Source organism: Rattus rattus, chromosome 3 (assembly GCF_011064425.1).
Source record: "Rattus rattus isolate New Zealand chromosome 3, Rrattus_CSIRO_v1, whole genome shotgun sequence".
Taxonomy (NCBI): Eukaryota; Metazoa; Chordata; class Mammalia; order Rodentia; family Muridae; genus Rattus; species Rattus rattus.
In genome coordinates, this window is record NC_046156.1 from 10,565,780 (window position 1) to 10,637,868 (window position 72,089).

Below are 72,089 nucleotides of genomic sequence, written 5' to 3' on the forward strand. Positions count from 1 at the left end.
ATTGCTAATGATGAACACTCACTTCCTGAGGTTAACCAGGCCCAGGACTTCTCATTTGGGCTTTATGGGAAAGAATAGGATGATTCTCACTCAGGACTTCATGTTTGCCCTGCTTTTCAGGGACGATGCATATCATTTTAAATCAGCCCATATCCCTCTGAGATTAAAATAAAAGTACATTCGAAATGTTGTTAGCCTGCTAGAAAAGGAAAGACAAAATGCTTCCAGGAAGTTAAGGAAAGGATGGGCAGAATCTGATGTTTTGAGGAGTTCCAGATCATGGATGTAAGTGAAGGTGGGCGATGGGTGCATGGATTTATGTGCACCCAAAAGCCTCTGTGCCTGTTCTACAGGTCAAGTAATAGCGACTGTGACACCCTCATATTCTTCATTTCTGTGACCTGTCTACTTGGAGCAGTCTACTAAAATTTGTCTTACAGCTCAGCCATTTAGTATCTTTTATTATTATTTTCTGTTTTATTTAACTTAAGTATTCTTCTTCTTTTCTTAAAGGAAACAGAGTAGACTTGAAAGATCCATATTGAAGTCTCCCCCCCCTTAACGCACATGGTCTGACCTCTACACTGACCCAGCAAGTTGCCAATTAGAAAGGACTCTGGATTGACTTCATGTCTGTGAAATGGAACACACCCTAATAGGCATTAGGCTGTAGAAAAATTAGCAATATATATTATCTTGTAGATTCCTTTGACTTTTAAAATGGTCAGCCATGCTCTTGTACCATTACTGCTCATTACAGAATTAAATGGAGTTCTGTGTTTGTAACTGATTGACAAGATCAATAATTTTAAGTTCAAATAGGAGCAGCAGTCTTTCTCCCCCCCTTTAATCAGGGCTTCTTTGTTTTATACATATGCCTGCAGCTAGATCCTGTTTTCTGTCTGTAGACAGTGATTCCTGCTGTGCATTGTTGAGAAAATGAGAAGAGAAAATGGAGAATCAATTTGAAGAAAAAAGCTTTAGTTGACAAAGCTTTATAGTAGATCAATGGAATCTTGCTAGTTAAAAATGTCTTCAGTAGCTGAAATAAAATTTTACAGTCACTAAATACTCCCACGTTTTGTCCTTTTCATTTCAGTAGATGGAGAAAAACCTTCACAGGTTAGCGAGATTTCTCTTATGACATCTGAGTACTTTTCGTCATATTATATATATGACAGGATGTGTAAAATAAAATAATTCATAAATAGAAGAAGTCTGAATGTACCCCCACAGACTTATTTGACATGCTTTTCCTTAAAATTATTTTCTTAATTATTTTCTTCCAAAACTTGAGGAAAAAAGGGTGGACTATAGCTTCAAGGTGAGCATAATTGTTCTGTTTCTTTAGTGGATAATGATTAAGAAATGTACTTACAATTGTTAATTTGTTATCACTTGTTTTTTAGAGAGGTTCTTACCAAGCACGGGATATGTTTTTCTAACTACAAAAGGATAAAATTGTTCATTAGGCAGTTCCATACATCTGATATTTACTGAATTATGTTTTACTAACTTCCACGCAAGAAGTCTTTAGCTGTTTAAAACTTGTAACAGCATTGACTGTTTTAATTCACTCTTGTTTATTAAAACATAAACAAGCGTAATGAATATCCTTCACGTAAAAACTGTTGCTTACCCATGGGCTAGGAAAGTAAATTATTCAGAAATTAATGTGAAGCCTATATCTAGTTTACCAAATGAGCATTAGGGTCCATACCACTCAGGATACTTTGCCCTAAAGTTTCTACAGGTTGCTACAGGTTGAGACCTTTGTTTGGGCAGTAGGATTTTTGCTGACACATCAACATCATTTTTGTATTAAATGATAGCCAGTGTGCTTGGAGGCCACTGGTTTCAGAACCTATCTATTAGCAATCTGGTAGAATGCAGCTGTGAAATATTCTGATTGTTAATCCCAGAGATACTGCAAATTACACATTCTGAACACATTCAAGTATGTATAAGCTCCAAACTGAAGCACATGCTATGCATGGATTTTTTTCACTTAGTAATTCATTATTAAAATGTAGTTTCTGAGCCTGAACAAGCAGAAATTACATGCATAGTCACCAAACCTTCCCACATATATTTCCTTTGAAAGAATAAAGGCCCCATACTACATGAACGACATTGACTGCCTAAGAACACCTGAACATTGTAACCATCGCAATATGTTTTTTTTCTTTACAATATACTATTTTTAATTTCTATTTATTGAAAGCATCCTGTCATGTAGCAGAATATGACTGATCACCAAGAAGAACTTACACAGTGTGTTTATCAGACATAATCGATCTTTGTGATTATTTTCTCCCTCAAAAATGTGTCAGAATGAGTCAGAATTTCTTTGATGGGCCGTTACAAATTTATTTGAAAACTCATCACAACTATTATGTAACACTTAAAAAAATCCAGAAAGAACAAGTGACTTTAACAAGTGAATGAGGAAAACAGAGGCCTCTAATTAGTTAGGAGAAAGACTATCAATGTAGAAGAAACAGGAAAAATGCAAAAACTAAGAGTAAAGATATCTGAGAAGTCATGAGAAATCATACTATTTTCAATTAACCTAAAATGGCATTTAAGCCAGTGTATGCATTTACATAGTGGTTTCAGTGAAATTCTCTCATCAGGGATGACAATATCCCCAGAAATGGTCATAACAAAGATCCCAGCAGTAGAGATGATAAAACTTCCTTCTGGGAGTTGTACAGGGTTGTTTAAGAGGTTCCTAAAATATTGATCGCCTCTCCTAGGTGAAGATTAAGTCCCTGATTTGGAGACACTGTTCACTTCAGACAAGACATGGAAGATTTGGTTTAGATAATATCTGAAAGCTACGTCCCCAAGGACTCACATTTTTTTGTGCCAGAAGTTGTCGTGCAAGAATCCAAGGAAAGGAAGCAAACAAGACTCCTACCCAGCTAGAATACTTATTAAACACAGTAATGACCATTGTGGCGTAGCACCCCTATGTGTGTAGTAGTGGCATGCATACCTTGGTGGTAACCAATAACTGTCTAATTGGACTTAAGTCTGAACAGCAAGTGGGAAATCTTGCCTGGTACTGGATACATAAGCATGAGGCTAAAAAAGTTATAGATTTTGGAGGAGAAACTATAACCATCACTCTACTAGCTAGCATAATCCCTCACTATATTTTAAATATTTATCTTTAAACCACCAGGTAAATGGAATTTTCATCCTCTCAAGAAATGTTCTCTTTGTGACAGACAGACAATTTCAGAAAGCTACAGATGATCAAAATTCGAAGAACAGGAGATGGTGTGCTCTCAAACAATTAACACAACCATGACACTATTTTTGCATGTAACATTCAGAGAATATCATGGAGGGGGGAATGGGAAGATCATGAGAGCAAGAATAATAAGAAGCAACCTGTGAGATTTAATTTCCTAGAAATATCAGAGAAAGTACAACATTAGCATGGCTTCCTAAACAAGACCTGAACAGCAAGGATATCTGTAGATATGCTAACATGAAAAGTTGATAGGTCAGAGGCTGCAATTCTACACTGCGAGCTATAAACAACGAAGCAGTACTAAGTATGGGATGAATAGTTTATCCCAAGAAGAACTCCCCAACACAATTTGATATCTAATTGTAAGTGGTAATACCTTAAATATACAAACAAATAGCATTATAGGAACCGAGCTGCTTTTATGTATATATTTAATTGTATTACATATTTGTCTATAATATACAATATATATACAATACACAATATATTACATATTTTGTATTTTAATACATAGTATATATAGTATAAACCTTTGTATTACATATTTAGGAATATATAATATCTATTATTTTAAAAATGCAATGTCTAATGTTGAAGGCTACATTTTTCATTGCCGTGGTATAAGCAAAACTACAAACAAATACAGTGTGATTAGCAAGTTTCTCATTAATAAAATTTTCAATTTAAAAAATATACATGAATGTATTAATGTTTTTGAAAAAATCTGAACTAAATAAATGTCTCTTGGCATGGCTTCAGAGATAACATGCTCTTTTGATAACATTTCTCATGGAAGAGTTGTGTGATCTTTGCGCCATTAAAACATCTCTACCGTCTATTAATACAATGAAAAGTTTGCTGACTCACTGTTAAAATGCTTGAACTGAAATAAATATATTAGTCTTCATATGTATCTAATTTTAGAATGTTATTTATCTTTATTTAATAATAAAAATAAATCCCTAACAGAGATGAGGCTTGCCTCCACAATAGTTTTCATGCTTCGTTGTGTTTCTCATATTTAAAAGATACATGAAACGAAGTTAATTTATTTCGTTCATCAGTTACCAATTTTTATTTTCTACTGTTTAGAGTAAAAACTAATGCTATAAATTTTAAAGATGTATCATATATGCAGAATTAATAAATCTGATGATGATAAATGGAGTTTAACATAATTGTCTTTCATGATTCCAGGATGCCGCCTATGAAAAGACAGACTTTATATTTCATTTTGAATATTTCAGAACAGAAGTTCTCAACCAGATTTATCTTCCAAGAAAAACAAATTTTAAATAAATAATTGACATTATTTTAAAACAGAAACATTTCGGCAATGGCCTTCAGTCTCTCAGGTTAAGTGTGAATTTCCTTTATCGATGACTACATTTCCAGTCTGCAGTATGGTGGACACACAGTCACATGGTGGTTGCTGGTGCTATTCTACATTAACAAGTTTGTGAGCTGAAAATGAAATATGCCATTTCCCCCGGAAGAACGCATTCTAAGACAAGAAAAAAGACCCCATGGTCTTTCGGGCAACACCAACCCAACTCTTAGTAGCAATAACCATATCTTTTGGACACAGAAAATGTTCACCAGAGCTCATGGGAACCTTCTGCCTCCTTCTCTTCGGCACATCCTCACTGGGTGACAAGAAATAAGAGATGCAGGTCAAAATGTACTAAGCTATATACCCATCATTAAAAATTGCTAAGCAATTTATTAAAACATAATATTTGATAAAACCATGTACTCTGAATATTGGGAATATGAACAATCATTGTTTAAATGTGCACAACTTCTTGGGTGTATAGTATACAACTCCGAAAATACTCCAGTGTGTACCATCTGAAGATGGGAAGGCTATCTCTTCACTAATCATGCTGACCAAGTTTTATCCTTCACTTGATTCTGGACTTCAGAACTGTAGGACCTAAAGATTTCTGGCCTTAAGGTTTTTCAATGTAAGAGAAATACTCCCTTGTATTTCTATGTTCTTGGTCTTTTAGATGTTGATGTAATCAAGCTGTCATTATCTGAGCTTCTCTAGCTTTTAGAGAACTAAAATCATTAACTGCCTGATCTGGTTCTCCTTATAAATCCTCATTCATAAGTCTCATTTCTTAGTCTATAGATTCTGTCTCTATGGAGAGCCTCATCTAATACAGAATGGTAGGGAAACCCACAACAGCAGCAACAACAACAACAACAACAGCAACAACAACAACAACAACCCTAGATGCTAAATCAGTGTAAAGAAGAGAGTAATCAATGGCATGTTGAAATCAAGAGTTTATTATTTTAGAATCCCCTAGGGTGAGGATACTGTGTGCTTTCATATCTCATGGGTCGTGTGTTAAAGACTTGCATGGTAGCCAATGGGCCTTGGGGAAGTTAAATCTTGAGAGCTCTGATCTGATCAACAAATTAAATGATTTATTCCCATTGATTCATAATATGACAGAATTATTGGGAGGGAGTGGGAAGCAATGAGGCCTAACTGGAGTAAGTAAGTCTTACATACACTAGAAAGGCATGGCTCCTCCCTGGCGTTTTCCTCATTCTCTCATTCTCATCCTTTATACCCTGAGGGGTAACACTCTACTGCAGTATTTCTTCAGCACAGAGCTTAACACAGTCCCATAACCTTAGGAGAAACCTCTGTACATGTGACTCAAACTCAACCTTCCCTTAGCTTTCCCATGTGTTTTCTTTCCCACACTGACAAAAATCTTGCAAATGCAGATAGTTATAACGGTCTCAATAGTAACTTAAAATGTTTGTCTGTGCCTCTTTTTTCTTAGTTTTAAGTTCTGCTTTCTTCAAAACTCAAGTGCTTGCTCCTCTGACATGTGCTAAAATGGTAATGGTTCGCTTTTCCCTGTCTCCATCCTCAAATACAACACCTGTTAAGGTATTTCTCTTGTTCAAATAGATCTATAACTTGACCCACTTCTGAAAGAAATTCAATTCAATTTAATACTGCCAGCCTTTAATTTTTCTGTAAATTGATACCCAAACAAAATTTCTGACCTTATGGGATTGTTGTTATTGATTGCAGCTTGACAGGTTATGGAATCATGTAGAAGAAAATACCTCTGGGTATTTTTCTGAAAAAGATATCTAGGTGAGATCAGTAAAGTGTTAAGTCCTGTCCTGAGTTTCGATTATACTTTTCATAGGCTACACTGCATTAATAAATACAATAGGGAAGCGATCCAAGCATTAACACTCCTCTCTCTCTGCTTTCTGACTGTTATGTAATGTGAGCTGTTGCCTTGGGATCCTGTTGCCATAACCACCTCCCCATTATGGGCTGTGCCCTCAAACCTTGAAACAAAATGAACTTCTGTTTTCTTTTGGTTTAGATGAAGTCTGTAATTGGACTTAAGACCTGATAAGCAAGAAAGAAACCATCGCCAATACTGGAAACCTAGCCAACTTCCCAGGGATAGTAAGGTTCTAGAACTTAAAAGAGAACTTTCAGCCATCACTTTCCTAAACCAGCATAACACTAACTCCACTCTAAACATTTGTCCTCATACCCACGGGTTAAGTGCACTCCCAACATCTCATCAAGAAAACTCTTCATAACAGGTGGAGACTTACAAAGAAACTATTCTTTTGGAAGCGAATTTTGTCACATGTTCTGTTGTCTCGAGGAGAGCAGAAACTAATGATCTTATTCCAACTCTAGGTTCTGTGCCTTGAGTCATAGTCCAACCAAACACTCGTCTGCTACCCATTTTCACAATTGCTATGGACACACACTAACTTAGCATTGAAGAACCTTTCAAGGCCAAAGGTGACCCATTTGTCCTGTGCTTGATTTAGTACCTCTTTTAGTACCTCTTCTCTTTACATGGTCACACTCCTAGAGCATCCAAATTTCCTTCACAAAGATGGCATTGTACTTCATCGCTATCATTTAACATGTAATATTGCAATAATATTCAGATATGGATCCCAGTGGAGTTTCATGTGTTTTCAGAAGAAATATCGTGTTTATTTTTATATAAAAATCTCTATTTGCCTCATATTCAATATCATCTACAGAATGCTTCAAATATATATTTTTACAGCATAAAGGCTTTTAAATAAATGTTGTCAGGGATTTTATAAAGGAAAAACTGAGCAAAACAATTGTGAGGGAATTCATCAGTGGGCTCACCTAGGAGCCAATTTCCATGCAATTAAAAGAAAGCAAAACAAGAAATATGATTCTAACCCACTTGCTTTGAAAACCAAGTCCCCCCTGCATTCCCTGTATGACAAGTCACAAAAAAACAAGACTAATTTATGGTGACAAACATCCCCCAAACCCTCTTGCTTGATGCATAATTGTTAATTTCTTGTTTATAACAAGTCCTCCATATGTTGAATGCTTCTGCACGGCCACTGTTACTCAGTAATTCTACCTGCTTCCAGGCTCGGCACCCAAGGAGACAGAATGCATGGGAAAGACACACAGAGTCTTTTCACACCATTCTGTTCACTTTAATTCACTAGAACTTACTGACCAAATAAATAAGTGGTTGGACTCAAAGAGTAACACATTGGCGTATACTCTTCCACAGCCAAGAAAGATGAGAACTAGATAATACTCTCTCAAGGAAGACAAGTTCCCAACAGTCTGGCTTTATCACAGAAATACAGTTTTAACTTATAAACACCTCTCAGAGAAGACTTTCTCTTTGTCTTCCTGGATATTAATTCAGTGAAGATAGAATATAAACTTAACTGGAAAACTTGTCTCTTAACCAATTACTTCAAATACATTGGCATCATAAGAAGACACCTTGTGACAACTTAGCATTTTTTGTGATCCTACAAAGTTCTGAAGATTAGGAGCTAAAACGGTCACATGGTGGAAATGGCCCATTACTCTCTGAGGATATTGGTGTCACAGTTTGGAAGATTCAACTGGTAAGGTGAAGGATCGTTCAGTGAAGTGTGTTAGTAGGGTTTGGACTGCTAAGCAATAAAACACCATTCCCAAAATTGTTCTTTATATTACATTGTCTAGGATGATTGGACATCTTTGTTTAGCTGCCAACATTAGTCACAGACTCTTCATGCGATGGCTTGACTGTGGGTACCCAAAGCTAGCATCTGTAGAGCAAAAATGCGAGACCAGTGCAGCACCTTCAAGGTTACATTTGATCAAAACTTAGAAATTGTATGGCATAAATTATTCCTCATTATCCTGTAACTGGGTTGAGCTAAAATCAGCTCGAAGTCTGAGAGAGCAATTAGGTTGTATGGTTTTTTTGTTGTTGTTTTTTTGGGGAGGGGAGTAACAATATCACATTACTGAGGAAATGTGAGTCGAACATTACAATTGAAGCCATTTTCATTAGTTTTTGTCTCAATTAATTACTATGAGATGGTGATACTATTAATCTCTTAATGTTGTGGTTCCTTCACACTTCTCAATACTGTAATTTTTCCATTCTTAAATATTTTATATCAGCCTTCACCAATAGAGTGGAAATGGAACTAAGCAGCCCTCTTCAAGACTCAAGAGATACTTGTTCTGGATTTTTTTACGACCCATTGTCTATGACTGTGAATCACAGATAAGGCTGTGTACATGAATTAGGTTCATAAAAAAGCATCTGTGCACTTCTCCAGAGATTTCCACTTAGTTCTGTTTTAGTATCCCAGCTTCTTGGGTTTACGTAGAATCTCTGACTGATCACCTTTCCTGACCTTCCACGAAAAATAAATTACAAAAAAAAAAATAAATTGGGTTTGTGCTTCCACTTTCTCCATTCCAAACATTAACCTCCATGGAATTTAATACCAAGTATATTTCTTATAATAAAATGCATGTTTCCTTGAGACCCATCCTGTGTGAGAGAGCAACCAGTAGCACTATTAATGATACTCCGGTTTGCTTACAGACAGGAACCTAGCATAACTGTCTCCTGAGAGGCTTCATCCAGCAGAAGATGGAGGCAGATGCAGAGACCCACAGCCAAATACCATTTGGAGTACAGGGACTCTTGTTGAAGTGTAGAGGATAAAAAGGAGCAAATCCAAGGGATCAAGGACACCAGAAGAGGACCACAGAGTCAGCTAACCAGAGAGACCATAGCAGCTCATAGATTGTGTCCACTAACTAGGGAGCATGCAGTAGCTGAACCTAGAACCCATACACATTTGTAGTAAATGTGCAGCTTGGTATTCATGTGGGGCCCCTAACAAGAGAATCGGGGGCTGTTTCAGTCTCTGTTCCCTGCCATTGGATCCGTTCCACACCACCTAGACTGCCAGATTGGAGCTCAGTAGAAGAAGATTTGCCTAGTCCTTCTGGGACTAGATGCCCCAAGGTGGGGTGGTACCCATAGGGATGTTCCCCTTGAGGAGAGGAAGGGTCAGTGTGGGAGGAATTTGTGAGGTTGGGACCTAGAAAAGAGGAGGGAAGGGGTTTGTAATTTGTTTGTAAATTGAATTAAAAGTTATTAATTAATAGATAAATTAATCGATTTTTAAAAATATATGTTCCCTTAATGCTAGAGGCTGTTTACCTTAAGGATAAAATGTCTTTTAAAGTTCTTTCAGACTGAAAAGTATTATTTGGATTAATAAATAAATGTGTCAAATTACTTATGACTTGTTCAAAGAAAGCCAGGATAATAAAACATTATTAGACAAGAATTATACATGAATTCTAGGACTTAAGGAACCAAAGTTAAGTAGCAATATAATTATGTATTACCAATTCTATTGTGTGGGACCCTCCTGAGCTACCTCAGTGTATTCCCCCTCCTGAGCCTTGCTGAGGCATGTGGAAACTTTTGTTTTTAAGAAAGAACATCTTAGCCTTTGATGTTTGGCTGATGGACAGCAGCACCTTTGGGTCAGTTCCTGATTTTATCCTGAGAACATAAACGTGTTTTTCCATTGTGCTTCCAGGGGTTTTTCCACCTGGTGAACTTGGTGTATATATACTGTGAACCTCAGTAAAGCTTTGGCATTCTCGTAGCATGAATGACCCGAGTCTGTGTCTTCTGTTAAATCCCCCAGGCCTATGCCCAGTTCTCCGTACCATGGCAGCTTGGGCGCCGTCACTACTGGTTGCTTCTTCTCAACCTAACACACATGCAGACATCTTTAAGAAGAGGGACTTTCAGTCAGAAAATACTTTCATAAAGTTGTCTGAAAACAAGTTTCTAAGACATTTTTTTGGTAAGTGATTATTTTGAAGGGCCCATCCCACTGTGGGAGGAGCTATCCATGAGCTGGTGGTTGTGGGTATTTAAGAATGGAAACTGAAAAAGACATAAAGAAGAAGGCAGTACGCAGAGTACCCTGATAGTCTTTTCTTCAGAGCGTGCCTCCAAGTTCCTGTTTTAGTTTCTTTCCTGACTCCTGCAGTGACAGCGTGACCAGAGAGTTTAAAGAGAAAATAAGCCATTCCCTTCCCAAATTTCTTTTTGTTATAGTGTTTTCTAACAGGCATAAAAACCCTAACTGAGGCATTAATGGATGCCTTGCAAATATTTAGTTTTTACAAAAAGAAAAGAAGAAATTGGAGTAAAAAAAAAAGTAATAAAAAATCTATTTGCTAGCAGTACATTGTGCTCCTGAAATGTTTCTCCTGAAATAATATACACAGAGGAACATACCACTCCTTCTTGTATGACCTCTACTGTTCGCCCTAGATAATAGAATATCAGAAAACTTCAGACAAACCCATAACAGTAGGTGCTTACAAATTTGAGGAAAGACAAGCAACTCTTGCTAAGCTGAAAGATGACAAACAAATGATATGTTAACAAAATGGTTGAGAGTTGTGTCTATTTATGATGATGTTCACAACTGGAATAACTGTGAGGTTTGAATTAAGTCTGGAGATTTATTGGTATGCAAACATGATAGTTGCTGTCTCATTCTTATGTTGGAATTATTATTTTGTAGGACATACTACCTTTCATAAAAAAAAAAAAAAGACCAATGCATTTTTGAGTAGTCATGTATAAAAGCAAGTAAGATTTTTAATACATGGAAATACTATCGAAAGAGTAAGTGAGAGCTCTTGTTAATTTTTATGTGCATATGTACACTCATGTATAAGCTTCCGCGTGCATGTGGACAGGAGTGTCGTGCCGTACGTATGGAGGTCAAAGGTCTATGTTTAGTGTTGACTCCTGTCTTCTGCGTTTTTAAAAATATGGTCTCGTCTTTAATGTACTGTGTGTCCCCAGCTACTTGGCCCATGACGTTCCAGTGTTTCTTCTTGCTTCCCTTCCCATCTCTTCACAGCCACTCCACAATCTGGCTTTTATGTGGAATCAGGAAACTCATGCCGAAGTCCTAATGCATGCATCACAGTCACTTTACTCTCTGAGCATTCTGGCCGCCTATGTGTTCTTTTAAAAGCCATGAAAACAGCAAACTTATTTGGAAAGCATGTAAAATAAGAGGTTTGAACTAAAACTCAGGGTGCTAATGAGCCCTATAAATGACTCTCCCTTAGTCAAGTTTCCTGGTATGTCCTAGAATCTGAATACAGAATAAGATTTTGTCCATGCAAGGCCACAAGTATGAAATGAAACCCAATGTTGTGAAGCATCATGCAGCTTTCTAGGAACACTGCATTGGACAGTCTGTGCTGACTGTGATGGACACACTACTTCCTTATCTGGTGGCTGCAGGATTGGTGAGGTGTAACCTCAGTCTTCCCACCTCCAGAGTCCCTCAGTCACTGATAAGAAAGCTGTGTTTTGATGGTGCACAAGGTGAAATTTCTAATTCGTCCAAAGTGAGGATGGTTGTCAATACTCTGGAATAAATCCTGGTTTTCTCCTTGGAGTCAGACCGATTAGATTTTGTTGTTACTCACTTATAAGTTTTTTTTTCTGTTTTTAATGTGTGAACATATATATTTGTTCATGCTACACAGTATGTATGTAGGTCACAGGATGACTTGCAACAGTGTGTCGTCTACCTCCACAGTGTGATTTCCAGGGATCAAAAGAGTCCTCAGGCTTGGCAGAAAGTGCCCTTACCCACTGAGCAGTCTCACCAGTACTAATTAGATTTTGTAACACAGATAATTTGGGTATTCATGGTATTCATTTTATTCAAGAAGGAAGATTTAAAAAAAACAAAAAAAAAGGAAGACAAGCCCACTATGGAAGTCCGCATTTTATTCCCAGCACATGGGAAGCAGAAGTAGGCAGTTCCTCTTGAGTTGAGTTCAAGGTCATCCAGATCAACATGGTGAGACACTGTCTCCTGATTTAAACTGTAAAAGAACCCCCCCCTCTTTCTCAGAAAGAACTAATGCCTAATTCAAAATTGCTTTTTTTGTCACATTTATCTACATTTACAATTCACTTTGTTGTTTTCGTTGAGATGCAATCATTGTTTAAAAACAACAGATATAGTAACACAAGTAACAAATAGTTAATTATTTTGAAATTACTTGGGCATATATGAGTAGCCCAAGTATATAGATAAGATTCGGGGAGGATGACATTATTCTGTCTATGACTTATAGATCACCTCATGATATCTACTAATGCTAGTAATAATTCATTTCTGAAAAGCCCCAGTATTAGACTCCATACTGTCAGAGGGTGATCCCTGTCTATTAGAGAATGGTATTTAAATCTACAAAGACAATCAGCCTTCTCTACCTAAATCACATCCATTCCCTTTACTCCATCAAATAGATTGATGCCAGGCAGTGACATAGGCTTAGAAGATGGAAAGATGGATGAAATCTGTGAAAGTGGCCTATTAATATTTGAACACTTCATCTGGCATCTCTTAGAAAGGATGGTCACGCATGCTTGCTACCCTTCCTTGAGAAAATAATGCTTACTTCTACCTTCAAAATGAGATTAATGGTGAAGACTTTACCCAAATTTTACCCAAATTCTTCTCTGGAATTCTTCTGGAATTAATTTTAGAAGGTTATAAAGATTCTAATTCCACCTTTTCTAGTGAAAAGGTCGAATCCAGCAGGAAAGGCATGGTGGTATAGGCAGGACACTGGATGGTCATATGGCTCCCACATTCAGAGAGCAGGCAGGGATCAAGAATTGGACCCCAGCTACAAAGTGTCAGGTGTCACCACCAGTGCCTCACTTCTTCCAGGGAGGCTCTACCTCCCAATGCTTGTGAGGACTTCTCAAATAGTTCCACTGGCACGGGAACAACTGCTCAAATCTGAGCTGAACTCACACTTAGAATACACTCTTATGAAGACTTAAAGTTGTTAATATTGAATATCTTCAGTCACTCATTTGACAACCTCACATAACTGCCTCCTTTCAGCACATAACTGCTAAAAAATTTATTAGAAATACTATACTATTTAGCTACTTTAAGATATAATTTCTTTTTGCTTACAGAGACTGAACATTTCTGACACCCACTGCAATAGACCCTAATAGGCCCTTTCCCAATTCTCTGACATATTCTTTGTATGCATCAATTTTGGTACTAGGATTAAATGTGTAATAAAGCAAGCTAGAAAGTCTATATTTATACCTTTCTCTTTTTCTTTTTTTTCACTGATTGTATTCCCCTTAATATTCAGTTGTATAAGAAGGGGCTATTGAACATAAGAGTTCTCCTGTAGTAATTAACAATGTAAAGAAAGATCTAAAAGCATTAGTTCATGAGTTTATACATAAATACACAATTCCTTGAATGCTTATATTGTACCAAGCAGTCATCTCACTTATGGTTCTTCATAATTACAAATAAAAGACGTTGATAGCTGTAAAGAGACTTCTGATGTATTTTATTCAGCCATATGGGGGACATAATATTTTGAAAATGAGCCAAGAATGATAATATGTATTCATGCTAGTGGTAGAAATGTATGTTCAATCAGTTTCCATGTAGCCCGAGTTCTCTCAGTTAGGGAGACAAAGGCTAAGTGGTTTGCAATGAGTGATTATTTTGTATGTGGCCTCAACTTTTGGAAAACCAGTTACTTGGCTGAAAATTTTATTCTGGGCTTCAGACATTTCTCGACTAAGTAGATAGTCGAAAAGGAGCAAACAGGGCTAGAGAGATGGCTTAGCAAGTAGTGTACTTCTCCCCCAGAAGCCCCGAGTTCGTGTCCCAGCACCCAGATTAGGCTGTACACAGCAGTCTCTGACTATAGCGCTAGGGGCTCATGCCTTCTTTTGGCCTCATTGAGTAGATAAAACAGATGTAGCATATATTCATCCAAAACCACACACATCCACATAAGCAAAAATAAAAGAAATAAGTATTCTTAAAAAGTATAAAAAAGGTTCACCTCAGGTTGGTTTTTATTCTTAAGATAATTTTCCCCCAAACAATGAAATCTCATCTAACCCTTAGCTAGAGAACTTTTTGTGATTCTTGTGATTCTTTCAAGTTATGCCTTATTCTCTTCTTAAGCCATTATTTGAGCTAATATTTTTCTTAATTTTGATAAATGTTTGTCTCTATCTACTGCCTTCTACTCTTTGATATAGACAGTCCTTTTCTGGCTGGGCTCTACCCTTCCTTGCTATCTTTTGAAAAACGAGTGCTCTTTTTACCTTCTATTTAGAAGATATTGTCTTTGATCTCAGAATCAGAAAAGAAGCTCGTTAACAGAGTGAGGGAAGGGTTGGCAAGGATTGGAAAACAGGACTAAGGAGGAATTTTGGATTGAAGAGAAGGAAGCATAAATCAATATTTCCAACAGGTTATTCACTCAGTACCTTCTCATACTCTCACTTCACGGTATAATAATTGCACGAAAGCATGTCTCTCTCTCTAACGACGAGAGATGCTTAAGGGTAGAAAGAGAGATCATGGATTTATGTCTTTATTTCCATTTCCTGGCAACTCTCAGAGCAGCCATCCAATAAATGTTTCCTGAATAAATAAAAATGAGTGAATTAAAAATATAAAATAGAATATGTACACAATTTTGATTCAACTTAGTATGAAAGCATGCAGCCTAGCAAACATATCCAGATTGCAAACATCTAGGCAGATAGAGATGTTTGGGAGAGCATTATGGATTGTTCTGTCATGTAACAGAATGAAAACCATAAAAATATCGATGATAAATGCTGTCTTTCTACTAATATAGCCTTGAACAAAATCAAGATGTTTGAGCCGCTTTACTATATGCATTTTCCTGTGCCATTTACAAGTATGAATCGTATTATTAAATATAAACATTCCTCTTTTGGGTGCCAATAGCTTGCAGATGATACTCGAAAAGTTATAAACCCGCCTGGGTTGTTTTTTGATATCTGCTAGAGGATGTTCACATTAAGATAAATGGATTGTCATGTTTGAAGAACTGTTTAGTTTCACTTTTAGGGGACCATCTGTCCTCTGATGAATGGCTTTGTGTATAAGATTGGGCATGCTGATTTAGCTCTTTTTAAAATAAATGCCATAGCTAATTAGTTTTTTAAGAGTATGATTCTTAACCCCTCTGACTTCCAGTCCTTTCGAACGATAACTATGTAAAAACGGTCTATGCTCCCTTAAAGGTTTCTTTCAGGGTTCAAATGCATTCATTGAGGAATTACAGGAAAAAGTGAAAGGTTAGATGTCATGTGTTCTGGGCCAATACACACTCTTCTGAGAAACTAACTCTTTAATGGAGTGCACAGTTCGAAGTACATGTGCTGGATACTGAAGGGGTAAAGGGCCAATTCCTCTCCTTGAATCAACTGACTCATCATAGATGGGCAAAATATCATTGTTCAATCACCCGCCTATATTTTGAACTGACACTCAGCATAATGTGGAAGAGAACTACAACAAAATAAAGATAAATTATCATATGTGACTGCATGTAATGATCCTTGGGTTTGGTTGAAGAGTACCATTTAATTTGAGACAATGGACAGATTTTCAAATAATTCAGGTGTACCCAATATTATACAACCCATGGCACTACCCATTAAACATATACTATTGTGTTTTACAGGTAGAAATCATCAAGGGACTTACAGTAACACTCATATAAAATATCCCCTTTTAAATTACCAAACTTAGAGTCATAAAACACTTTTTGCCCAGGTTGACAAGCTTCTCTGGTTCATTCCTGCATAAAGCATCATTTTGCAGAGTGTTCTTTGACTTTACAATTTGTTCTACATTCTATTAATATATCCCCTATACTGTAGCGAACTAGAGTAATTGTCTTGGATTAACACATAAAACTCTAACCAATGAAATAGGTCAGTGTATAGTTGGGATATTAATATTCATGGGTTTTTGAAAAATGTTCCAAATTTCATTTACAGTACAGACATAGATTTTAGGGAATGATGACTGAAATTAGGGAAGACTCTAAGTTAGCTTAGTTTCATTAACACTAATTTTTAATTAATCCTAGAAATTCTACAAAGAAGTTCAGTTTATATAGTTTAATTTTCATGTTTACATCCATGGAATCTACACCAATTAAGCTAATAGGAGACATCCATTCCCTCCACAGTTCCCTGACAATAGTATCGAAACATCAACTAAAATAGTAAAACATGCATGTGTATTGAGGTAATGTTTATCCTTGCAAACAGATTTCTAGTAGAGTTCGGCATCTAAGTCTTATTACTGAGGGTTGAGGTAGAAGAAATAAAAATTCATTGCTTCGTTTCTGTCTACATGACCCTGACTTTCTTTTATTCTGTGTGTCAACCATGAGCCCTCTGCTGCCAATGGGAAACTATAGTTTTAAAATCATGGTAAACATATTCTGCCACATGAAATCCAATTTTTGAATTAGAAAGATTGGAAAGAGATTTTAAGATACAAGGATATTTATGTTGGATATTTTTCAGACTTCCATGAATATTAATGTCTTCTTATCATATTTAATTGCTTATACTTTTCTGTATTAGGCCAAAGAAAAATGTACTAGTGCAAAGGGATTTATCGACAGGATGATTTGTAGCATCAAAAGAAGTAAGTATTGAAGAAGTAGACTTTGTAAAAGAAAATCCAGAAGCTAATATAGGTATTAGGAAATGTAAAAAACATTCTGATGTAGAGCCATCATTTGCACACATGATCCTTCCACTTCCGACTATAGGAAGATTGAATTCTTCATTCTCAGTCTGAAGACAAGCATCTTGCTTCTCTATTACTGACTCAGATGATATTACACTCTCTAGAACCGTTCCTCCGACTTCTTCAAACCACCCTATTTGGTTTGTCTGTCTGCCTTGAATATCCATGTTACAAAGAAAAATAACCTGTGCTCCCCACTCTGTCACTAGCTACCACTTTCTTATTTTTTTCCCTATCAACATAACCTAAATTTCCCATTAATGGGAACTGACTCCACTTGTGTGTATTATATTTTCTCGTAAATGTCATCCATTGCCTCAGGGCACAGCACCATATACTTTACCTTTTCCAGGAAACCCCATGCATCTTTTCTCTGATTTGCCTTGCATGGCCTGTGAAGAGAAACTGGCACAGATACCAAGGCCTACTTCCTGGAGCATATCTGGCCCACAGTAGCCACTTAACTTGTCTTCATCCTGACTGCTGCTTCCCAAGCATTGGTGCTGCCTTCTCCTGAAGATGAGCCCACTGCAGCACTGATTCGGCACAGACCACACTCAGAGAGCAATTTCCAAGCGAGCGCAAAGAGATCCTTCGCTATGTGTGGAAAAGAGACAAGCTTGCTGAATCTAGGGCAGGCAGACCTAGAAGCAAATGACTTTCCAAATGTTAATTTTAAGACAGAAAACTGGGAAGTCTGTGTTAGAATGAGATAGGCCATGCTGATAAGTTCTCATTGGGTATTTTAGGCAAAATGATGAATTTTGATTGCTGGCCCTTGATGCTTTTATGGCTGAACCTTGGTGATTAGTCTCAGGAATGAGTCAGTGGCCAAATGAGGACCCACGTGACCAGGCGTAGGGGTGTGATCTAACAGTACAGAGAGAGGGAGGGGAAGACAGGTAAAAGGTGAGACTTGTGGGTGACATGTTTGTGATGTTCTGGTCTGTGTTTGCTGTGCTCAAGCATACTAGAGCCCTTCATGTGCAAATTGAAGTGACTCCTGGATATTGTTACTTCTGACTCTCCATTATAAGTGTGGTCTCACATACTCACTTCCATGTATTTTTTTGGTCATTCATTTACAGTGGTATTTACATTTACCATAATAAAGAACTCCAAACTACTTTATAAAATCACTAAAAAGTCTTTTTCCCCAGCCACATCACTGTTCAGTTTTACACGATGCATGGGATATATGTGTGTTTGGGGTATTGACTGTGCTCCAAGCAGCAATTCAAAGACACCTTTAGTCTGGTATCTCCAGCAGGTTACCGGGCGTGAACGCTTTCTCTTGATGCTTCCGATTCTGACCCTTGCCAACTTCATGAAAGAGATATTACATAAAATTGTACATGTCCCAGAATGGACCATGGTTAAGCCTTTTTACATTGTTATTGCTCCTCATCATATTCCTCATTCATGGCTCCTATAGTCTATATTAAGATATCCTTGGTGATAGATGTGGCTTGTTGTTGTGCCCAAGATAGAGAAATTGGGGTTAGTAGTACACTATGTAAACAAGGATCAACGCAGGATAGTTTTATCCTGATACCTAACTCTAATTATGTAAATAACAATATTTATGTATCATTTTAATCAGTTTGGTAATCATCCTTTGTGTCCACTATAAGTAACATCTCTACGGTATCCTAGGGAGAATATATGGATTGTAACGCCAAGGGCAACTTGTCTGTCTTGTTCATTATCATGACTGGGATATTTTAAATAAGAAGGAAATATGTATACATGTTCAAAGTATACTATGTCTACATACAGTACTGGAACAATAGAACTTGTTTCTTAAACCCACAACTATTGTATCTTCAAAGGAATAAATATATTAGGCTTCATATTTGTTTCTTTCTAGAGCATGTAATAACTTAAAGAGCTTGGCACAGAGCACAAACTTCTCATGGACTCCCAGAGTAACTGGTTGCTCCTAGAGGCTGTACTTGTGTGGGCTTTCTTTTTCCCCACAAGGTTATTATTTTCATACAGAGATTTTTCCAATGTAATTCAGCTGTATATGTCTTCCTTTTCCTTTAGCATTAAATATGTAGATAATTTCATAAATTAGATTTTCTTCTTCTACGATGCTGCCTATTTTTTTGTGTAGACTTTCTAAGCTCAATCCAGGCATGATTCACTATGAGTCAATGACTGTGGAACACTTTGTTTTCATCAAGTAATTTTCTCTTTTGTCTTAGTTTTCCACTTAAATTCTGTTGTTGGTTTAGATTAGTTTATTTTCTTTCTTTCTTTGTTTGTTTGTTTGTTTGTTTGTTTTTTCAGTGAAGTATTAATATCAATAGTGGTTGGCCATACATTAACCACTGAAGAAGGAAGACCTTACCAGAAAAATATCCAGAAACACTCTAAGGCAAGAAGATATTTAAACAAAATCAGAAAATAAGGAATAACACCTATATTTTCCTTCTTGATGTTAGCACTTTTATAACATAATGCTGGTATATACAAGAAAGAAAATGAAGTGTATGATTCTGAACAGAAAAGTCATAAAATTTATAGTAAATTAAGAATAAAAGCATTAGTCCTTAGTTATTGAAGCAAAATATATTACTTTCAAAACTCTTGTATCCTTAAATTGAAAAATGCCATGCACACAAAGATTTGCTTCTTTAGAAATGCTTGGACATCCATCCTCTCTCATGCTAAAGAGGCAGCATCTCTCAACGCCATACAACTTAACTTAAGAATTTTCTTTAGTTGATATCTGTATGGGTTTCAAAAACCACTGTTTTTTTGTCTTTGTCGTCAGTGTGGAAACAAGCTATGGCAGGTTGCAATCTGCATTTCTCTTCACTCTGGAGTTTTAAAGCAAGTGATAAAATAATTTTTGAATCACTTTTCAAATTTTCAGAATTATATCTTTTTTTCCTACTTGAATGTAGTGTAAAATGAATGCTTGTAATATGACACTTACATTTTATTTATTTGTTTATCTATTTTAGTTTTCTTTTTGGAATAATAAACATTCTAAATAATGGAGCAGATATCATTCATCCTCTTAGGTACCTGGTGATATAAAAATATCTATCTAATACTGAAAAGAAATGTATATTTTAGGAAAAGTAATAAAATATTATCCAAAAGGTAATTCTATTTCTAAGAATGGATTATGAGGTAACTATGCCTTCCTCTGGTTCTGTTTTTGTCTGCCTTTCTGAGTTTCTGTCTTTCTGTCTGTTTCTGTCTATGTGTCTGTCTGTTTCTCTAACACACAGTCACATGGACAGACAGACACACAGAGAAGGGGGAGGAAGAGAGGGAGGGAGAGAAGGAGAGAGAGAGGGAGAGAGAGAACTGTAAAGACTGAAGGGAAATAATGTTGGTCTGAAATTACATACCAATACTGTAGGACTTCGCCGTGGTTGCCACCTAGACTGTTTTGACTCACCCAGGACCTGAAAATCACTGGAGTAGTGTGTGCTGGAGGGTCCTTCCAGGGACAACGTGCACTGTAGTCAGGGAACTGAATCAGGGAAGGCTTTCCTATGTGTGGGCAGCACCATCAATAAACTCAGGGGCCAGATGGAACTGGAAGCAGAATCTGGAGCTTCGCACAGCTTCTATCCTTGCTGTCGCCATCAGTGGGAGAATTTAAGCTCCACCCACTTTGCTTCTTACATTTGGGCCCCCTAGCAACTCTCCTGGGGTTCCAGATGTCAAATCTTTGACTGGATCTTCAAAGATGGATGATCTTTTCTTAAATTAGGCTTCTAGTTTTTTGATAGCAGTAGATACTGAGACTCCCATCTGTCCAACTCCCTAATAATCATTGTGAGACAGTTGACCCCTAATTACATAAGTCAAAGTAATGGATACCTCTCATAATTATATATCAATACTTCTGGATTTGTATTTCTAGTAGTAAATCCTAATACAGATTTTGCTATCTGAAGTGACTCTAAAGATAAAGAATTATGAGAATAAATTTACTTAGCTAGTGTTGTGGTTTTAGGATTTAACACCGTTATTTGATTAAAAACAATAGACACTTTTAGTAATACAGAGAAACTGGGAGTCCAATTAGAGAGATATGCAAAGCAAATGTATTTTTGTTATGAATACAGGGAGAGCTCCAAGTTGTGGTTGCCTTGAAGACAGAGAGCTATAACGTGTAAGTCACTTTTTCATGGTTTAAATGATAAATCCAAGAAAGCAACTTGAATGGAGGCCATTTTGGCTCATGGTCTACTCTTTGTCTCCTTGCTTTATTGCTATTATCCTGAGGAAAAGCCCACATTCTATGGTGAGCTGGCATGACATGAACTCTGCTCACCTTATATCAGCCAGCCTGGAAGGTGACAGAGAGTTGAAGGGGCTGGAAAGGTGATATGACCTCAAGTCACACCTTTTTTACCTACTTCTTTCACTGGGCCCTGCCTCCCAGTTTCATTAGGGGGAAAATAATGTCATCAATTATGTAAACACTGAGGCTGTCAGATGTCTCAGTGTATAAGAGCACTTGCTTTACAAGTATGAGGACTTGAGTTCAAATTCTAGCTACATAGGTGGAAAAAATCAGTGTGGCCTCTGTGCACGTCTGAAGCTCTGGTGCTTTGTAGCAAGAGTAAGGGTGGCAGAGATAATTGAATCATCGAGGCTTTCTGTTTGCCAAAGAAGCTCCAAGGTCAACGAGATACCCTGCCATCAAGGTATAGGGAGCAGAGTAATCAATCAGGACACCCCACATCTTCCTTTAGTGTTCATCTGCAGGCATGGGCATATGCACGCTCGAATACTCATGTCCCTATCTATACTAAACACATATGTCCTCACAGTACATTTACAGACATGTACTTAAAAGAAATGAGTAAATATCAAGAAAATACTTTGAAAACACCAATGGATTAACCGAGTGGTGAAGGGAGAGCCTCATCAGCTGGTAACCAAGAGTTTAATCTATGAGTTCTCAGGTTGGTGCTCACAATCAAATCATAATTTCACCTCCCCGGCTCCTGCCGGGAGGATGTGAAGGCGTAAGAAGTAAACTGCTGATAACTAAGGCAGGAAAAGCCATGGGCAGTTAGCTCCTTTGTGTCCAGCAAGGCCATGACAAGCAGCAGATGCAGAAAACAGGAGCATTGAGGGACAAATAAACAAAAATGAAAAGAAAGAGAAAAGGTGGAGCCTCCAACCAAGCCCAAAAATCCCCATTGTTACATGAAGCATGGAGTATGCTAAAGGTAACCATAGCAACGAAGTCACAAACTCAGATACTCCTTAACTACATATAGTCTTACTCCATTCTTGACAGCCACATAGAAGCAATAAACCCATATAAACCCATCTCCATAATCCAACTTGCCTTACTTTCCCAGATCCCCCCTTCTCTCTCTCTCTCTCCTCGCTCTCTCCCATCCTCCCTCCCTCCCTTATCTGTCTGTCTATCTATCCATCCATCTATCTATCTATCTATCTATCTATCTATCTATCTATCTATCTATCTATCTATCTATCATCATCATCTATCTACCTGCCTGCCTAACTACCTACCTACCTACCTAACTATCATTTCTTTCTTTCTCTCCTTTCTTTCTTACTTTTGGTGGTTTTGTTTGCTTGTTTTTGTTTTTCGTTTTTACATGTGTAGTATCTACTGTTAAGGAAAACATAAAACAATCAGAAAAGGGAAAACATTCCTAACTTTTAAGAGAAAGATGTCACTTAATAGTTGATTAACAAGTTTCTGGTTTCTGCCTTTAGTATGAAAGGTATGTGTGTGAGTGTGAGTGTGAGTGTGTGTGTGTGTGTGTTTGTGTGTGTGTGTGTTTGTGTTTGTGTGTGTGTGTGTGTGTGTGTTTGTGTTTGTGTGTGTGTGTTGTGTGTGTGTGTGTATGTGTGTGTGTGTGTGTGTGTGTGTGTGTATGTTTGCCTGTGTGTGTGTGTGCTTGCCTGTGTGTGTGTGTGTTTGCCTTTGTGTGTATGTGTGTGTGTTTGCCTTTGTGTGTGTGTGTGTGTGTGTTTGCCTTTGTGTGTATGTGTGTGTGTGTGTTTGCCTTTCTGTGTGTTTGGCTTTCTGTGTGTGTGTGTGTGTGTGTGTGTGTGTGTGTGTGTGTGTCCTGTATGTGATGTCCACATGCAAAGTTAGAGGGAATCCTGTAACATAGGTGCTTGGCTTTAGTATCATCTGAGACAGGTGTCTTGCTATATGCAAATGTCTTGGCCAGGTTACCTGGTAAGTAAGCTTCAGGGTTGATTCTGTTTCCACTTCCAACTGTGTTACATGAAGATTGTGAATATGGCTGACTTCACAACACGGAGCCTGGATTTATGTAGGTTCTGCCATCCGAATCCAGATACTCACATTTGTCCAGGAAGCGCCCGACAGATTGAGCCACCTCTTCATCCCAGAATGTAATTCATAAATTATGTTTTTTTGTAGAAGCACATGAACATTGTCTGGGAAATAGAAATACAAATTCCCAGGCTTGTTCCAGGAATAGTGAACCAGATGCCCTAGTTTTGCCCAGGAATCTATTGTAACATGTGCCTCTCTGGGTGCCTCAACCCTTAGCAGTCCAGAGACATTGGAGGGAAGACTTATTAAGCTTGTCTACTTCTGTTTCCCTCCACACCAAAAAATTTTAATGGTGAAGGAAAGACTGTTTCGCCACTGCCATATTTCAATTCATATATATGAGGAACATTTTGATTTTTTTGTTTTGGGGTTTTTCTTCTTGCACTAGCAATTTCTGTTAGCTCAGAAGGAAAGCTGCTGGTGTTGACTACTGAGCCTTTGAGCTTCTAATCTGTCTCTCACATGGAGGACCTATCTGATCTCTCCCACATACCCTATTGGAAAACATTGATCAATTTATTGTTGATTCTGAAGCACAATATCTGATCGTGTGTGTGTGTGTGTGTGTGTGTGTGTGTGTGTGTGTGTGTGTGTGTTGTGTGTATTCATCATTTACATTTAATACAAAATACAAACTTGTGATCTGATCGGACTTTGTTTCATCTCTATGCTCTATGAATGGCCTCTTTCAAAGACAATCGATATTGTGATAACGGCTGTGGAACAGGTATAATATTTAACAACTGGAGCATGCTCCGAGGAGCACCATAACCGAATTCATCAATCATGACAAAAAAGGCTCACTGTACTATTTCATACAGTCAACTCTGCTAGCTTTCACTTTGATATTTAGTCAGAAACAGAGATAGAAATTAAATATCCCCAAATAACGGTTTTTGTACGAAGAAGTGCCTCATTAAATAGTTTACTTTTACACAATAATATGGCTACCCACATACCATATTGATATTTGCATTGGAAGCAGTAAGTAAGGCAGAGTAAAGCAGAGGTGCGCTCAGTAGGACTCAGAAGTGTGTTAGGATTATATTTCTTGGTTTTTAGCAGACACATGAAAATTCCATGTTCTATTTGTCAATATTTGCAAAGCATTAGTTCTTCCAAAAATACAATGTAGAGATGTTGTTGAACACTTCATATCCAGCTATAAATTCTCCACAGAGTTTTAAAAGTTGAGTTTTATTAAGGAAAGTATAGAACTCTGTGTCGTTGGAAAAGGCATCACCTGTGTTTGCTCCTAGACTCCTCTGCCGATTGTGAGCCAGGCTCTCCATTTGAGCAGCTTTGACTGTACTTCCACTTTTTCCTTTCCTTGGCAAGGACTCTGAGACCTAAGCAAATGTTCGGTCTTGATGGAACCAACATGCATTATTCCTAGAGAGATAAAATCTATCTTTAAAGGCTAATGTTCCTCAGAATCCATCCCAGGAAAGAGGTTGCCCTCATATGTTTATTATTTCAAACTACTATCGCAAAACATTTTAAAACAAGAACCACTTTTCCTGATCTCTCATGCTGCATAGTTTCTCCAGTCCTTTAGGGCTCATGTGGTACAAATGTTATATTGATATAAGAAGCTTCTGTCTGTACTATCTATTCCAAGATTCCAGAACTGTCACAGCAAAACTGCTGATTTAACTACAGGAGAGAGGTACAAGTTGGCTTCAGGGGTGAACTGACCAACAAAGAGGAGCAAAACAAGGTGAGGTGCTGAAAGAAAGGGGGTGGCAGCTGCCCTGCTGGAAAGATGCCTTGGGACTTCACAAAAGGAAATGGTAAAGCAAACAAACAAAGATATTAGCAATATAAAAACTGACTGAGTTCTCTCTCAGCTTTAGAAAGAGGTCCCGAGAATGGCGGTAGGGAAGCCTACAATCCTGCAGATTGATTAAGATACAGACATTATCTTGTATTCTTGTATAATTTAGCAATTATAACTAAGGGCATCCTTACGTTTTTAATTTAACAGTCCGTTATACTCACATTAATCTGGTATAGCTTTGGCATCAGCACTGCTCTCATTGAGTAAAACTAGGTTGTCTCAAACATTTCATATTTTTACACTCTCTGCTTTCTCATAAGTGTATGGGATGATGGGCAGAATTCTTCCCAGTCCGTTGGTTTTGGATTCTCCTCATGCAATCACATCGGGTCATCCACGACTCCCAACTAATAATGGACAACTCTAATAACGGACAACTCTAATAATGGACAACTGATGTCACTGTTGTCCCTTGGCCTTTGGTCTGAGCTGTGCGGCGCTCCACTCTTCCCTTCCCCTTTGCCCAGCGCCGTTGTCCTACATTTATGATTTCTTAATTCACCATTCTAGTTCCTGTTCCACTTATTATCGACGGCCATTTTCTTCTGCGTAGAGCCCTATGTATAAGAGGGCTTGACTGAGGTGGATCGGCTCCTTTGTGTATATATCATGGCTTCCAGTCTAGTTCTTTACATCACTCCTCAGTGTGGGAATGATTCGGTCTCTATTTCTTAGGACTTCTTCTCTTGGGCTTATTTCCTTCTGTGTGTTGTTTCCAATTCCAATTTGATGGTTATTGTTTTATGCTATGATATGGTATGATATTATGCAGGGATGAATGAGGAACCATGAGAGCTCTGGGCAGGTCCAGAGCAAGAGTTGAGTGGAGACATATTATGAGATTGTCAGAAGTAGAATCTCTTCCCACAAATGCCCTAGACAGGGTCCTGTGCACACCTCCTTGTGCCCCACACTTTGCTCCACTGGAGAAGGTCACTGTAGTCGGTTAAATTTCCTCTGCCCTCATGAAGTCTTGTCCAGAGCACCTGAAATTCCTCCTTAGGCTAATAAGGCATTCCCAGCCACCTGGTGAAGTATACCCACCCCTAGAGCTGCTTTTTAGACACCAAAGGTAGGTTTTCTTCCCACCATTAAGATTTCCTGTTTCACTGAAGCTGCTTCTACAGAGTCTGTCTATTCTGTATTCTCTTTCACTCCTGGCCATGCCTCCCTGCTTCCGCTCTCAGGATCCACGCATTGTGCTTGCTGGTGATTACACCACTACGGCTGGGGAAGTGGAACCTTGACAGCAATATTATATATTGTTTTTATATCTTATAAACCTGTTGTTTTCTAATGATACACCGAAAGTGAGTAGATTCTTATGGGAGGGGATATGAGAAGGAACTGGGAGGAGTAAACGGAGGGGAAACACTAATCAGGATATATTATGTGAGAGGAGAAAACTAGAGAGAGAGAGAGAGAGAGAGAGAGAGAGAGAGAGAGAGAGAGAGAGAGAGAGAGAGAGAGTGAGAGAGAGCGAGAGAGAGAGAGCTCTTCTAGCATTCATTTATCCATTACATGCTGGTCCACATTCAAGATCAGTTGTGCATGGCCTTACCTGTGAATACCTTTTCTGACCCAACCTGTCTTGGCAGATTTCTCTTCTTCTCAGAATTCTAAAATTTAAAAGGAGAGTATGTTTTCCATGATTCACAGGGATGTTTCCACATTTGTCTTGCCACTGGATTTTAAATCCAGATGTTACTCTTGATTCCTATCTTTCTTCCCCATTTCTATTGCATTTTCCTTCTCCCTCACATTTTTCCTTTTCCATTTTTCTGTCTTGTTAACGCCCTGACTCCATCCGAAGAGGGATCAACAGCACCTGTCCACAATGACATAACGGTACAAGGTTCTGTTTCTAGAAACCCTTGTTCCCGTTTTTTAAGCTCCATTGGCAAGGACCATCCTGACTAGCTAATTAATTTTAATGTTCGCAGATATATTTGGCATGAAATGCAAATTAAATAGATCTGTTGGGTGACAGACAAACACTGTGCACTTGCTGACTCTGTACAAAGCACATTCTGCTAGTTTCATAATAAACAAAGAAAAATTCACTTGTTACCAATGCTACTTATTTCCCAATCATAAAACGATTTTTCAGTTTTAGCTTTTTTACAGTATTATGTTAAATAATGTCACACAGTGACCTTAGAAAAAAATCATTTTGTCAAGCTCCCAAGCCATTGAAATAAAGGGACTTTTCTCCCCAATGACAGATGTAAATTAATTTCAGCTTCTTTTGTTTCATGTCTAATGACATTTTATTTTAAATCAATAAGATCTCCTAGGACAGAAAATGGTAAAATTGAAAAATCCGTTATAATCATGTACAACAGAACATTACACAGATAGTTTCTTAAATTGAGAGTGTTGTATGCATCTTTACTAAATATTAAAATAAAATAACATTTAATAGCAGTCAGCTGAAGATAAGCTGCCTGTAAGGCAGTTATACAAACCAACCTGTGATCGTGAAATGACTATATAATAGTTTTACATTCCTGTCTGCTAGCCTTATAGATCTGTTGTGATTGCATCTGGATTTTCATTCACACCACGACACTTATCTCATGCATACAGCTAATGAAATAAGGAAGGATATGCTTATGGATAATGTAAAAAAAAATAGACTAATTTACACATTTGTGTCTTTGTGACCCAGCTTCATATGTTAACCCTCTTGAATGACTAAACACCACCCCGCGCGCGTGCATGCATACGCGCACACGCGCGCACACACACGCACACACATGCACGCATTGTAGTTAAATACTATAAGTGGGAACTTCTGATTCTGTGCCGAGTGGTCATACTGGTCTCTGTAAATACACTCAAAAGAATAATGTTCATTGCCCATGTCCCCAAGTGGCCTACTTACACTCATCCTATGGGGAAAGTAGTGCCCCACAGACTATTGCAGTCATGGTCACACAGCTCCTTTGCAAATGTATTTGATCATTGGAAGTAAACTTTGTTTTTCCCTGACAGGAAACACGATTAGAAGTATTATAAAACCACAAAGGATATACGTTTTGCTTCTCACTGCCGTTCATATCACAGAGAAGGTTCTTTTCTCCACATTTTTGTGGATGCTGAGTCTGACTAAATGAAGGAACCCCTCTGTCCGAGCACGCTGAATTGTAGAAGTCTTGGATCCATGCTGCATTGCCGAAGTCTTGGAGCCAAGTCTTGCCCTTGCCCTTTCTCCTTCTCTTTCCTACAGCTGCTTACTGTTTATTCTGGAGGCACATCCGTTTCCCTATCAGACAAACCTTATGTGTGTTGGGATGTAAATACCGGAAGAAGTGGAGTTCCATCGATAACCCACGTTACAAATAGACATGGTGCAGGTAGGTAAGAGACACAGATGGCGAAGACAAATGTGGCTGGAAGAAAACACCGAAAGAGGTAAGGCGACGGCGGCAAGGTGTAACAGAATGCTGTGAATTCTTAGTGATGCTAATCTTCAGTGAAATGCGGAACTAATAAATATGTCTGCAAAATAATAAACTTTGCCATCTTTCTCATGAAATCTGTGGATAAAGCTGTTTCATGATAATTTTTGTACTTCAGCAGCCTTTTCTGATGTCTGATTTAACTTAGTTTTATTGCTAAATGAAGTTAAGAAGTGACTCACGTGCAAACCCATAAATCGTTGCTGCCAAACTTAAATGCATCCCGAAATATCCTTCCAGAATGACTGCTAGAAGAAAGAGCATTCCAATATGCCTGAATGAAAATAAACACGGGATGTATTTTGCTTGACCCAGGGATCTATGACTTATCATTTGATGTTTGGAAAATAAGATTATTTCAATAAAATAAAACCCACTATTCAAAAATTATTAAGGATAAAACAAATAGTCTATGTTAAAATAATTATAGGTATCTTTGATCAGATAGATTATGTCATGAACAATTGAACGTCTTAATGGGCACACTTAGAAATTTATTAGGTCGAAATTGATTCTTAAATCCTAATTATCAGTAAAACATACTTCTAAAAAAATAAATTGTCTTCATTTGCATTCAAAATTAATGTCACAGTGAAATTATATGCAGGGCTATATGGTACTGAGTAAATTAAAAAAACACTATAATATATTTTAACTATAATTTTCTATATATATTTAAAGAAAAGTAACCATAATTGAGTTCAATGACAAATCGGATGTTTGGATAATCCTATCCAACCATTACAATAGAAAATTTAACATACTCAATAGGGATATTATGATTTCTTCTTTAACCTGAGTGTATTGTTGACACAAATTACTGTCTTTTGTCCTTGGTATTGGTCAAAGAGAAGCTAAATACATCAGTTTTATTGTCTTGAGATAAAAGCTGACAGAGAAGTATGCACTCCTTACATTTTCTTATACATTCCATTACCTAATTTCAGATAGAATAGAAACATTTTTGAAATACTTATTTAAAAATTATATATGCAGGCCTGAGAAAATATCTAAGCTTTATACTATGTATAAACAGCTATTGACTAAAGGAAGAAAAAAATGTCTAGAGAATATGTTCAAACATGTATGGGCAAAAATTAAAGCGTGCCTAAAATTACAAAAGATTTTCACATAGGCAACAGTCATTAGGTATTAAAATTTCTAGCCAGGCTGTGGAAGTAATCATCAGAATTATTGAATTAGATTATGAACTGGAAGATGAAGACTGAGTACAGAAAGTGTCAAACAGGAAGCTTATTTTTCTCAGAACCCAAAATTTTACCTTAAAAAAAAAATAACACTTGACCTTTTTCCAAAGCAAGCTTTCAAAATGCATATTCTGTATCTGTTTTTACTTCTGTTTTCCCAGTATTATTGCTCCAATTAAACATGTTTAAAGTGATAATTTAAACCAGCACTTATATTCCAATGAGAAAACCCTAATCCCAAATCAAAATGTTCATTCCAATGGGAGGGGAGGCCCTTGGCCCTGTGAAGGCTGGATGCCCCAGCATAGCAGAACAGGAGTGGACCGGGGAGTGGGGGGCAACCTCGTAGAAGCAGGGGGCAGGGGAGATAAGATAGGGTATTTGCGGAGGGGAAATTTGGAAGGGGGATAATATTTGAAATGTAAATGAATAAAACAACCAATTAAAAATAAAATAAAATAAAATAAGGCCTGCATTGACATTGAAATGTATCAAGACCTTCCTGGTCTCCACCTGGGCTCCTACTGTTCTCTGAGGCAGATGACAAGCACAGTAACACAGCAAGAGCTCGGCCCTCGCCAGCGCTCCTCTCTCATAGGTTCCTGCCTGTGCTGTCATGAACTGTTTAACATCCAATCCCATCCCACCATCATGCTCACATTCTCCTTCCAGGCCGTTTTACTCCTTTGCCAAACAATTACAATCACTTTCTGTTTCCCTTTGAGGTTCCAGTTCTCGAATTATTACTCAAAATATTATTGACCATGTTTTTTTTCTACAGAGATATTTAATTGAAAATAGATTCTTCTCTCATACAACACATCCCAACCACAGTGGACCCCACCCCAGCCCTACTTGCTCCCCCAACAATTTACTCTCCCACAGATCCACTCTCCCTGTCTATTTTCAGAAAAGAGCGGTCCTCCAAGAGACAATAATCAAACAGAACAAAATATGAAGATAAAATAGGACAAGGGGAAAACCCTCATGTAGAGCCTGGACAAGGGAACCCAGTAGGAGGAAAAGAGTCCTAAGGGCAGGCAAACGAGTCAGGGAAACATCTCCTCCCATGATTATACGTCCCCCAAACCACCAAGCAAACAGCCATGACACATACGGAGAGAGGAAGTAGTGTAGACCATGCAGACTCATGCTTGCTGCTTCAGTCTCTGGGGGACCATATGAGCTCACTTAATTCAATGGGCCACGTTCTTTTGCACTCCTCCCTCTGCTCTGACTCCTACAATCTTCCCCACCATGCTTCTCTAGGGTTTTCCAGAGCTCTGAAGGGAAGGACCTGTTGTGATACTTAAAAACAAGAAGTTTGATCACTTCTATTAAAAAAAAAACCCAAGAAATTTCTTTTAAGTACAATTCATATGGAGATAGAAATGAACTATATATATGACATTCATTTTCTTCGCAACAAAAGTCATAGCGATGGTTTCTGTGTTATCTTTAGAGAAGCCATAAAACATTTAATTGTAAGGAGTTTGCTTAAGACTTAATATGAGAAAGTAAACAAAATCATGAAAGAAAAGAGAGAAGTGAGTTGCCTGACCAGACAGTCTGTGATTCTGTCTTTTTTTTAAAAAATTTTTATTGGATATATTTCTTTACTTACATTTCAAATGTTATTCCCCTTCCCGGTTTCCTGTCCATAAGCCCCCATCCCCTCCCCTCCCCCATATGGATATTCCTCCCATACATCCCCCTTACTGCCCCCCCCCATATTCCCCTGCACTGGGGGTCCAACCTTGGCAAGACCAAAGGCTTTCCCTTCCACTGGTGCCCCAACAAGGGTATTCTCTGCTACATATGCATTTGGGGCTCTGGGTCAGTCCATGTATAGTCTTTAGTCTATGGTGGTTTAGTCCCTGGAGACTCTGGTTGGTTGGCTTTGTGATTCTGTCTTGACCAGGAAACAGAAGACGCTTTACTGGTTAAACGCTTATTAAATTATAGGCTCAAAGAAATGCAAATAGCAGCAAATGTGTCACAGCAATGCCAGGCTCTGTGTATTTTTTTGTTTGAGTTCCTTGCAGGCTAAAATCTACATAAAATATTGGTCAACTTGTAAACTTCTGTATAGTACTTGATGTAAGAGTCTATTACACAGTACTAGTTCTCTCTTTTTTTTCTATCTATCTATCTATCTATCTATCTTTATATATACATATCTTATGTATTTTTGAGAGTTCAAGAACAAACCTGGATCTTGCATATGCTAGGCATCTACTCTATCCCTAAGGTACATGCTCAGTCCTTTGATTTGTTTGTTTGTGTCTGAGAAAGGCTCACGCTATTTAACCAAACCTCCTTTGAACACTTTGAATTGTAATTTCCATAACTAGTGAAAAATATGTGTCTAGGCAGTAAAATATATACATCACTTCATAATATTTCACTAACCCTTGCAGTCTAAACAATCAAGCATAATGAACAGCATCTGTCTTTCAGTAAACCAGCTCTTCTCTATTCCGTCCAAGGTTTTGTTTTTTTTTTCTTTCCTCATAATTTCTCTAACATCCAAATCCTTATTCTGCTTTTACTCCGGGGTCACTCAGAGATTCCTCATGACCCAAAGTAAATTTTAATAAGAAGCTTTATTAAATACTGGTGCCAGATACTCCTCGTACCAGGCCTGCCACCGAGTGTACACCCAAGATACAGCATGTGGTGGTTTGAATACCCTTGGCTCAGGGAGTGGCACTGTTAGGAGGTGTGTTCCTGTTGCAGCAGTTATGGTCTTGATGGAAGAAGTGAGTCACTGAGGGGGATGGGTTTTGAGAAGCTCCTCCAAGGATTATGGAAGACATTGATGCTGAGGGAAATTTGAACCATGCAGACCAGTCCAGGAGGTTTCAGTGGAGAAGAATTTAGTATGGGGCCTAGAAACAGTTGAGGTGGTACTTAGGTAAAGATTGTGGCTACTTTCTGCCCTTGTCTGATGAATCTACCTGAAGCTAAGGTAGAGAGATTTATATTAATTGCATTGACAAAAGAAGACTCGGGAAAGTCCAGCAGGGACTTTTTTCTCTGGCTTAAGCTCATAAAGTGCACTACGATCAAGTATAGCAATCTTAAAAAGAAAAAAATGCAAAATACATGGCTCTAGTAACAATAAAGTGGCACCAGGAAGTGAAGCAGGGCTCAATCCTCTGTTCAGGGCGATACAGAGATTCACGGAGATTGATGTGAACTCAGGGCAAGATCCCACCCAGCTAAGCTTAGTGTTTGTGTTTACAGTTGAACAAGGAATAGTTTGGCCTTTTACTCTAGAATGAACTACAATCCAAAAACAGAGGGCACACTTGTGATCCAGATATTGAAGCTGAAAGACACAGGCTTTTGATTCATATCTTGAGGAAGAGTTGCCATGGAAAGCTTAGGCCTGGGCATGGTGGTGCACACATATAATTCCAGGAGACAAAGGCAAGCAGAACTCTGAGTTCAAGGCCAGCCTGGGACAAGAGCAGATGCTAGGTGAAGAAAAACTTCAGGAATAGTGATGCATACCTTTCATTTTAGCATTCAAGAGACAGAACCATTCAAATCTCCGAGATCAAGGTCAATCTACAGAGCAAGTGACAGAGTTGGAAAACAGAAAGCTGCTAATAGTACAAGGGGAGCCATATTTCAGCCCCAACAAGAAGCAGAAACTGGTGCCTTTGGTCACATGGCTTTGACTTTAGAGTCAAGAATTGAAGGGACTACTGAAACATTTGATGCTGGTTAGCTGGAGCTAAGAAATGAGGAGTGATTAAGAAGAAATGAGTATCATTGAGGTAAAATCTTCTGGGAAGTGTTTTCTGCGAGTTAAGTAGCTGTGTTCCAGAGATAGCCAAGGTTGTACACTGTAGTTCAGCTGTTCTTGGTAATGCGAAAGAATCACCCAGGTGGTACTAGTTTTGAAGGTATGAAGGGGTCATGGAGAGCAGCAGAGGCTTGGCACTGTGAGAGGCCAGGGAAGCCCTTGGTGAAGGTGCAGCCTCAGCTTTAGTTGAGGACCCATGACTGAATGGGTATGCAAAGAATCTGAGGCTTGGCGCTATGAAGAGAGCCTATGAAAGGGAATTGGTGAAGCCTAGTTGCAACAGGAAGGTCCAGCGTATTGTAGATGCTTGTACCATGCAATGACTTCCAAGAACAGCAGCAGCAGTGAAGTGGTATCATTCAGAGCCTAGATTGCTACAGAGGGCAGAGCTGGAGATGGGAAACCACCCCTTGGAGGAACCTAGAAGATCTTGTGTTGATCCCAGACACTGGAACAAGAAGCTATAATATTCAAGTTGTCTTGGAGACCCCAAGATATTAGAGATGCCCGAGCCGTGGGCTATCTGCCAAGGGAAGCTACTAAGAGGGAGTGGATCCAGCCCAGGAGAGAGAAGTCTGTTGCAGTCAACAAGGATGAAAGGAGTTGGAGATCTGAAGAGTGCATTGGCATCAGACTTGAAGTCGCAGAGTTTGGAGTTGCCCAGCTGGTTACCTGTCTTGCTTTGGTCCAGTATTTCCTCACTGTGGAATTTTGTCATGGTAATGTATATCCTGCGATGTTGAAGGTATATGATTTGCTGTTTGATTTTTGTCTTTATAGGGGATTGCATTGAAGTAATTGCCTAAATCTCAGCAGAGACTTTGAACTTTGACCTTTCAATATTGTCAAGACTGTGATAGACTATGGGAACTTTTGAAGTTGGACAAATGTAGCTGGCATTATGCTAAGGCCAGGTATGGCCCCCATAAACTCATATGTTTGAACAAGCCGATGGGGGCCTTGGAGTGGAGTGTGGAGGTCTGATTATGGTTGGCTCAGGATGTGGCACTATTAGGAGGAATGGCAGTGAACTGCAGCTGGGTCTGCACCTTCACCAATGGCCTTCCCTGGCCTCTCACAGTGCCAAGCCTCCGCTGCTCTCCATGACCCCTTCATACCTTCCAAGTCAGTCATGGTGTCTGTTCACAGCAAAGGAAACCCAAACTAAGACACAGCATCCAGTCATATTGTTCAAAGGATTATAAAGTCAACCACAGGATAGATGGTATTTTTTCTATCTGTAAGCAGGGGCTACTTTTAACATGTATGTCCTGTAGTTGTCCTGGTCATTGAACAGAGTAATCAAACTGCATCACAAAAAAACGCCCTTATGAACTATTATCTTGCTAGATTAGCAAGTTTTACAAAGTCAATAAATTGAAGGATAGTATTCAATGTCTAGGAGAAAAAGGAAGTGGGTGTAGCCTACATTAACTAGGTAGGGGCTTTCATGTTCAAAGCACTTTTGCTCTTTGCTCTCTCAGGCATACTGAGTCCAAACTTTACATATAATGGGAATCATCCCAATTCTATTTTACTATTTATCCTCAAACAATAGAAAAATGTTGCTTGGTGCTAAATAAATTATCGTTCATGCTGTCCCTAAAGTGTTATGGGCTCTTTATAGCCCTCACTTCTCTCTATTATTTGCTGACTTATGTTTTCGCCCATGAGAATGCATTGTTACACACTAAAACCATTTGAGTATGGTGGCAGGGAGATGTGACATGTGTGCTCCTGTGTTTAGAGGACAGAGGTTATCTTCAGATGTCACTTCTTAGGGACTTCTGGCACCACAGCACTTTGTTATGACCTTGCCACCATGTCCACATGTTCTTTCTTTCTTTCATTTGTTTTCAGATCCTCCTCCTTCATACACATATAAAAATACCTTACCTACTGAGTGTCTTCTGCTCAGAGCTTTTCTGCTTCAAATACAATTCTTCAGTCGTAAAATATTTAAATCCTAAGTACACAATTTTTATGAATCGGTAATTTTAACGGTCACAAATTGAAATGTGTCCTTGGCAGCTTGTATACTGTATGGACTCCATAAGCTCTATGTACTCGCCTACATGAGGCCTTCTTTGGAGAAAATTGTTCCAAAGATTCTTAACATCACAAGGTCCCAATTTAATATGTCTGGTCCCCAAATTCCTCAGTCAAGTGAAAACCCAATTAGACCTCTTTATTTTAAGCAATTCTTTTTTAAAATTATTTTATTTACTTCCAAATCTAGCTATTGACTCTGCTCCCAGTCTCCCCTCTCACAGTCCTCATCAAATTCCTTGTCCCCTTTGCCTCTGACAGGGTGCTCCCCCCAGCTATCCCCCTTCCCATGGGCTTCAGATACTTAGATACTTCTCCCACTAAGAGGAGACCAGGCAATCCTCTGCTCTATGTGTGCCAGGGGCCTCAGACCAGCCTGTGTATGCTGCCTTGGTGGCCCAGTCTCTGGGAGATTCTAGGGGTCTGTGTTTGTTGAGCTTACTGGTCTTCCCATGAGGTTGTCTGCTCTTTCAGGTTCCTCAATCCTTTCCTTAATTCAGCCACAGGGGTCCCCAACTTCACTCCAGTGGTTGGATATAAGTATCTGCATCTGTCTCAGTCAACAACCATGCCAGGATCCTGTGTGTAAGCACACCACAGCATCAGTAATAGTGTCAGGCCTTGGTGCCCCCCAGCCCAATGAGATAAATCTCCAGATGTCTCTGAATCAAAGAATGGATACAGAAAATGGAGTATTATTCAGTTATTAAAAAAAGAACATCATGAATTTTGCAGGCAAGTGGATGGAAGGAGAAAATATCATCCTGAGTAAGGTAACTCAGACCCAAAAAGACATGCATGATATGTACTCACTGATAATTGGATATTAGCTAAAACATACAGAATATGAAGCATAGAACACACAGACCATGAAAGGTTTAACAAGGAGGAAGACCTAACTGAAGATGCTTCAATCCCACTTAGAGGAGGAACAAAATAATCATGGGAGGCAGATGGAGAAAAGGACCTGGGTAGGAGACACGGGGCAGAGAGCAAAAGGAGAACAGGATTAGGTATAGGGGGTGGGGGACAGGAGAGAAGCCAAGAAGGCCAAGAGAATGGATAAAAATATGCAGCCTCTAGGGGTGGGACTTGGAGGGACCCTCTAGAAAGCACTAGAGACTGGGAAGGTGGGAGAAGCTCAGAACTCAATAGGGGTGACCTTAGCCAAATGCCCAAGAGTGGGGAGAAGGAGCTCAGTCAGCTTCCAGTAGATAGACAGGGTCTCAAGTAGTGGGAGGGGTTACAACCCAAAGTCAAAATTTCTGACCCATAATTGTTCCTGTCAAAAAAAAAAAAAAAAAAAAAAAAACCTGAGGGGTCAAAAATGAAGAAGCGACTGAAGGAAAGGTGGTGCAGTCTAATTATACCTGTTAATAAATAAACAACCAGGGTTGGGGATTTAGCCCAGTGGTAGAGCGCTTGCCTAGCAAGCTCAAGGCCCTGGGTTCGGTCCTCAGCTCCAAAAAAATAAATAAATAAATAAATAAACAACCATCCTCAGGGGTCATAAAAATGTAGTGTTGATTGTAGAGTTCTAAACTTCTAAACTTCTGAGAAACTTCTGTTGGAACCAAATGTCTAGCATCATGTAAAATAGAAAGGAGTGAAGAAAATACAAGAAGAAAAGCAGTTCCAGTCATGACATGGCACCCTTGCTTGTGTTCACAACGTGCATGCTGGTTTCATACAACTTGATAAGAAGTATACATGTATCTCAAAAACACAGAGCTATGTGTGAGAACAATAGCTAAAAATAGAGATTTATGTATATGCCTGCCCTTCAACCATGTCATCATGATCTAGGCCATTAACACCACATGTTGGACCAATTAGTGATTGAAGTGGCCGTAATGAATAGGAACATATTTAGAATTTGATATAAAGCCTCAAATTAGATATATAGCATGATTTCTAAATATAAGTTGTACCTGATATTTCCACACAACCCGCATAGTATGGAATTTCCTAGACTTGATATATCTAATAAATCAGATCACTCAAATATCAAATAAAACAATTAAAATATTGCTAATTACAAAGTCAAATTGTGTGATCAGACATTGAATAAGCTTTCATATACCATCATATCTTAATGTATATAAATGACATGTTTACATTTATACTCATATAAATAATAAATATTATATATTTGTAATTAAAGCAGCATGGCACATTGCATAGATTTATAAGTTCATAATTTAAATCTGCATCTTCCAACAAATACTTAAAATGTTTTGTGATACACACTTACTGAAATCAATTTTAGTCACACAGAATGCCACATAGAACTTATATTTCATCGATAAAAGAAAAGCTTTGATGAGAAGTGAGGACTACACTGTTTGGTGACCATAAGAAAAACTAAATATTTAAACTCTAGTTAGAGATTATGCTAGTTCTGTAAAGTGACAGATGTAAGTTCTTCAAAATCCATAAATTCACCAGCCCTGGGTAATTGGCTAGATTTCAGTATCAGGCATGATTTTATTCCCATTGTACTGGCCTTAAGTTCAATTAAAAGCTGTTGGTACATCAAGACATACATACCACTATTGCACCCTTGGGGTTGTTGTGCCATGTTGGTAATTCTTGTAATTATTAGACATCATAGCTGGGTAGGACTGGGTAGTTCCTTTCCTTTAAAAGCTTTCAGGGAAACTTTTGTTACCATGTAAGCTAAGTCTCAAGTCATAGGTTTTAATCCCACATCCAATTTGGGATATCATTGTCTCCTGAAGTACATGATGTCTTCACCACCTGAGATTTAACCTCCTTCTTTGGTAGAAAACCAATGCTAACAGCAGAAACCTGTAATGATTTGGGATTCTCTTCGACAACGCTGACCACCAACTCAAAAAAGGGCCTCTTTTAAAATTATATATAGGACATGCCTGAGAAAATTCTAGGATGTCAAGTATTTTGGGTATATTGCAAGCCATGGTATAGTTGGGTCATATGATAGATCTAGTTCTACCTTTTTGGAGGGTTTCACACACTGAATTCCTGGGGATCTCCTTGCAATTCCACCATTAGTAAATGAGGAATCATGCTTACTCACATCTACTCGAGTGTTCATTGCTCATTAACCTCTGCCATTGTGGCTAGGTCAGGAATAAAAGAAATACCTCAAAGTTTTTTTGATTTACAATCCCTGAATTGCTAAAGGTAAGGGATGGTTTTGATATATCACCCCCCACACACACACACACACCATGGACTTTAATGCTTTACTTTTCACATTTTCCCTTTGATCTCACAATTTCTCTTTTTTTTTAATTGGGAATTTTCTTTATTTACATTTTAAATGTTATCCCCTTTCCAGGTTTCCTCTCCAGAAACCCCCTATCTCATCCTCCCTCCCCCTGCTTCTATGAGGGTGCTCACCCACCCATGCAACTACCCCCTCCTTCCTTCCTGTCCTGGCATTCCCCTACACTGGGGCATTGAGAATTTGACAAAGTCAACACCCCTTCAAGGTAAAAGTCTTGGAAGGATCAGGAATTCAAGGCCCATACTTAAACATAGTAAAAACAATATACAGCAAACCAGTAGCCAACATCAACCTAAATGGAGAGAAACTTGAAGCAATCCCACTAAAATCTAAACAAGGCTATAAATCTAAACAAGGGACTAAACAAGGCTGCCCACTCTTCTCCTACTGATTCAGTGTAGTACTCAAAGTCCTAGCCTGAGCAATTAGACAAAATGGAGGAAAAAGGATACAAATTGGAAAGGAAGAAGTCAGGATTTCATTATTTGCAGATGATATGATAATATTCTTAAGTGACCCCAAAAATTTCACCAAAGAACTACTAAACCTGATAAACAACTTCAGCAAAGTGGCTGGGTATAAAATTAATTCAAATAAATCAGTCACCTTCTCCCACTCAAAGGATAAACAGGATGAGAAAGAAATTAGGGAAATGACCACCCTTCACAATAGTCACAAACAATATAAAATACCTTGGTGTGACCCTATCCAAGCAAATGAAAGATCTGTATGATGAGAAATTCAAGTCTTTGAAGAAAAATTTGAAAAAGAATTCAGAAAATGGAAAAATCTCCCATGCTTATGGATTGGCAAGAATAATATAGTAAAAACAACCATCTTGCTGAAAACAATCTACGTATTCAATGCAATCCCCACCAAAATTCCAACTCAATTCCTCGTAGAGTTAGAGAAATTTGCAAATTCATTTGGAATAAAAAAAAAAAAAGGTCAGCAAAAACTATTCTCAACAATAAAAGAACTTCTGGGGGAATCACCATCCCTGACCTCAAGTTGTATTACAGAGCAATAGTGATTTAAAAAAAAAAAAAAAAAAAAACCTGCATGGTATTGGTACAGAGACACTCAATTAGATCAGTGGAATAGGACTGAAGATGCAGAAATGAACACACACACATATGGTCACTTGGTCTTTGACAAAGGAGCTAAACCCATCCAGTGAAAAAAAAGACAGTACTTTCAACAACTGGTGCTGGTTCAACTATTGGTCCTCATGTAGAAGAATGGAAATCGATCCATTCTTATCACCTTGTACAAATCTCAAGTCCAAGTGCAATAAGGACCTCTACATAAAACCCAAATCACTGAATCAAATATAAGAGAAAGCAGGAAAGAGCCTTGAAGACATGGGCACAGGGGAAATTTTCTTGAACAGAATGCCAATGGCTTATGCTCAAAGATCAAGAATTGACAAATGGGACCTCATAAGGCAAAGGACACTGTCAATAGGACAAAATGGGAACCAGCAGATTGGGAAAAGATCTTTACCAATCCTACATCTCATAGAGGACTAATATCTAATATATACAAAGAACTAAGGAAGTTAGACTCCAGAGAATCAAATAACCCTATTAAAAATGGGGTACAGAGATAAACAAAGAAGTCTCAACTGAGGAATACTCAATGGCCACGAAGCACCTAAATAAATATTCAATGTCCTTTGTCATTAGGGAAATACAAAGGAAAACATCCCTGAGATTATACCTCATACCGGTCTGAATGGCTCAGATCAAAATTCAGGTGAGAGCAGATGCTAGCAAGGATGTGTAGGAAGAGGAACACTCCTCCATTGTTGGTGGGATTGCAAGCAGGTACACCTACTGTAGAGATTGTTTGGTGGTTCCTCAGATAATTAGATATAGTTTTACCTGAGGGCCCAGCTATACCACTCCTGGGCATATACCCAAAAGATGCTTTTACAAACAACAAGTACCCATGCTCCACTACATTCATAACAGCCTTATTTATAATATCCAGAAGCTGAAATGAACCTAGATGTCTTTAACAGAGGAATGGATACAGAAAATGTACATTTACAAAATGGAGTACTACTAAGCTATTAAAAATGACTTCATGAAATTATTAGGCACATAGATGGAACTAGAAAGTACCATCCTGAGCTAGGTAACCCAATCACAAAAGAACACACATGTATACACTCACTGATAAGTGGATATTAGTCTGAAAGCTCAGAATACCCAAGATACAAATCACAGATCATATGAAGCTCAAAAAGAAGGAAGACCAAAGTGTGGATGCTTCAGTCCTCCTTAGAAAGGGGAACCAAATATTCACAGTAGGAAATAAGGAGATAAAATGTGGAGCAGAGACTGAAGGAAAGGCCACCCAGAGACTGCCCCACCTGGGGATCTAACCTATATACCATCACCTAACCCAGACACTGTTGCTGATGCCAAGAAGTGCATGCTGACAGGAGTCTGATATAACTGTTTCCTGAGAGGCTCTGACAGAGCCTGACCAATACAGAGGTGGATGCTCACAGCTCCCATTAGATTAAGAAACAGGCTCCCTAATGGAGGTGTTAAAGAAAGGACTGAAGGAGCTGAAGGCGTTTGCATCCCCATAGGAAGAACAATAATATCAACCATCCAGAAGCCCCAGAGCTTCCAGGAACTAAACCACCAACAAAAGAATACATATGGAGCAACCAATGGCTCCAGCTGCATATGTGGCAGGGGATGGCTTTGTTGGGCATCAGTGGTAGGTGGGGCCCTTGATCCTGTGTAAGGTAATGACAGGGAGAGTAGGAGGGAGGGATTGAATGGGTGAGTGGGAGAGCACCCTCATAGAAGTAGGAGGAGGGGGGATGGGAGAGGACATTGCTGGAAGGGAAACCAGGAAAGGGAATAATATTTGAAATGTAAATAAAGAAAATATCCTATAAAAGGTTTAAAAATGTGAAGTTATAGCCAAGAGTGTCTCTATTAGAGAAACAGACAGGTTTAACATAAAACAAATAGCTGCGTACTAGATTTTTAAATTGGGTTATTTGTGTTATTGTTGTCTAACACACTGAGTTCTTTGTACATTTTAGACCATAGCCCTCTGCACTTGAAGGGTTAATAAAGTTCCTTTCCCAATCTGTAGACTGCTGACTTGTCCTTTTGACAGTGTTCTTTGCCTTAAGGAAGCTCTGCAGTTCCATGAGGTCACATTTATCAATTGTTGATTTTCGAATATGATCCATTAGTGTTCTGTTCAGGAAATTGTCCCCTCAACCAATTCATTCAAGGGTATTCCCCAAGTTTTCTTCTATGAGATTTAATGTATCTGTTTTTTTTTGTTGAGATCGTTGATCCATTTGGACATGAGTTTTATGTAGGATGATGAATATAGATCTATATTCATTCTTCTACCTGTAGACATCCAGTTCAGCACCATTTCAGGAAGATGCTTTTCTTTGTCCATTGTATGATTTTGGCTTCTTTATCAAAAACCAAATGTCCACAGGTGTGTGGGTTTATTTCTGGGTCTTCATTTTGATTCCATTGATCAATGTGTCTGGTTTTCTACCAATACCAGGCAGTTTTTATTGCAATTGTTCTGTAGTACAGACTGAGGTCAGGGTGGTGATTTCTCTGACATTCTCTTATTGTTTAGAGTTATTTTACCTATCAGGTTTTTTGTTTTTCCATATAAAGTTGAAAATTTCTCTTTCGAGGTCTGTAAAGAATTGTGGTGGAATTTTCATGGGGATTGCATTTAATCTGTGATTACTTTGATAGGATGACAAATTTCACTATGTTAATCCTACCTATCAATGAGCAAGGGAGATCTTCCTGTCTTCTGAGATCTTCTTTAATTTTGTTTTCAAGGACTTGAAGTTATTTTCATCCAGATCGTTTACTTGCTTGGTTAAAGTTACACCAGGATATTTTATATTATTTTTGGTTATTTATATTATTTTGGATTTTTTTTATAATTTCATGCTCAGCCCATTTATCACTTGTATAAAGGAGGACTACATGATCAGCTTACTGGGGGGGGGGTAGGACGGAACCCCTGAGGGTCAGCAGGAAAAGTGGAAATAGGCATCCTTGGGATATAGTGAGTGGGGGGACCCTTTATGATATACCAAGGCCTGGAAGATGAGACACTCTTAGGACTCAAAGTGAGGGACCTTAGATAAAATGCCCTACAGTGAGGAGAGGTAATTTGTAGAGTCCACCTCCAGTAGAAAGAGAGGGCATCAAGTGGAGAGATGGGATTGCCATCTGACAGTCAAAAACTCTGAATTTTTCCTGTCTGAAAGAACTGCAGGGTTAAAAACGGAGAAGAGCCCAAGGAAAAGGAGGTCCAGTGACAAGCCCAAATTTGGGTCCAGTTCAAGGGGAGGCCCCAAGGGCTGACACTAGTACTGATGCTATGCTGTGCTTACAAACATGGGACTATTATGACTGTCCCTTGAAAGACTCAACAAGCAGCTGAGTCAGATGCAGATATTTATACCCAAAGAATGCACAGAAGGTGGTGACCCCTGTGGTTGAATTAAGGAAAAGCTGGAAGAAGCTAAAGAAGAGGGCAACCCTACAGGAAGACCTGCAGTCTCAACTAATCTGGAACCCCAGGAGCTCTCAGACATGGAGACACTAACCAGGCAGTATATACCAGCTGATATGTGGCTCCCAACACATATACAGCAGAGGACTGAAGCTGGGTCTGAAGTCAGTCAAAGAAGATGCACCTAACCCTCAAGAGACTTGGGGCCCCAAAGAATAGGGATGTATGGTGGGGTGAGGGGAGTGGTAATATCCTCTTGGATATAGGAGTGGAGGGAGGTGTAGGATGTGGAATAGTTGGAGGGTGGATATAGTCAGAGGGTAGACCACTAGTGGGACCAAGTCTGGAGTGTAAAAAAAAAGATTAAAGAATATTTAAAATGTGGGGTACAAAGTTAAACATTCTCAACAGATGACTCTCAAATGGCTGGGAAGCACTTAAAGAAATGTTAAAGTCCTTAGTAATTAGGGAAATGCAAATCAAATAACTCTTAGATTCCACCTTACACCCATCAGAATGGCTAAGATCAAAAATGCAACAGATAGCACATGCTGGCAAAGATGTTGGAACAAGGGGACACTTCATTGCTGGACAGAGTGCAAAATTGTACAACCACTTTGGAAATTCACATTGAATTTTCTCAGAACACTGGGAATAGTTCTATCTCAAAACCCAGAAATACTACCCCTGGGAATATACCCAAAAGATACTCCAACATCCTCCAAAGACATTTGCTGAACTATGTTCATAGCTATTTTATCTGGGACAACATAGATGTCCCTCCACTGAGGAATGGATAAAGAAAATTTACTTCTGCACAATATTCAGCTATTAAAAAGAAAGACATCTTGAATTTTGCAGGCAAATGGATGGGACTTAAGAATATCATCCTGAGTGAGGCAACCAAGTCCTGAAAGAAGATGCATGGCATATACTCACTTATAAGAGGATATTAGCCATAAAATGCAGGTACCATGCAACCTTCAACAGACACACAGAAGCTAAATAAGGAAGGCACAAGTGAACATGCTTGAATCTTAGAAGTGGGAATGAAATAGTCATAAGGAGCAGATGGAATGAGGAAGCTGGAAAGGAGTGGGGAGGGGAAGGGGAATGATTTGGGTTCAGGATCAGGTATGGGAAAGGTAGTAAGAGGTGGTCAGAAGGCCATGAAAATGAATGGAAATATGCAGCTGATTGGGAATGGGGGGTGGGCATCTCAAGTATGAGACAGAGGCCTGGGATAAGGGAGAAGTCCAAGAATCAATGGGGGTAACCATAGCTGTGGCTCACAACATGTGTGAAACCAGAAGAGACCACCTCCTGTAAGCATACAAAACCCCAGTGGAGTGATAGACATACACACCCACTCACAAAACTTTCAACACAAAATTTATTGTTTTCAAGAAATGCATGCCCTAGGGAAGGAGTAGAGACTGGGGGAATGGCCAACCAATAACTGACCCAACTTGAGATCCATCCCATGAATAAGCACCAATCCCTATCACTATCAATGATACTCTGTTATGACAGAACACGGTGTCCTTTGAGAGGCCCCACACAGCAACTGATTGAGACAGATACAGGCACCCACAGCCTAACAGTGGAAGGAGCTTGGAGACTCTTATGGAAGATAGGAGGAAGATTTCAAGTCAGAGAGGGGATTTAGGAAGACCAATAGAATCAACTAACCAGGACTCTTGGGGCTCTCAGAGTCTGAACCACAAACGAAAAAGCACACATGGGCTTGACTGGGTCTCCTGGCACATATGTAGCAGATGTGCAGATTGGTCACCATGTACATCCTAGATATTTGGAGTAGGGACTATGCCAAAAATTGTTGCCTGAATGTGGGATATATTATTTTAGCTTGGCTGCCTTGTTTGGCCTCAGTTGGAGAGGAAGTGCCTAGCCTCGCAGAGTTTTGAAGTGCCTGAGTTGGGGAGATACCCAAGAGTCTGCCAACAACTCAGAGGATAAGGAGAGGGTTATGAAGTAAGGATTGTGGGAGGGGTGACTAGGAGGGGAACAGTGGACAGGATGTAAAGTGAATAAGTAAAAAATAAAATTAAATTAAAAAAAAGATATAACACATAGATTTTGGTTACTGAACGCTGTAGAGAAAGACACTTTAGGAGGAGCGTCTGATTCTTTCTGGTTTTGCTTAGCAGTTTCAGTAGTGGCTTGGAAGTCCACTTATGATCATAATATAGACAAGGAAAAAATCTATTTTGACCTATGTTTCTAATAGCTTTGTGGTTACTATGGTTGAAGAATTCATTTTACCAGTTGTGCTATTTCTAAATAGAATATTAAAATAGTATCTGTTCCAGTTACCATTAGTATTAGATGTATTAATCCACATTTTAGAGTTCACACTGATACTCCTGATTACAATATTACAAGATTTTTGTTAGTTTCAATTTTTTATTTGTTGTTGAACTCAGTGTATTTCATTGTTTCTTTGCTTCTACAAGTAAAATAAAGGAGAGTAAAACAAAGACTTCAAGCTTTACCTAGCCTCATTGCATGCAAACCCTTACAGACAACTGGTAGACCTCTCCACTCTGCCTTGAACAATGCTGGCACTTAGTCTCCATGCTGAAGGTTGAAAATTTTAGAGATTTTTTTTTCCCTTACCACATGTTTTGCTTCTTTGTGCTATATGAATCCAGAGGCCAAAGAGTTGATTTGCCTTTTGTTCTCTCACAGATATGTTATTGTGAAGAAAGAAAGAAAAGGAATGGTGTTTATTTGAAGAGTATTTTTAGTGCACTTGGTGTCATTAGTTCGGATTTTGAAGTCACGTCTGGAAATCAGCTATAAGTACAAAGCATCAATAGCTGAAACCATGGAAATAGATAAAAATGGATGTGCTGCAGGGGATAAAAAAACAGAACATGGGGTCCTAGAGAGAATGCACAGGTCAAGGAAGTTTCTATTCTCTTTTCTTTCTTAATATTTTTATATTTAAAAACATTTATTTTGTATTGCTTTTATATCTTTACAGTCCATTCGTTACTTCCTCTTGGTCTGCCCTCCAACAGTTCCCCATTCCATTCTTCCTGCCCCCTGCCTCCAAGAGGATGCCACCCTTCCCTACACACCCCACCATCCAGCCTGGCCTCCCCACTCTCTGGGGCCTCACCTCTCTCGAGGGTAAGGAACATCTTCCCTGATTGAGGTCAGACCAGGAAGTCCTGTGTTGTATATGTTGGAGGCCTTGGACCAGCTACTGTATGCTGCCTGGTAGGTGTCTCAGAGTCTAATGGATCGAGAGGGGTCCAGGATTGTTGAGACTGCTGGTTGTCTTACGGGGTCACCCTCCTTCTCAGCTTCTTCCACCTTTTCCCTAATTCAACCACAGGGCTCCCCAGTTTCAGTCCATTGATTGGGTATAACTATCTGCCTCTGTCTCAGTCAGCTGCTTGTTGGGTCTCTCAGAGGGCAGCCATGCTAGACTTCTGTCTGTAGGCACACCATATCATTAGTAATAGTGTGAGGCCTTGGAGCCTCCCATTGAGATGGATCCCAAGTTTGGTCTGTCACTAGACCTCCTTTCCCTTAGTCTCTTCTCCATTTTTGTGCCTTCAGTTCTTTTAGACCAAAACAAATCTCGGTCAGCTTTCTAAAGAATGTGAAATAAGTAGTTCTCTATTGTTTAAATATTAGCGAGAATACCAAAGGGGGAAAAATATGAGAACAGAAGCAAACATACTCAAAGACCAAACATAAAACACTAACATCCTGGATGAAGCTCTCAATCATGTACTTTCAAAGTTTTCTTTTGAATTTGCATAGAACTTCACCACATATGGGGCCTGTTTTGGAATCGAACCCACAACCTTGGCGTTGTTAGCACCACACTCCAACCAACTGAGCTAACCAACCACATTCAAACTCAAAGTTTAGGTAAGTTGGATAAATCACTACGCTCAAAATGAAGAATTACTACAAAGAAAAAGGATTGTAGCGTTTTAAAATAATTGTGTTCATGCTTAATCCTGATCCATAGTGTTCTAGTAACAGACTTCTTTTACCAACAAAGCTGGGATTAGTTAAGCATTACGTCTGATCATCAAGGAAGTCGACTAAACTTCTCTAGTATATTATAATTTGTCCTAGGCAACATGAGATAAACAAACCATTAACACTTACACGTGAATAGAGTTAATGGATGACATCCTACATTTATCAGTGTGTCCAAGGACTACAAAATGAACCTCCATATTAGTCAACTATTCATCTTTATTCCTTGAACTCTTCTTACACTTAAGTACAAAGAAATCAGATGCAATTCTAACACTACAAAAAACTCCTGTAAACATTTTCCTATGGCAATCAAGGCATATATTCTAGTAAATCAAATTTTCTGCATTAAGTAAGAGTTTAAATGCTGATCTTATGACAGGCTATTTAGGGCTCACATCAGGTATGCATGGTTATGGTACAAAATTGATTTACTGAGAAAAGAGATGCTTGTGTTTTAAACAAAAGGAAAAACATATCTTTGTAAAAATGCTCTTGTGATACAAGTCTATTGTATTATGAAAATACAAATAATAACAGAGTTTATGAGTTGTCATGAAATATTTATTGTACATATTCTTTCTACAGCATAATAAAATGTTTATTCCAAATTCAGCATGTAAAATTTATGCAGTATGATTGAAGCTCCTTATACGACTCATCAATACAACTTTTTCACCATTGTTCTATGTCCTGTATTTTATTATTTTTTGTTTATTACTATTTTCAAATGTTTTAATTGAAATAGAATTACATCATTTACCCCCTTCCTCCTTCTAGCCTTTCTCAGCCTCCCTCTCATCAGGTCCTCCTATGACTCCATCTTGAGGGAATAGCCTCGGTTTCTTCAATTACTGTTACACATACACAGATATATGTGTATATATATATATATATACATACATATATATATGTGTGTGTGTGTGTGCATATATCTATATGTGTATACACATATAGATAAATATACACATATATGTGTATATTTATGCACAAATATACTTATGCTACATGTGTGCATACATATGACTTGCTGAGTCCGTTTCTGGCTTTGTTGTTTATATGATTTTAGGGGAGATTCTTGTGTATTGGACAAAATAAGGAGGTTGTCAGCCTTTGAAGAGGCTACTTCTCCTTTGCATAGCAGTCATTTGTTGTCCATAGTTCTTGGACTAGGGGTGGACTCCATGAAATTTCCCTGCTTAACCATTAAGAAATCTATTAATAATGCAACTGTTTCAGTATTTTTATGCAGCTATTTCTAAGAGGGACTCTGTCAGAGTGGGCTTCTTGATATCCTGGTTCTTACAGTCTCCCTCTAAGCCTATGGATGTTCTCTTAGTCACAGGTCAGGAGCGTTGATGCAAATGCATCCCTTGAGACTGGCACCTCACAATGCATCGGTTCCTTTATTGTGTTCAGTAGTCATCCTTTGTGATGATTTTCATTTGCTGTAAAGAGAACCTTCTCTGAGGACCAGTGGTAGCCATAATTACCTGAGGGTATAAAGACAAGATTTATTTGGTTGTGAGCCTAGCCTTTAACGGCTGAGCCATCTCTCCAGCCTAAAGACAAGATTTATAACACAGTAATGAATTAAGCATTTTATCCGCATGGCAATAATAGATTATTTTCAAAGGTCCATAACTTCACTAGCCAGGAGAAAAAGCTAGATTTCCGGTACTGTGTATGCTTTAGTTCCTGTTGTGACTTAATATTTATTGTACATACACTTTCTAGAACATAATAAAATGTTTATTCCATTAAGACTTACTTAGTCCAGTTAGACATCTGTTGGTTGCCACCTATGTTATTCACCCTTTATGCATATCACGCCATGTTGGACATTATCACTGATCATAGATATTGCCACTGGTTAGGATTATTTAATTGCTTTCCTCCCCTGGCAGCTTGCACAGTATCTTCTCGAATCATGCAAGCGAAACTGCAGTTATGAGACTTTCTGCTAAAATGAGCTTGAAACATCCAAGTCCGTTGTCTCAAATGTGTGACATCTTCATATATAAGGCTTACCCTACACGAAAGGCAACCAGGAACTAAACTTATAATCTATATTGAGTCACTTAAATGACCATGACCTACTGTTCAAAAGGAGGGTTTTGTTTTTGTTTTTGTTTGTTTTTGGTTTTTGGTTTTTTTGCCTGGTATTGGAGGTTTTGGTAGTCTATTCTTCTTGCCAGGAATATTGTCAGTCCAATGCATGTGTGTGTGTGTGTGTGTGTGTGTGTGTGTGTGTGTGCATATGTGTATCTGTGTGTGTGTAACATGTCTGTCCTTCAGTCTCTGCATAAAATAAACTTACATGTGTTTTATATATAATTTTAGGGAAACACAAAATATGACTCCTTCAGGCTTTGTCAAACAACGTTGGTGCTATTTGTCATTTGTTCAACCTTGTCCCACTGGTTGACATCCTCTTGCTTCCTCAATTGGGTCTCCCTCACTATGTACTGTTTCTCATTTCAAATGACAGCAACATTGCTATTTCTATCTGGAGACTACCTCTGAGCTATGCATCTGTGTTCCTTTTGAACATTGTTTCTCTGTTGAGTCAAATTATGTATTCATGTCTAGGAAACCCACAGAAAAATCATTTAACAGACAGACATTTAACATAGATAATATACAAGTAGTTGAGGAAAGAAGGGAATGAAATAAGGTTTACACAGAGACTTGCAAACAGATGAAATAGAAACAGCTAAGAAATACTTCAAAAAGTGTTCCATTCATATCCTCAGCAGTTATGGAAACACAGATTAAAATAAAACAACCTTGAGATTTTATCTTATTCCAGGCAGAAAACTGAGATCAAGCAAACAGTTGATAACAAATGTTGGTGTAATTTTAGGAAAAGAGTAATCTATACTGTTGTGTAATTGCAAATCTATTCAGTCACTAAGGAAATCATTGTGGAGAATACTCAAAAACTTAAAAATAAATCTACTATACGACTCAGATGCACTTCGGTGTATGCCCAAAGGACTCAACATTTTACTCTCCGGATAAGTGCTGAGTCATGTTTATCAATGCCCTATTCACAATTCACAACCAAGTGATTGAAATAAAATGAAAAGAAAAGAAAAGAAAAGAAAAGAATTTATAGATAATTGTCTGTAAAAACTAAGCATGCTAAAATGTGTCGAAGTGATTTTATTTCTATCTTAACTGAACTCACTTTCATCTGAAGCTCTAATATCTTTTACACAGCTTAAATTAATATGAATATTGAATGACATGATGCCTAATGCTATTTATGGCACGTTTACCGTGTTTGTTATACTTCTGCTCTTTTAATTGTTTAATGCTTTCCTTGAAAATCTTCAAAAATAACGCGTATGTTTTCGTTTATGAAAAGGCAACAGTGAAAATGTTTGCCATCTTTCATGAAAGATCAGTTGTGAAATCACCATTTGCAGGATCCCAAGAACTTCGTTCACTGAAACTAGGATGCGAGAGCGCGTGTCTGATACCGGGTGCAGAGTTCTGAGGATGACTGACAGGGCCTTGAACCCTCCCACTTCTACCTGTTGAATCGGGAGCTTAACTTGACTCCTTTATAAGCTGAGGATCCGGAGGGACTCCATTTAAAGAAATTCCCGTATGAGACATTTTAAATGCAGTTGAGAGCAAGAGATAGCTGTCCCAGAAATGATTAGACAATTTTTCAGTTAGCTGAACTTACTTATGGATGTCTATAAAATAGGTGGAAAACGCAATAAAAAAATACTAGTGACTAGTGAAATCTCACTTGTAACATCTGCGTCAATTAAAATATTATAAAACATAAAAAGCATAGATTTAGCTGATGTATTAGTTGCTTCTTGGCTGCTGTGACAAAATGTCCGATAGAGTAATGGGTAAGGAAAATGTACTTTCATTTTAGTCTGAGTTACAACCCATTGCAACAGCAATGATATGGCAGAAAGAGGTTGAGACCAATGGTGACGCTGCCCCTGTAGTCAGGAGGCAGAACAGATAGGACCTAGAGCTACCAAACCTGGATGCCAGTCCTAAGTGATCACCTTCCACCCGTCAGACTGTGCTTCTAAAAATTTTCACAGCCTTCCAAATCAGGATCACTGCTAGAGGACTAAAGATCAAATATATAGGGGACTTTCTGGGTCATGTGCTAGTGGCCATTTCATAGTAAAAACCCTTTACTGCAGAAGCTCCTGTTGACTTAGTCCCAGTTCTACTCTGAAGTCAAAAGGCCCAAGTTTTCTGAGGCTCTTCAATGTGAGCCCTTACAAAAAAGAAAGGGACTTAATAAACAAGAACTCCTACATCACTCCCATTCTATAAAAATAAAATATGATCACAGGATTTAAGGATCATACCAAAGCAAGAATGTCAGAATTTGACACTTTATGGAAGACATATAATAATGGGAGTGGCATTCCCATCCACAATAACGCATGTCATTTAGCAGTTAGGGTAGTACCTTTGAAGTTTTGTTCTTATTTCCCCTGTAGTAACCCCAGGGAAACTGTCAGGGAGATTCAATTGTCTCATGTACAGTTACGTGCATCAGGTTCAAAGAAGCTTTGTAACCTGTCCAGAAGCCAAAGTTATCATAGGAAGTCCAACTCCAGACAGAGTCTGGGTAGTCTTGAATCTACCCAGTGCATTTTACTCCACTTAGACTTAATTCATGAGTTTAAGCATGGATGGATTATTCAGGGTATTTTCAAAAATGAAAAGCTAATGTGCTCCTTTCCAATCCAATGTTCTAGTGTTGGGAAGAAAGAGGTTTTCAATAAAGTTGCTTATCTCATAAGGAATTGTTTCTTTAAAAGACCTGTACTATATGCCTGAATAGAATTCTAGGCATTGCAAATCTTAATTAAAGCCATGTCATTGAGTCTGTCAAATTACGTAATGGACAAAGGTGCTTGTCACTAACTCTAAAGGCCTGAGTTTGATCAGGTCCTTGGAAAGAGAGAAACAACTCACATTGACCTCTAACATTCAGATATGCTTTGTTGTATGTGCATGTGCAGATCTACACACACACACACACACACACACACACACACACACACACACACAAGGCCTTAAGATACAAATTGGCCAGCACGTAGGATGAAGTCAGATATCTAATTTATAGGCTGAAGTGCATTATTCTGACCTACAGTTGCCTCGCACCCAGAGAAAATGGTACAGGGACAGAATGTGCATGATCATTTATTCAGGCTGCACAATGTGGTACCATGCGCATGTAACTTGACACCATGACACAGAGGTTAATAGTAATAGTTTACCAATAGAAATTGTCAATAAAATAAACAAATAAAGCTTATCTTTTCTTAGAAAAATAACTCAGAGGGAAAAAAGCCATGGGATAAAAAAAGAAAATATTCCAGATGAGCAAAGCACTCTCTTCCCATGAGCCCTTGGCCTGTCACTGTCAGATGACTCACCCAGCAGAGCTGAGGAAGTCTAGCTAAACTCCTAAAGATATGTGACTTAATTGATAAGCCCCGGAGACGATTGCTTTTTTCTAGCGCGTTGAATGGGGACTGCTCTACTGATTTCTGTAAGAAGCCAAGCAATTGGGGTAAGCTGTAAGAAAGGGTAGATAAAGCTGGGCTGCAATGGGAACCAGTCAGGGTCAGTGTTCAGTTCTGAGAACTATCACAGAAGATCACAGTGGCTGTTGAAGACTTCTAGGTTTCCACACAGACTAGATGATTTCTGTCAAAGGGACTAAATTCCAAAGGCTATAATGCGAACACAGCCCGAGGAAAATATATAAATGATGCAAATAACCATTTTCCAATAAAACTGTATAAGAACTTAAGGTGAGCAGGATTTAACTCATCGGCCATACTTTGCCAGTGTCTTTTCTAGTCAAGCAGTAAAATCATAAATGTTAGATAGAGACAGATTCACATTAAATGCGGAGTGAGTAAGAGGCAGCTGAATAAACCTGGAGCTGTAGGATTCTGGGCATGGGGAACCACCATGTCAAGTATCTATTATCCAGGAATGACTTGCCTGAGAGGAAATGATGTCAGAATTGATACCTATAGCCACTTTAGTGTTTTCTGGGCCAAAAATCTGTGTTTTCAAATAAGCATCAGCTCTTACTACATAGGAAACGTTATAAAGGGTGATACTTGGAGGACATGAGTACTGTGCTGTGGTTTTAGGTAACCGTTGATGATTTTAGATATTAAAGATGATTCATATGACATTAAGATTTAGTTGCCATAGAAGAAAAGTAGGATGAATATGACATGAATTTCCAGGTATACCATCAACTGTTTCTGTTATGCTTAATATCAACAAATAGCTCGTTAGTAAACATTAGAGCTCCTGGGTTCTACTGCATTGTGTCATTTCAGTAAAGATTGGCACTGTCAGGGAATTTCTTCTACTGTATAAATTTCACTTCATCTATTTTAAGTTTTTACGATATGCTTTAATGTAAATGAGGCTACATTTATTTTTAGGATATTGAAAAAATAATATAAACATATTTTCATGAAACACCATCAATTCGGGGCAAGGCTGCAGATGAGACTGAACGAACCACACCAGACTAAGGTATTAGCCCCCTGCATCAGCCATGAAGAGAATGGTGCCGAGGCCCAATCTGTACTTTTCTTGAGGAATTGCAGCAGCCAGACTCAAAGGGCTTTTCCCGTTTTCTAGTTTCATCTGTAAAACCAAAGCCAGTAAATGACCATTTGTGGTTGATTTTCTTGGTGGGTAAAGGATAAGGAATAACTGGTATCTTATAAATCTCAAGGCAAAGATGACACTATTTGACAATGGCGAATCTTTTTACAAACGTACAAAGTTCAAGCCAGTGAAATTCGTCTTGCGACAACTCCTAATTGCTTCGTTCTTGAAGCTGAAATGCTTATGTAATGGGCCCCAAGAATTAGATAACACCAATCGGGGACACCGAAGGACTGTGGGTTAGCTGCCAGAAGTAAGACTATGGATCCAGACTACTGAGACACAGAGACAAATCTACATATTAGGAGCTGCCAGCTAAGGACTGGCTTAGTATCTGAGTGGAAACTCAAACTTCTGTCACTGGAATCAACAGCCTGTCTCATTAATTAAAAGAGCCAATCTGGAGCAATAAAAGAAACCCTTCATTCTCCACGTTGCTTTGGGTGGGACATTTAATTACAGCTCTGAAGAAAGTCCAAACTGCAGGACAAAATTCTTATTTCACACATTCTGGCAGATGGAATTGGGGCACAGAGCTTAACATTTTTTCTATTGCGGACTTAAATTCCAAATTAAAAGAGGTCGTGGAAATCAGAGTTCTTTGTTTTCCTGTAGTAATAGTTCACTGTCGTCATACATGCCTAGGAACTTTGTAAATATTGTAGACTGCTGGGTCAGTTCCAAAGATTATTTTGCAACTTAGAAAGCCAGAGTTAATGAGTATTCAGCGGATGGTATAATTATGTTCTACATGGTTTCTACTTCTAATTGCAGGCAAAACGGAGGGGCGATAAAGGGCATTCTGTCCACTGGAATCCAAAGTCAAGACCCCCGATACGGTCTGAGGTAGCAAATGTCACTCCACGCAGGGCATAGCTCTAGGAGCCACTTTTGTGTTCTTATAAATGGACATCACTGTGACTTTAACAAAGGAAATGCAAACACAATGAATAAGCCTTCCTTTTCACATTCCAGGTAAGAAATGGGTTACAGTAAGGGGCAAGGTTCCTGGAAGAACGTGATCTCAAAAAGGATTCTTAAAATCATTTCAAATGCAGAGTTCTCAATAAACCTTAATCCCACTTTCCCATCACCCCTCAGATTCAGAGAAATGCATCATCTCCCCCACAAAATAGCTTGACATTCTGAGAACTACTTCCATGAATGAGCGGCATGACTGAAGTGGAAATACGTTATAGGAAAGATTTATTTGGTTCCACGACAAAACCACAAATTCAGACAGCATAAACATTTGTCTTCTGTAATGTATACCAATAACGATCCTTTACTCTGAGAGGAGCCAAGCAAGTCAGGAATCAGAACACCAAAGTGATAAGAAAGATACCTAATCTTATGAGAATGCATTTCAAAAACGTTAAATGAGATGTGACAATTAAAAAAAAATATCAGGCAAATGTCCAGCTGTGACATCATTGTGGTGGATAAAGCTGTGACATCATTGTGGTGGATAAAGATAGGAGAGACACCAGTCCTTCTCGTGCAGGTCCAACACTAGAGAGTGAACATTCTGGTGAATGGAGAGATAGCTCAGCAGGGAGGAAAATGTCTGCTCTTCAAAAGGACTGTGCTTGAACTCCCAACACCCACAAGACACTTCAGAGCCATCCTTTATGACTGCAGTCCCACAGGATCTGAGGTCCTCTTCTGATGTCTCCCAGCACCAGATATGCATGGGGTGCACAGACATACTTGCAAACAAAGCATCCATACATCTAAAAGACAAATACATTTCTAAAAAGCCTTTATATTTTGTTATCAATGGCAAAAATACTACACAATTTACATTTCTTCAATGATTTTGTTACACAACATAACTAAAGTATAATTTTGGGTAACAGGAAAAAATAGTAAGGAAAAACTACTGTCAGTGTTTTTTAGTCCTCATTAGAGATTTGTATTATGGGTGTTTTCTGATAAAATTAGCGTCGTGTATGTGTATATAGCCCTTATGAAATTATGCATACACAATAGCCAAATATTTCATGCCTGAGATTTTACTCTAAGGTAGACATCAACATCTCATTCTGTAAGTAGTCCACTAGCAAGGTTAGGACCGGCAGGCTTCTTGGCTTCTTTCTCAACGTTCTGTCTCTGCTATTGTATCATATAAAATGCCTTAGGAAAAAAACATAAAACGTGACCCATGTTGTCATCTTATAAAACAGTAGCCAGAAGAACAGACTGTGGGCCACCGTTTGCTGTCCTTTCTGACATAGGAATCCCACAGAGCTAGTAAAGGTTCACTTCAGACATTCTAAGAAACTAATATTCAAAATAAGGCAGAAATCAAGATAACCGATATAAATGAGAATGAACAAAATACTAACTATACATTTTTATGATAATAAAATGTTGGTCAATGTAAATTTTGCAAAATTAAAAGAACAAATGTATGGCTTATATTATCATATGCAGAAAATACCCATAATGCAAATCTTTAATGAGAATTAAAAAATACTGACAGTAGATATTTTTTCCTTCCTATTTTTTCCTGTTACACAGAATTGCTTCAATTAGAAAATATTACCTCAGTAATCAGAAATATGTTCTTAATTAATGTTAACTCTGACACGAACCTAACTTAACAAAACAGCTAATTAAAATGTTCATTGTTTGATGACTGAAGTTTTCTGTAAATTAGAAAGAACAAATGATCAGAAATTAATAAAATGTATGACAGTAAACGAGTAGCACAAAACAAATTAAATTATTGCATGTAAATCTGACATGGAGTTAAATTGTAATCTTTTTCAAAGTCCATCTGTAAAAATTCATGTAATATAAGCAAAACTTAAAACTTCTTTTCTTGAACATTGACAGGGAATAAAAAAGGTCCAAGACATTTCTGAAAGAACAGATTTTGTTCTTATTATATGTTACATTTACAATGATAGAAAAGCTATCATAATTATAAATCCTGTCACAGTTGTGGGCTGGGACAGAAGGATGAGAGTCCAAGTATCAAACAGACAGAGGCCACGACTAAGCTCACATGGCAATGCTTATGCGTGATGGAGGAGACGTCAAGCAAATGCCTTCAGAAGAGATAAAGAATGCTACCACAAATTAGTAAGAGCATAGAGTTGGGGAGCACATCAAGAAGGCAAAGGACACTGTCATTAGGTCAAAACAGCAAAAAATAGATTGGGAAAAGATCTTTACCAATCCGACATCTGAGAGAGGGCTAATATCCACTATATACAAAGAACTCAAGAAGTTAGACTCCAGAGAATCAAATAACCGTATTCAAAAACCAGATACAGAGCTAAACAAAGAATTCTCAACTGAGGAATATCACATGGCTGAGAAGCACCCAAAGAAATGTTCAACATCCTTAGTCATAAGGGGTGAGATAGGGGGTTTATGGACTGAAAACCAGAAACGGTGATAACATTTGAAATGTAAATAAATAATTCCAATAAAAAAGAAGACATCATGATTATAGTTATGAACCAAATATTGAGGCTCCAAATTTCAGTGACCAAAAGCAAAAGCAGATAAATGTCAGGTACGTCCTGATACAACAATCTTGAGGGTCTTTGGTTCTCAACCTTTGCTTTTGGATGCCCTTCCAAAGCAAAAATAAGCCAGACAAATTACGAGCTAAATTATACCACAAATAAATTGTATTTATCAGGTGTGATTACAAAATATTCCAAACAAAGGATAGGGAATACACATTGTTTTAAACAGCAGTAGAATGTAGAACCTTCTTTAAAATGAATCCTATTCTAAGACAAAAAGAAAAATTTGAAAATCAAATAAGATATAAAAAATTCATTTTATTTTAACAGTTCATAGTAGATTAAAAGCCACAAACCGATAAACAAATCACAAAAGGTATGCAAATACATAAAAACTGCAAAACATAATTTTGAATGAATTTTAGGGACAGAAGAGATCAGTGAAAGTAAGAATCGAAGTCTAGAACTCAGAGAAAAATGAGAACCCGTTTGATCAAGCCTTGGACATACTGCTGAAAGAGTTCTGGGACAATTTAGGATAGAGACGATTACATTCAACTCAGCAAATGTCACAAGTAGGTCATCTAATGATTTGCCTAGAGCTTGTAGAAAATAAAGTTAAACAATAGCAGGTGACAAGAAAATAATAATTAAACAAGATATTGAAGGAACAGACCAAAAGTACACATAAAAATCAATTAATTTAGTCTATGATACAGAAAGGGGGACCCCTGACCCCCTTGTTTACATGACTCTGATAACTCACTGAGAGCAGATTGCATATACTTATGACTTTATGTATACCTCAAAACTTTGCCCCATATGTTGGTTAGTACTGGGAATTATATTAACTTTGTTGTTCATAAATCACTTTCCCATACTGAAATTAGGAAGTCTATGTAGAAAGCAAAAAGAAGAAAGATGTGAGAGTATCATGCATGTTACAGGAAATACATTGGTGTGGCAGAGACTCAAGCACTACTCATCGTGGTCAAGTTACCCATGACTAGCATCTTCTCCTCTCATGTGAACAATCTGGACTAGCGACCACCTTAATTGGAACAACTGGGTAAGTTTTCAGAGACTTCAACTCTGACTATTTCTCCTTCAAAGACTCACGTTGAATGAAAGTGACGCCATAATGCCAGAGAGCATAAAAAGTAATAGACTCAAGAAATGACTCTCCAGAGACTATTAAAAATCCATAAACATTTTTATAGAAAACGAACCATTTGAAAAATCAGCCTTCATAAAACACTTTTATGAGATTCTCTATATCATCTTATGATTTTAAATTAAACTGCCTTATCAAGACTGAGGGATTATCTCTGAAACATTTGTTTTGATTTTCTGGCAAGAGAGAGGAAAAAAGAAGATGCCCTGATATCTAGTGTGACGTTTATCAGGCTGGATACATTTGGGGGACACTCCTCCAGTGAGATCTTTTCATTTCATCCCAAATGGAACCAGTGGTCAAATTCAATAAAACATAAAACCACAAAGTCAGAACCATTAAGTCACAACTTGGTTTCCCTTTCTCTGTCAAATCAGAACTATTTTTCCAGAACAAGAGTTCATTTCTCAGCGTTTGAAGATGGAAGTGGTACATTTGGTGAATGCAGGATTAAAGGATTAAAACCCACTAGCTATCCCTCACTGTTTTCAATCAGACTAGTTTTCCCTATTTATTCCTATAACTGAGATAACACAAGGTGATAATTGGTCAACAGAAATATTGACTTACTTGTTAAATACAAGGTTTCAAATACACTGCATGGACTACTAGAGAAACTGGCTGGCGGCTTATAAATAGAATAGACCTTGGTATCCTAAATTGATAACAGAAAATTTAACTTTAGCTAGCAACTGTATTTCTTGGCACCAATGATGTGAATATTAGTATTTACCTCATTATTTTTCTCCTACAGAATTTATGTACTGAATTTTCTACAATATAGGTGGCATATTTGACAAATATTGTTTGAATTAAATTTGTTTAGATGGACTCATACAATGATAGCACAATTTTATTTTGGTAATTTTGTTAAAACTTATGTACACACACACACACACACACAAAGAATTACTTGGATACTTTTCAAGTATTGGATAAAGCACCTTATCTTCTCATTCTTTGTATAGGGTAATTATCTATGCAAAGGTGGACTTTTGGTCAATTATAGAAATAAACAATGGAAAGGGTATAAAATTTTATAATTTTCTAAATAAACCCTTGTTAACAATTTTTTTAGTATTGTCCCATTGCTGCCATGATATTTTTGAAATTTCCTGTTTTTACTTGACCAGGTGGAGATCTTGTAAATTTTCTCACAGTCCACCATTCAAGGCCATGGGATAAAGGTGCAGCTTTTCAACTATGAGGGAAAATCACTCAAAGGTTCCCTATTTGTCATTCTTAAAATATAACAGAAATGTAAACGATTTCCTTCCTTCTGCATCTTTTGCCTATTTCTGCTGGTAGGAAAATGAGCAAGATGGCAGTGGACAGCTCAAAAATAGAAGAACACAAAAAGTCTCACCCCTAGCTAAGAAGGTATTAGTAACTGATAACTTCAGGGAAGAAAGAGTCCTCCTCCAAGGATGCAGCCCCTGAAAGGCTACCCATGCTCCTGTAGAAAGAACAACACCTAAATTCATAGAGTCTGCTCTGTGTGGGCAGTGAGCTTAGATAAAACTAACTAAAAATGGGAGGGAGGGGTGGTAGAGGAAATAGGGCAGAAGGAGGATGTAGGAGCTAGAGGGGCATATTTGACCCACATATGTAGAAGGTATGGCATTAGTAAGTTAATAAATAAATGAATCAATAAACTGTTTCTAATTTAGAAAAAGAAAAAGAATTTGAAAAACTGCTATCATATATGTTAATCAATCCTTTAGTAGAACAAGTCTCTCAAACTAGAGCACAGAGTGGGAAGGAGGAGGAGGAGAAGAAGGAGGAGGAGGAGAAGGAAAAGGAGGAGGAGGAGGAGAAAGAGGAGGAGAAGAAGGAAGAGGAGCAGGAAAAGGAAGAGGAGGAGGAGAAGGGTAGGGGAGAAAGAAGAGAAGGAGAAGAATAAGAGGAAGGAGGAGGAGGAGTCACAGGAAGAGGAGGAGGAGAAGGAGAAGGAGAAGGAGGAGAAGGAGAAGGAGAAGAAGAAAAGAAGAAGAAGAAGAAGAAAAGAAGAAGAAGAAGAAGAAGAAGAAGAAGAAGAAGAAGAAGAAGAAGAAGAAGAAGAAGAAGAAGAAGAAGAAGAAGAAGAAGAAGAAGAAGAAGAAAAGAATTTTAAAAACTGGCTATTAAAAAAAAAGCACCTGTAAAGAATCAGTCCTTTGGGTCCAAAGTTACTTCCCCTACTTCTCTGGATAATTAAATGTGGAAAGTGGGTAACATTGTTTGAAACATCAGCAAACGTCTTTGTCAGAAACCTACATGCCCTCTTCTGGAGACATAGCCTGAACCCTGATGTCGGACTGTTGTCTTTGCTGAGTTCTTTCCTCTTCTGTTGCTCCCTTGGCTTTCTCTCTCCCATCCTTCAACCCAAGGCTGACACATGCACATCAGACAGTAGATGTTCTCGTCCTCCACTGTGCATTTGCCTACTCCAAATCAAGGAAGACAAATGGACTCACTCTTTTCCCACTGAGGCATTGCCTGTTCCTCTCAGGCCTCAAAATCTACCCACTGCCGATATTTGCTTCTCGTGCATCCTAGCGACCACACACAATTGTCACAATCATCTGCCTCCCTTGTGTCCTGAGTCTCTGGCGTAGGGAAGGGGTGGACTACAGTTCTTGTTTTGCCATTAACTAGCTACTGATTTCAAACAAATTGCTTATCGACTCTAACCCCCTCTGCCTTCTTCTAAAATCTAAAATGGGATATTAATGAAAATACAATTAAATAATCCATGTAAAGCAATTAACTGAGTCCCTGCTAGAATAAGTGTACTATCTATACTAATTGGAAATAGTAATGGATTTTCTTCTCCACTTAGCGTTCTTAAAGAGAATAATAAAATCTGCTATTTCTCCGTATTTAGACAACATAACATGAAGTAACTCATATTTCTGACTTATTTTTATGCTTGTGTTGAAAATAACGGGTAAACCCACCACCGCCTCTATTACCATCTTCTCATTTGCTTATTCACGTATGAAATTGGTTAGGCAAATAATTCATGCACTCTCCTGCCGTAACACAGTTTCCAGCATTTTGACATCCTTTATATATCTTACAATATTTGTCTGCTGTCTCACGGCAAGCTCTACATAAAGAGCACACCACTGTTTAATTTTATTTCATTCATGGATTTAGGGGTGTGTGTGTGTGTGTGTGTGTGTGTGTGTGTGTGTGTGTGTGTGTGTGTGTGTGTGGCGGGTCTGTGTTTATGCAGTACTTAAATATTATTCACTCAATTAAAGATGACTGATAGTTTAGATGACATTCTCAAATAAAAAAAAAATACATTTAGTATAGTAATCAAAAAGTGACACTTTTTACAGAAAATATGTTGAGTTTCAAACAGAGAGATGGGGGAAGGAGGGAGGGAGAGAAAGAGAGAGAGAGAGAGAAAGAGAGAGAGAGAGAAAGAGAGAGAGAGAGACAGAGAGAGAGAGAATATGGCTGCTTGCGAGTCATGACGGATGGGAAAGTAAAAGGACAACTTCTGTATTAATCAAATCAGTTTCTACTTTGAGTGCTTCATACTCGCACCTAGCAGGCCTGCAGACTTAGGGGAATTCTCTCCGGTCCATCGTCCACGTCCCTGTAGAAATAGTTAGATCACAGAAACATGCATCCACACCCCAGCACCCCAGCTCCTCAAGGGCTGTGGAGAATTAATCTCCGGATCTCATGCGTACCTAAAAGTCAGTTTAAACATCAAGCCATCTCCTCTGTCTGGAAAGCAATGCTTTATATTATTTAATATTCTAAAATGATATTTTTATTCTTTTTTTCATACATTACATCTCTACGGCATCTTCCCCTCAAACCACCCTTTCCAGAGCTCCCATCTTCCCTATTCCCCAGATCCAAGACTCTTCTTTTTTTTTTTTTTTATTAACTTGAGTATTTCTTATGTACATTTTCGAAAGTGTTATTCCCTTTCCGGTTTCAGGCAAACATCCCCCCCTCCCCCTTCCTTATGGGTGTTCCTCCCCCACCCTCCCCCATTGCCGCCCTCCCCCAACAGTCTAGTTCACTGGGGGTTCAGTCTTAGCAGGACCCAGGGCTTCCCCTTCCACTGGTGCTCTTACTAGGATATTCATTGCTACCTATGAGGTCAGAGTCCAGGGTCAGTCCATGTATAGTCTTTAGGTAGTGGCTTAGTCCCTGGAAGCTCTGGTTGCTTGGCATTGTTGTACATATGGGGTCTCGAGCCCCTTCAAGCTCTTCCAGTTCTTTCTCTGATTCCTTCAATGGGGGTCCTATTCTCAGTTCAGTGGTTTGCTGCTGGCATTCGCCTCTGTGTTTGCTGTATTCTGGCTGTGTCTCTCAGGAGCGATCTACACCCTGCTCCTGTCGGGTCTGCACTTCTTTGCTTCATCCATCTTGTCTAATTGGGTGGCTGTATATGTATGGGCCCACATGTGGGGCAGGCTCTGAATGGGTGTTCCTTCAGTCTCTGTTTTAATCTTTTTCTCTTCCCTGCCAAGGGTATTCTTGTTCCCCTTTTAAAGAAGGAGTGAAGCATTCACATTTTGATCATCCGTCTTGAGTTTCATTTGTTCTAGGCATCTAGGGTAATTCAAGCATTTGGGCTAATAGCCACTTATCAATGAGTGCATACCATGTATGTCTTTCTGTGATTTGGTTAGCTCACTCAGGATGATATTTTCCAGTTCCAACCATTTGCCTACGAATTTCATAAAGTCATTGTTTTTGATAGCTGAGTAATATTCCATTGTGTAGATGTACCACATTTTCTGTATCCATTCCTCTGTTGAAGGGCATCTGGGTTCTTTCCAGCTTCTGGCTATTATAAATAAGGCTGCAATGAACATAGTGGAGCACGTGTCTTTTTTATATGTTGGGGCATCTTTTGGGTATATGCCCAAGAGAGGTATAGCTGGATCCTCAGGCAGTTCAATGTCCAGTTTTCTGAGGAACCTCCAGACTGATTTACAGAATGGTTGTACCAGTCTGCAACCCCACCAACAATGGAGGAGTGTTGCTCTTTCTCCGCATCCTCGCCAGCATTTGCTGTCACCTGAGTTTTTGATCTTAGCCAGTGAAATCTCAGGGTTGTTTTGAGTTGCATTTCCCTTATGACTAAAAATGGTGAACATTTCTTTAGGTGTTTCTCAGCCATTCGGCATTCCTCAGCTGTGAATTCTTTGTTTAGCTCTGAACCCCATTTTTTAATAGGGTTATTTGTCTCCCTCGGTGGTCTAACTTCTTGAGTTCTTTGTATATTTTGGATATAAGGCCTCTATCTGTTGTAGGATTGGTAAAGATCTTTTCCCAGTCTGTTGGTTGCCATTTTGTCCTAACCACCGTGTCCTTTGCCTTACAGAAGCTTTGCAGTTTTATGAGATCCCATTTGTCGATTCTTGATCTTAGAGCATAAGCCATTGGTGTTTTGTTCAGGAAATTTTTTCCAGTGCCCATGTGTTCCAGATGCTTCCCTAGTTTTTCTTCTATTAGTTTGAGTGTGTCTGGTTTGATGTGGAGGTCCTTGATCCACTTGGACTTAAGCTTTGTACAGGGTGATAAGCATGGATCGATCTGCATTCTTCTACATGTTGACCTCCAGTTGAACCAGCACCATTTGCTGAAAATGCTATCTTTTTTCCATTGGATGGTTTTGGCTCCTTTGTCAAAAATCAAGTGACCATAGGTGTGTGGGTTCATTTCTGGGTCTTCAATTCTATTCCATTGGTCTATCTGTCTGTCTCTGTACCAATACCATGCAGTTTTTATCACTATTGCTCTGTAATACTGCTTGAGTTCAGGGATAATGATTCACCCTGAAGTCCTTTTATTGTTGAGGATAGTTTTAGCTATCCTGGGTTTTTTGTTATTCCAGATGTATTTGCAAATTGTTCTGTCTAACTCTTTGAAGAATTGGATTGGTATTTTGATGGGGATTGCATTGAATCTGTAGATTGCTTTTGGTAAAATGGCCACTTTTACTATATTAATCCTGCCAATCCATGAGCATGGGAGCTCTTTCCATCTTCTGAGGTCTTCTTCAATTTCTTTCTTCAGTGTCTTGAATTTCTTATTGTAAAAATCTTTTACTTGCTTAGTTAAAGTCACACCGAGGTACTTTATATTATTTGGGTCTATTATGAAGGGTGTCATTTCCCTAATTTCTTTCTCGGCTTGTTTCTCTTTTGTGTAGAGGAAGGCTACTGATTTATTTGAGTTAATTTTATACCCAGCCACTTTGCTGAAGTTGTCTATCAGCTTTAGTAGTTCTCTGGTGGAACTTTTGGGATCACTTAAATATACTATCATATCATCTGCAAATAGTGATTTTTTGACTTCTTCTTTTCCGATCTGTATCCCCTTGACCTCCTTTTGTTGTCTGATTGCTCTGGCTAGAACTTCAAGAACTATATTGAATAAGTAGGGAGAGAGTGGGCAGCCTTGTCTAGTCCCTGATTGTAGTGGGATTGCTTCAAGTTTCTCTCCATTTAGTTTAATGTTAGCAACTGGTTTGCTGTATATGGCTTTTACTATGTTTAGGTATGGGCCTTGAATTCCTATTCTTTCCAGGACTTTTATCATGAAGGGGTGTTGAATTTTGTCAAATGCTTTCTCAGCATCTAATGAAATGATCATGTGGTTTTGTTCTTTCAGTTTGTTTATATAATGGATCACGTTGATGGTTTTCAGATATTAAACCATCCCTGCATGCCTGGGATGAAGCCTCACTTGATCATGGTGGATGATTGTTTTGATGTGCTCTTGGATTCGGTTTGCCAGAATTTTATTGAGTATTTTTGCGTCGATATTCATAAGGGAAATTGGTCTGAAGTTCTCTTTCTTTGTTGGGTCTTTGTGTGGTTTAGGTATAGGAGTAATTGTGGCTTCATAGAAGGAATTTGGTAGTGCTCCATCTGTTTCAATTTTGTGGAATAGTTTGGATAACATTGGTATGAGGTCTTCTATGAAGGTCTGATAGAATTCTGCACTAAACCCGTCTGGACCTGGGCTCTTTTTGGTTGGCAGACCTTTAATAACTACTTCTATTTCGTTGGGAGTTATGGGGTTGTTTAACTGGTTTATCTGTTCCTGATTTAACTTCGGTACCTGGTATCTGTCTAGGAAATTGTCCATTTCCTGTAGATTTTCAAGTTTTGTTGAATATAGGCTTTTATAGTAATATCTGATGATTTTTTGAATTTCCTCTGAATCTGTAGTTATGTCTCCCTTTTCATTTCTGATTTTGTTAATTTGGACACACTCTCTGTGTCCTCTTGTTAGTCTGGCTAAGGGTTTATCTATCTTGTTGATTTTCTCAAAGAACCAACTTTTGGTTCTGTTGATTCTTTCTATGGTCCTTTTTGTTTCTACTTGGTTGATTTCAGCTCTGAGTTTGATTATTTCCTGCCTTCTTCTCCTCCTGGGTGTATTTGCTTCTTTTTGTTCTAGAGCTTTTAGGTGTGCTGTCAAGCTGCTGACATATGCTCTTTCCTGTTTCTTTCTGCAGGCACTCAGCGCTATGAGTTTTCCTCTTAGCACAGCTTTCATTGTGTACCATAAGTTTGGGTATGTTGTACCTTCATTTCAATTACATTCCTAAAAATCTTTAATTTCTTTCTTTATTTCTTCCTTGACCAGGTTATCATTGAGTAGAGCATTGTTCAATTTCCACCTATATGTGGGCATTCTTCCCTTATTGTTATTGAAGACCAGTTTTAGGCCGTGGTGGTCTGATAGCACGCATGGGATTATGTCTATCTTTCTGTACCTGTTGAGGCCCGTTTTTTGACCAATTATATGGTCAATTATGGAGAAAGTACCATGAGGAGCTGAGAAGAAGGTATATCCTTTTGCTTTAGGATAGAATGTTCTATAAATATCCGTTAAGTCCATTTGACTCATGACTTCTCTTAGTCTGTCTACGTCTCTGTTTAATTTCTGTTTCCATGATCTGTCCATTGATGAGAGTGGGGTGTTGAAATCTCCTACTATTATTGTGTGAGGTGCAATGTGTGTTTTGAGCTTTAGTAAGGTTTCTTTTACGTATGTAGGTGCTCTTGTATTTGGGGCATAGATATTTAGGATTGAGAGTTCATCTTGGTGGATTTTTCCTTTGATGAATATGATGTGTCCTTCCTTATCTTTTTGGATGACTTTTAGTTGAAATTGATTTTATTTGATATTAGAATGGCTACTCCAGCTTGCTTCTTCCGACCATTTGCTTGGAAAGTTGTTTTCCAGTCTTTCACTCTGAGGTAGTGTCTGTCTTTGTCTCTGAGGTGTGTTTCCTGTAGGCAGCAGAATGCAGGGTCCTCGTTGCGTATCCAGTTTGTTAATCTATGTCTTTTTATTGGGGAGTTGAGGCCATTGATGTTGAGAGATATTAAGGAATAGTGATTATTGCTTCCTGTTATATTCATATTTGGATGTGAGGTTATGATTGTGTGCTTTTCTTCTCTTTGTTTTGTTGCCAAGACGATTAGTTTCTTGCTTCTTCTAGGGTATAGCTTGACTCCTTATGTTGGGCTTTACCATTTATTATCCTTTGTAGTGCTGGATTTGTAGAAAGATATTGTGTAAATTTGGTTTTGTCATGGAATATCTTGGTTTCTCCATCTATGTTAATTGAGAGTTTTGCAGGCTACAGTAACCTGGGCTGGCATTTGTGTTCTCTTAGGGTCTGTATGACATCAGTCCAGGATAATCTGGCCTTCATAGTTTCTGGCGAAAAGTCTGTTGTGATTCTGATAGGTCTGCCTTTATATGTTACTTGACCTTTTTCCCTTACTGCTTTTAATATTCTTTCTTTATTTTGTGCGTTTGGTGTTTTCACTATTATGTGGCGGGAGGTGTTTTCTGGTCCAATCTCTTTGGAGTTCTGTAGGCTTCTTGTATGCTTATGGGTATCTCTTTCTTTAGGTTAGGGAAGTTTTCTTCTATGATTTTGTTGAAGATATTTACTGGTCCTTTGAGCTGGGAGTCTTCACTCTCTTCTATACCTATTATCCTTAGGTTTGATCTTCTCATTGAGTCCTGGATTTCCTGTATGTTTTGAACCAGTAGCTTTTTCTGCTTTACATTATCTTTGACAGTTGAGTCAATGATTTCTATGGAATCTTCTGCTCCTGAGGTTCTCTCTTCCATCTCTTGTATTCTGTTGGTGAAGCTTGTATCTATAGCTCCTTGTCTCTTCTTTTGGTTTTCTATATCCAGGGCTGTTTCCATGTGTTCTTTCTTGATTGCTTCTATTTCCATTTTTAATTCCTTCAACTGTTTGATTGTGTTTTCCTGGAATTCTTTCAGGCATTCTCTGTAGGCTTCTACTTGTTTATTAATGTTTTCCTGTGTTTCTCTAAGGGAGTTCTTCACGTCTTTCTTGAAGTCCTCCAGCATCATGATCAAATATGATTTTGAAACTAGATCTTGCTTTTCTGGTGTGTTTGGATATTCCATGTTTGTTTTGATGGGAGAATTGGGCTCCGATGGTGCCATGTAGTCTTGGTTTCTGTGCTTGGGTTCCTGCGCTTGCCTCTCGCCATCAGATTATCTCTAGTGTTACTTTGTTCTGCTATTTCTGACAGTGGCTAGACTGTCCTATAAGCCTGTGTGTCAGGAGTGCTGTAGACCTGTTTTCCTGTTTTCTTTCAGCCAGTTGTGGGGACAGAGTGTTCTGCTTTTGGGCGTGTAGTTTTTCCTCTCTACAGGTCTTCAGCTGTTCCTGTGGGCCTGTGTCTTGAGTTCACCAGGCAGGTCACTTGCAGCAGAAAAGTTGGTCTTACCTGTGGTCCCGAGGCTCAAGTTAGCTCGCGGGGTGCTGCCCACGAGCTCTCTGCTGCGGCAGCAACCAGGAAGATCTGTGCCACCGTTTTCGGGAACTTCAGAGCCCCAGGGTTCCAGATGGCGTTTGGTGTTTTCCTCTGGAATCAGTAATGTGTGCAGAGTGCAGTCTCTTCTGGTTTCCCAGGAGTGTCTGCCTCTGAAGGTTTAGCTCTCCCTCCCACGGGATTTGGGTGCAGAGAACTGTTTATCCGGTCTGTTCCTTCAGGTTCCGGTGGTGTCTCAAGACTCCTCTCTTTAGAAAACAGCAGGCTTCCCAATGCCGTCAACTGAACACAACATAACACAATGCCATAAGACAGGTACAAACCCTCATGTCAAGGCCGGATGACGGATCCCAGTAGTGGGCAAATGGTCCCCAATCAGACAAAGCATCAAAGATCCCCCAATCTCACAAACACCTCAAACTAAACACCCACAGCCCATATGGAGAGGACTTAGTGTATACCCAGGTAGGCTCTGTGATGTTTGTTGCTAAATATTGCTTTGTTTCTATACCGAAAAACAATAGACTTTGAAATTTACCCATTTACTTTCACTTATTAATTTTGACATAGTTTTTATTAATCATTTTATTTGTTTACATTTCAGATGATATCTGCCTTCCTAGTTATCCCTCCATAACCCCCCAATCCAGCCCCCCATACCCTCCCCTTTGTTTTTAGGAGGGTGCTCCCCTACCCACTGGCCCGCTGCTGCCTCACCACTCTAGCGTTCCCCAAGCTGAGGCATCCAGCCTCCCTCCCCTCCACTGATGTCAGACAAGGCCAACCTCTGCTCCATATGTATCTGGGGTTCCTGGCTCCCTCCGTGTATACTCTTGTCTTCATCTATAGGCCAGATTGGTTCGAAATGTATGGTTCAGCCCAGGACGGCCTCAACTTCCTAGCCATCCTCTTGCCTCTGCTTCCTGGGGTCTGGATTGTAGCCATGAGCAGCCATGCCTACTGAATATTTTTGCTGTTGCTATTGTAGAAATGGAGTTTGGGTTGTTATAGATGAGACGGGAAATGTCTTAAGCAAGCAATAAGGGGCACTTATCACTACCTCAGCGTGCAGTGCACTCTGGCGTCTGGTCCTGTAGCCCCGTCTTCCTATCCTTCACCCAAAGCACCTGGTGTAATCCATTTAAGACCAAAACCTCACTGCCAGCCTCCTCCTCTACACCGAGACGTGGAAGGTCATCCCCATAAATGCAACAGTTAGGTTTCTGCCAAAATTTCGTTTTCATACGTGTCACCACTTCATCCTAGATAGAAAATAAAATACAAAAAAAGTCTCCGTGAATTTACTGAAGATGTTGTTACACAGGGACTTAACATTCCAAAGGAAGGACATTCTCAGGCTTGCAACCTCCAACCCTCCCCGGTTGAGCTTTTGAGGAAAGTCCATTGATTACAAATCAGCTGTTCTTGCATCGTGTCACTTCAATCAACACAACATGATGTGATCTGACATCGTTAGAAATGCTCGCCTGCTTCCTCAGACCATATGCTCAAATCAGCAAGCCCACCCACAGATGCTTCCTCCACTTTGCACAAGCCCAAGCTTATTTCAGACCTTCCTACCTTCAGGCCTGCGTATTATTTAAGGAAAAAGAATCTATTCTATTCTCTTAACATTCTAGTGTCAATTACATCACAGATATTGTTACATTCTTTTCTCAGAGTTGTTCATAAGAGAAACATGCTTACATGATGCCTGAGAAGCATGCAAACACACACACACACACACACACAGAGAGAGAGAGAGAGAGAGAGAGAGAGAGAGAGAGAGAGAGAGAGAGAGAGAGAGACAAAAAAAGTAGGATATCACTTAGGAGTGAGGAAATATAACTCATTTAAGAAACCCTGGTAGATACTTATTTTTTTTTTTTCGGGCTGGGAACAGAACCCAGGGCCTTGCGCTTGCTAGGCAAGCGCTCTACCACTGAGCTAAATCCCCAACCCTGGTAGATACTTACAATATGTGCTATTTATTGTAAGTATTTATTGTAATTTTCCTATTTCATTTTATTATGTAAATAAAAACCAGAGAATATGGTAGTATCCTGTTTGCTCAATGTCACTAATTTGGACCTGATTTTTTTTTCCTGAGAGAAAATAAGTTTTCTTTTAAAATATTGTTTCATATAATTTATGGGAAAACAGCCAAGTTGGCCAGTTTTAAAAACACACACACACACACACACACACACACACACACACACACACACACACAAATGGTAGAACATCTTGACTGAGCTGATGACATGACAACATTGTAGTGCTCACCAGTGGGAGCTGGCTGCGGTTCAGAAATGGACTCAAGACAGTCGAAGCAGAATGCGAAAGGAGCAGGCTCTTCACTGCTGCGACGGCCTTGTGTAAACCAGCTGGCCTTCCCTTAAATTATCTGTATCTCATATATTGTCAGCACCAGAAAAGGACAATCAGCAGAAGTAGGAACTATGGTATGTGACGTGATACTAAACAACCTGGTAAATTAGGCACTGCGGACGTGGGGCCTGTCGCCCAGCATATGCTGTTACCCATCATGCACCAGACCCCGCTCAGCCAGTGCCATCCCAGGGATTCGTTTGGTCTGTACTCCCTGAGCCTCTCTTCCTTCTAATGCACTAGTGAATGGGGGGGTCGGAGGCGGAGGGTCTGCACAGCTACAAGTTACACAGTTCAGCATATAATTTCTTCAAAACAGAGACCAATGTAATGACATGCAATGATTATTAAATTATACAAAAGTCAATTAATGAGTATTTGAAAGCTTGGGTCTTTTTTCTTTTTTCCATTTTTTGAGGTCTGCATACTTCTAAGGTTTTTCATCTCATTTTAAGGAAATTCAGACTGCTGAGAAAGCACCCAAATGCCCATGCGCATAGTATTTTCAGTTCAACGAAGCAACATGATGCTCTAGAAATCTTGCAAGATAGCCCTTTTCCCCTGAGACTTACAACTTCAAATTTTGCAAACACTAAAACTTCCTTAGTTTTGATAAAAGTTCAAGTAAGCATCCTCTGAGCTTCAGAATGTATCTGGACGCTGTAAATGCCGCGCTGTGCTTTTTAATTC